General features: G+C 29.9%; 4 protein-coding genes across 4 annotated transcripts; all 4 read left to right on the top strand.

Annotated features, from left to right (window-relative positions):
- The first annotated feature begins 13197 nt into the window (after positions 1 to 13197).
- LOC129295530 (uncharacterized) lies at positions 13198 to 17719 on the top strand. Its single transcript, XM_054934056.1, is given in 7 exon segments — positions 13198 to 13551; positions 13605 to 13622; positions 14605 to 14787; positions 15904 to 16009; positions 16012 to 16029; positions 16338 to 16451; positions 17305 to 17719. Coding segments are annotated over 7 exon segments (747 nt in total). The 5' UTR covers positions 13198 to 13359; the 3' UTR covers positions 17421 to 17719.
- Positions 17720 to 35860: 18141 nt separating this feature from the next.
- LOC129295531 (uncharacterized) lies at positions 35861 to 45152 on the top strand. Its single transcript, XM_054934057.1, has 15 exons — positions 35861 to 35882; positions 36002 to 36066; positions 36632 to 37054; positions 38654 to 39091; positions 39299 to 39853; positions 39950 to 40102; positions 40605 to 40779; positions 42129 to 42220; positions 42837 to 42936; positions 43232 to 43309; positions 43985 to 44077; positions 44183 to 44290; positions 44373 to 44465; positions 44758 to 44850; positions 45064 to 45152. Exons 1-15 carry the CDS (start codon positions 35861 to 35863, stop codon positions 45150 to 45152), a joined length of 2577 nt encoding a protein of 858 aa, XP_054790032.1.
- A 601-nt stretch (positions 45153 to 45753) lies between these two features.
- Positions 45754 to 47110, top strand: LOC129295528 (uncharacterized). Its single transcript, XM_054934054.1, has 7 exons — positions 45754 to 45829; positions 45912 to 46004; positions 46107 to 46217; positions 46300 to 46392; positions 46689 to 46781; positions 46962 to 47054; positions 47097 to 47110. The coding sequence occupies exons 1-7, from the start codon at positions 45754 to 45756 to the stop codon at positions 47108 to 47110; spliced, it is 573 nt and encodes a 190-aa protein (XP_054790029.1).
- Positions 47111 to 47647: 537 nt separating this feature from the next.
- Positions 47648 to 52439, top strand: LOC129295529 (BAG family molecular chaperone regulator 6-like). Its single transcript, XM_054934055.1, has 18 exons — positions 47648 to 47655; positions 47739 to 47831; positions 48007 to 48099; positions 48200 to 48310; positions 48393 to 48485; positions 48587 to 48697; positions 48780 to 48872; positions 48976 to 49086; positions 49172 to 49264; positions 49440 to 49532; positions 49632 to 49742; positions 50203 to 50295; positions 50397 to 50507; positions 50590 to 50682; positions 50859 to 50951; positions 51054 to 51164; positions 51247 to 51339; positions 51946 to 52439. Exons 3-18 carry the CDS (start codon positions 48009 to 48011, stop codon positions 52437 to 52439), a joined length of 1995 nt encoding a protein of 664 aa, XP_054790030.1. The 5' UTR covers positions 47648 to 47655; positions 47739 to 47831; positions 48007 to 48008.
- Positions 52440 to 70493: the final 18054 nt, after the last annotated feature.

Raw genomic sequence — 70493 nt, forward strand, 5'->3', positions numbered from 1 at the left:
GACGGAGAAGTGAAATGAGAATGCGTGTTTGGGGCCTAACTCGAGATAGTACCCTGGTTAGGTTTATTAACCTTATAATACTCGCGCTTAATCTTGAGGCTCGCCTAAGCAGCTTGACTTCCCAGCCGGCCCCTAACCACCGTTAACCGATGCTTGTTTTTCCTCTTCTCTCTCTCGTCTCTCCCCGTCTCTGCGCTACGTGGCAGTGGCATGGTCATGATTCATCACTTACCGTGATACCGTAACAATTCTCCCATTGAAAAGTATAAAATATTTTAGTATTATTTACTTCGACCAAAATGTTTTATTATTTTCATTTTCTGAAAAATTACAAGAATTTAATTATTTCTTGAAACATATATATTTTATTTTAAACATAAAATAACAAAAATAATAAATTACAATAGTACACACAGAAAAGAGTTAACATCTTTTATATCTATATATATATATATATAGTATTTTGAAATTGATATATTACTCCGTCTCAATTAAAATATACTTTATAAAAACTTAAACATATTATTAAAATTTATTAAATTAATTTATAATTTTATTTTTTAAAAATATTTAATATAGTCTTATTTGTTGAAACATTAAATATAGAGAAAAATAATAATAAAGCAAGATAATATTAAAATAAATATGATTAATGGAATTTTATTTTGTTAAAGTGTCTTATTTTGGGACAGAGTCACGTCTAAAAATTCCTTATAAGCTAAGATAGGGGGAGTAATTATTTTTTAATTTATATGATAATATTACAAAAAAATATTTCTCATGCAACTATCTAACTTGATATTATTAAATCAAATTTGAGCATGATTTGAACTAAATAAAGGTGGTAATAACATTTTTTATTGGAAAAATTACTTAAATCTTACGGAAGATAATTGTAAATGTCATTTATTAAATTATAAATGTGCAGAATTTGATATTTAAGAAATTTTATAAATTTTTTGATAATCAATTATCTTTTTTAAACTTAAGTGTCATTTTTTTTTATTCTTGAAAATGTTGTGTTAAGGTTTAAATAATAGAAAATCTCCCATTCCCAAAAAATTTGTCATGTTCTCAAAAGAATTTTCAGTGGAGAGGATTTCTTTATATTAATTTTTTTCTCTTTACCATTTGTTTTGGGGGACGACACATTGTCCTTTTTATCAGTACGGCAATTATATTTATTTAAGTATTAACATGTGTTTGGTTCCGTTCCTCTTGGTCATTCCGCGTATTATTATTATTATTATATATTATTATTATTATATTATTATTTAGTCTCAAGAAGATGTCATCCATAACATTGCATGATCAAAGTCTCTGATTCGCTCAAAGTTTGCACTCAATATAAAATCTCCTACAAGGGACAATAAATGTTCAAAGAGACTATGTAAGATATTAAAAATACATAAATATATAAATACGATATGTCACCTATATTATACTTTCAATTGGTCTAAAAGTTTCCGATGAGCATTGGTGATGTTACAGTGAACATAAAATCAGATAAACTTTTACCAAGAAATTATGGGCCTGTTTGGAAATATGTTCTGAAAATAATTTTCTATTCTTCAAAATAAGAGAATAAAAAAATTTGTTTGGTAACATATTTTAAAAAGTATTTTGAAGAACAAAAAATAAAATATTGTTTTGGAGAATAAAAAAATAAAAATAATTTTTAGGTGTTCTGTAACTATTGTATTGAAGACTAAGAGAGAATGAAAAACAACACCTATTTTTATTTTTTTTTCAGAACATGTTCTACAAAATATCAATTTTCAAAATAATAAAATAAAATAATTTCAAAAAGCCTCATTATCTTTTGAACGACCTATGTCAAAACTTTTAACCAACACAGCTCTCAAACTATTCCATGATCATAATTAACTTTAAATTAGCTTGAAATAAAACTTGATTCTATAATGTGTTTTTAGAGACATGCCCTGGCTTACTTAACAAGTTAATTAGTGCCACCAAGCTTGGCCTCTCAAAATATTAAATTTTCAATAACTTCCAACGAATAACCAGCTAAAATTGATGGGGAATTATGAGAAGACAAAAACACATAGTCTCGTAGAAGCTGGCTTTTAATACGTGCAAGAAAAGCATCATGTGTTGAAGAGTGATATGGGGTGAGAGAGAGAGAGAGAGAGAGAGAAACCCCAAGCCATTAATTCATCACCACTTTGGAATAATTCAGCAAAGCTTTGAGTGCACTTTTATGCATGTAACTTCAAATACTAACTTTTGTTTTTCCACACTGTGTGTGTGTGTGTGGTTCTGCGCTGGCCTATTTTATTTAACCAAACATTGTTAGTATTGTTGTTGTTGTTGTTGTTTTTAAATATGTAGCAAAGGGACTCTTTTCGGCCAAAAAAAAAAAAACCATATGTAGCAAAGGGAGGTGTTTTCAATCTTGAGGCAGCGTTCCCCTTTGAATTTGATTATCATATCCGCACTTTATTCATCCCATCAGCATTATTATCAAATACATTATGTCTTTTTAATTTTTTTTAGACTAATGTCGATTAAAAGATTTTTTTAAAACTTAATGACCAGAATCTTAAGTATTTATTTATCATATAATATAAAGCATTTTAATTTTGTCATTACAGCCGATTTCTTTTTTTTTATACGACTACTTATAACCAGGTTAAATTTAAATATTATTGAGCCCAATTGAAAAAAAAAAGACTTTCACAAAAGCAGTTTCTGCACTTGAGTGAACTCATACGATATTTTATGCTTAAACGGTTATAATCCATTTCGTTAAAACCAACACATGTTGGTCACAATGGACAATCCAACCTATTTCATTCAGCCATGCACTAGTCATGAAAAAAAAACCTTGAATTATTGCGGTAATTTTGATGTACTCATTAAGAAATAATTAACTCATTAAATATATTTTAAAATGAATTTTTTTTTCAATTGTACCCCTATTAATAATTAGAAGAGATACATGAGCCATAAATCAAATATATGTGTCCTATAATAAGGACTAAAGAGAATATTTGCTTTAATTTCAATGACGATGATGTGCCTCTAAATTAAAATTGTTTTAAAATTAATGCCTTTACTATTTTTATTTCATCGCTAGGTATCATGAGAATATGTGGGGATTATTATCTCCAGTTTAGGAGAATCTGCACTCTTGTTGTGTGAAACAGATGTTATTCCAACAACAGTCTCACGGGTACTTTAATAATGTTTTTATATATTTATTTAACGCGACTATATATCACATGATTCAAATTCAAAATTTTATAATAAGCTAATTAATTCTTTCAATAAATTGAAACAAGCTTCTTAGATAATGTTTTCACTCTTTAGTTTGTTGAATGTTATGAAATCATTGTTGGACGATGTAAAGGCTGGGATACTTCAACGCCAACCGGTAACGTCAATCTTGTTCCTTAAGACATGACTAATTAGCTAATTGATTACTAATTACTAGGTGCCCTTTTCAACTTGGTCAATGTAACCTAATAAGAGAAAAAGATACATTCAAAGGATAAAAATTACGTTAAAGAAATTTTTAAAACGTTAAAAACGAAAAGTTATTATCACTTTGTAAAACTTTGTCCTTACATTATCTCATATATCCAACATCATGTTTGATTCAAATATAGTTGAGCATGAGCCTACTTGGAAGTAATTCTTTCACCATAATTTTTTTATTCTTAAGAGTCGAGCTCTCAATCTTGTTGAAACGAATCCAATCCCTTCCATTTAATTCAATCACTATTAATTTAGTTTAAATTTACAAATCATATTGGCCTTAACAATATTTAGCAATAACTTCTTAAAGTATGATAATGATTTTTAATGAATTAATAATTATATTCAACACCTTAAATGTAACTTTTATTAAATTTAACATTTAAATATATTTACTCTTGTAATAGTGTTTATAATATATAGTTATAGACTTATAGTTGCTTTTAAAAGTTTTAATTTACGTTGGTCAATGCCAATTTATCAAATCAGTACAAGTTGTCCACATAGGTCTTCTTTTTCTTTTGATTTTTTCCCTCTCATTATTTTGCCATGACTACTAGGCCATACACTACTAAAAAAATTAACTTTATCAAGGGACAAAATTCTTATTAAATACCTTATTTCTCTCACTAAATCATATTTAGTGAGGGATTTTGACCCTCACTAAATTTATTACAAAAAAAGATTCACTAAATTTAATGAGAGATCAATATTTTCTCACTATTTGACAAGAGATTTGGTTAGGGATTATATCCTTTGCTAAATTTTAACGAGAACAATATCTCTTGTTAAACGAGATCAAATTCTGACCATATTAGGTATGAGATAGCAAGGGTTGCCATCCTTGCTAAAAGTTTATGACAGCATTGTCCCTTGCTAATCCGACGTTAAATGTTTTAAAATTTAACCTTTAGTGAGGAAACAATGAGGGATCGATCCCTCGCTATATATACTTAATTAGACAAAGTTAAAATACATACACACACAAACACGTTCACTAGTAAGCTAAATCTCTTTAACAAGAAAACAACGAGTAAGTTGCAATTGGATGAAGTTAAAAAAAAAATACTTAATTGATCATATACATAACTCAAGTTATAACAAACTCTAAATGTTATCATATAAGTATGCATTAAAAAGAAAAAAAAAAGCATTTGCTTAGCTTACTCAATTACGTGACTCTTCACAAGCTTAAAATATATGCTCCGGAATTTGTTTTTCCTTAATTCAAAGTTTCAAAAAGCCAGGGCAGAGCTTATGTCTAATTTGAGAAAGTTCCTAAAAAGGAATTAAGGAAATTTAGATGAAATTTGTATGTTTTGTTACATCTTCTAAGAAGCACCAACACCCAATCCCCCAACAATGGACCTTTATCATATTTATCTTGCATCAAATGAGATACTAAATTAAATTGTAGCAGGAATAGAACATTACTGCAGTCCCCACCATCATTTTATACTTAATAAATAATGAACATAAAGTAACAAGAATATGTAACAAAAATAATAATATATTATTTGAGTGGTTGTTTGTTGATCCATATATACTGAATATATAAACACATCCCTCTACAACAATATAATAATAATGCTCCAAGTAAAAATTGTGCCACAACAATATCTTCCAAGTATGACAAGTCCCTACAATTGCATTGGTAATGAAACACCTACTCTTGCCATAGCATTCTCACGTGATACATTCATTATTTAATTTCTTAATTAAATTGAAAAAAATTCTATTTTTTTGCCACATACGATTGATTTGAGCATAATACGAAGCAATAATAGAGACACAGCAAGAATGGTGGACAAATTGTTTTGGCACAAAATGGATGAGTTTTTGAGGAGAAGACAGCGATTAGGGTAGGTAAAACAGTACCTTTTTATTAGAGAAATCGATGACAACAGTGGAGTTGTAGGATGAGAGCTGTGCAGTTGATGACAACAACCATTCATTAATAAATATTCGTTTGGTTTTGATAACAATTTATTTGTGATTGACAACAATATATTTAGACGTTTAACAAAAAAATAGCCAGAGAGCTAATAATTCAGACAAGTTAGGTTGGTTTTTTTTTTAAATAATTATTTGTGTGGGTATTTGGGCTAAGCTAGAACCTAGTCCTAATTATTCGGTAGGCCTGAACATTAAAAAAAAAATTCTAAGTCCAACTCTAAATTTATTCAAACTTAACCTGAATTATCGACTCTAAAAGTAGCTTATACTCATAAGAAGTAATAATCATATCTCATTATCAATAGGAAAATGTTGCCGATAAGTCTTGAAGAATTTGATAAGACTTGTAATGATCTTGATACATTCGGGTCTTATTTATAAGGTAATGAAAGAATATTTTTTTTGAACTCATTTTAAGTTCCATTGCATTAAATTTTTATTACACATAAGTTTTTCCTTTTATTTTCTATTAAATATTGGTAAGAAAAAATACGTTATTAAATATATATATATATATATATAATATAAATAAAGTTAAGAATTTATTAAATTTTTTAATAAAATTAATTAATTTTAAGGTTTACCAGTGAAACATGTTAGAAGTGATAAATAAGATACCATAAGATCTTAATTTATTTATGGGATAGAGAGAAAGTATTTCTTTTTTATCTATTTATACAACCCCTCTCAGATCTTATGTCCATCTTCAATCTTTTGCTTTTATTAAATGCTAAAAAAGTTATTAAATATTGTAATATTTTATATTTGTAGTATATACATTTAATAGGGGTAATTGATAAGGTTAAAAATTTATTAAATTTTTTAATAAAATTAATAAAATTTAAAGTTTTTATTGATTATGGTAAATATAATGAAAGTGATTTATAAATAAGAAGTAGTGCATAGCCAAAAGTGCAACAAATATTCCAAAATTTGTGACTGCTAATCTACTATCATTTAATACACGATTTACTCAAATATTCTTTCAGGCACTGCATTTTTCAAAACATTTGGGTTATTACATGCGCAATTAAAGGCAACATTGAAGTTGATTGTATATAATGCCATCATTTCTGGGGTAGTTGAGGATAAGTGGAGCCACTTGAATAGAACCGTTTTCACGGAGGGATTTTTGGTATATGAACCTCCGCACGTCATGATCAGTGAGAATATTACTCTTTCAAATAAAATTTGAATATTCAGTTAATTCATTTGGTGTTGTTGCATGTTTTTAAATAATTTAGGTAAAATAACAAGTTGACTTTTAAATATAAGTTTAAGAGTATTTAAAATTTTAAACTCATTTTTAATATATTTCACCCTTAAACATTTAAAATCAACACAATCCACCTTGCATTTAACGTTAAGAAAATGCTGCCATGTGTTTGAAACATTTGGGCCCCACATTATTAACGTAGCAGATATTTGCTCAATTTTAACGATAAGGAAGATATTGTCACGATTTTAAATATTAAGATGAAAATACATTAAAAAATAAATTTAGAATCACATGAATTCCTGAAATTATAATTTAAAGATCAAATTATCATTCGACCCAATAATTTTTCATAAGAAAAAGTTTAGGGCATTTAGACGGATTGAGCAGTCTTTATTGATTAAAAAAATCATTATTCTTCCAAGAAAGAGAAGAGAATTCAATTCATTTTTATGGTTATTTAGTATATAATTAATATCATTAATTATTTGGATTTCAGATGCGTCAATCCTAAATGGGATGAACCCTTGAAATGTCATATTTTTAAATTTATGAAACTCGAAATCAAGATCATACTATTAAAAAAATATTTTGATTCTTTCCATTTAACTCAATTATATTGGTTGGATTTTCTTTAAAAAAAACATATAGGAAGATAAATGAAGAAGCATTATGAAAGTTAAGACTAATAGTTGGGAGGTTACATTTATTTATTTCAAATTAAGCATTCTTAGTGAATTAAAAGAGTCTGTATAAGCCAACACTCGTCTAAAACCTAGCTTCAAGCTTCCAAATTAAAGTGTTGGCATGCTTCCACCAAAATGCTGAAATGTACACTTCACTTATATTAGTGGAAATTGATGTCGAATATTTAAAACAAGATCGCAACAAATAATATGTCAAATATTTAGAAACACGTATACATCACTAAAGAGGGTTTCTAGTTTTATTTTATTTGGTTTTTGGGAACAAAGATTAGACAATGACTTTTGCGAACACATTGTCTCGTTTTATTCTCACGCTTGTTTACACCTAACCTCCATTCTCATATCGGTTCCACTCTGACTCTTCCCACTTGAAGAAAAAGAAATTGAGTGAACATGGGGTCTCTACCTAGCTAGAAGTTTATTCGTTTGACTTCATTGAGTGTTTTCATTTCATACATATATATTTTTAGAACATATGTGCTGAGTCATAATAATATAATTTAAGAAAATCTAATCATTGGTCATATACTTTTAATATATTTTGGTATTAGTCCTTATACATTTTTTTTATTGGTCCTTGCTAGTTCCTTAAGTTTCATCTTTTTGCAACATTAGTTTTTATTATCATTGACAAAGTTAATTAAACATGCTGATATACACATATAACTTTGTCAATTTTGCCACTATGTTGGTAAAATTATGATAAGATAGATATTGTATCAGCAAAATGGCTATTAAACTTTCTATGTTTTGTCATAAACTGTTGCATTTTGTTCCTTCTAAAGCTTTGTCCATCACATGTTTAAGGATTTTGGTTTAATGTCTTTTTTATTTATTTTTGCATTTTATATATTTTTTATACAACTCATCATAATTTTAACAAAATCTACACAAGAAGTAGCATAGTTTATATTCACATTAGCCACTATTAATTCTTTATGATTATATTTAAAAATATAAAAATTAACATTGCAAATGGATGAAATTTAAGGAACGTAACTAAGAGCAATGAAAAAAAAAGTATAGGAATTAATACTAAAACAAATTAAAAGTATAAGAACTAATAGTTATATTTTCTTCATAATTTATTATTAAATGTATATTACTACGCATAAAATTATCCCTCCATCTTATTTTCAAATCATTCAAGGTTATTAGTGTTTAGAAGAAAAATTCGTTCTTGAATTAGGGTTTGACTATTGGCACTAAATTACTTGGGTGTGTCAGCATTTTCCTTTCAAGGTGATCCTTATGATTTAGGGCACTATATAAAGTTTGTGCTTAATTTGACCAGGTTTAAATAGCCAATTAGATCTTTCTTTCTTTTATTGTTCCACGAAGTTATTCCACTAACATTAATTACCAAACATTGAACTTTCTTATTTACCATTGTAAAAGTCACTTGCTCAATCAAAGTCTCATTACCTATTCACAAATTATTTAATTTCAAAATTGGAGTTTTCATTGTCAATGAACAAATAATCTTATTAAAAATCCTTTTGTTAATCTTGTAATTTCATTGAATCCGATCAGAAACAGATCATACTAAAGATAATAAGAAAATCGATTCAAATACCAATAAATATGTTGGTTTTTCATTGCATTACACTGAGTATGAAAATACTATTTACAATTTGTGAATAATATGGTTTGCTTTAAATTTTATACTTTTATGTTGCTACTGATTTTTTTTATGAACAAGTGAAACTAATGAAAATAAAACATACAATTAACATGTACATGTTGATGCTGATATAAACATTGAGAATGGATGGTATTCATATAGTACCATCAATATTCATGTTGATTACAAATTGATGCTGCTCTTTGTTCAACACGTCTTGCTTGGAAGATATTCTCTGTTCATTTTTATCTGTCACTTTTTCAAGAAAAAAAATGTATTTCTATTTATTTGTCACTCTATAAGTTCAAGACAACATTAATTGTTATTTTTTCAATTATACCCTTGTCTACGACTGGGTACAATTTTCACCCAAAAAAAAAATAAGGGCTCCTTAGAAAAATTAAAATAAATTTTAGTATATTAATTTCATTTTTTTAGTCCCTGTAAAAAAAATTTAAAATGAAAGATAAAAAGCAAAGAGGAGAACAAGTTTACCCACTTTTTTCTTGTTTTTTTTATGCTCAAGTTTACCCACTTTTACTTGTCAAAACATTATTATTGGGCTTTCACATTGATTTCAATATAAATAAAAGGCTAAATTATGTACAACTCCACTAAACTTTGAATTATATACAAACAATTCTCTTAATCTTTAAAACTTAATGATAGACCTCTTTGAACTTTCAGGTTTATGCAAATAACCCTTAGTTATTATTACATGCCCCTTAAACTTTATTTTTATGTACATTTAAGCCCCCAAACTTTAATTAATATATGAATAATTTTTTAAACTTTAAGTTATATATAATTAATCATATAAATTTTTTATTGAAATTAATCATATAAATTTATCTACATAAATATAATAGTTTAATTAGATTCATTATAAAATTTTAAAAGTTAATGAAATTATGTATACGGGATTCAAAGTTCAAAAAAGTAATGAATAATTTAATCTAAATGCAAATATGTGCCGATAATATTAATCTGAATTTTTTTGGCACTAGAGATAAAATTTCAGACAGAATTGGTCTGATGGAATTAGAAACATTCTCATGATAAAATTTTACCTTCTATTAGACTAGTCCAAATTTTTTTGAATAAAATTTTAACTTGATTTTTAACATGACAAGATAATTGCCAAGGTTATTATTAATTGGAGGCCCATATTGCTGCTCTTTCTTTATCTTGGTTGTATTTTATGGGTCATAAAAAGCCCACCATATTCCCCAAGGCCCAAATTCACTATACAATAAAACACCCATACATTATAATCAATATATTAATCCACCAAATATCATTGCCAATATATCCAAAGTCAATATCAACAATGAATGATCTAATGAAACATATAGTAAACATACCCCCCGGTTCAATTTGTAGGATAAAAAGAAAAAAAAATTAGTTTTATTTAAAGAGTACTTGTCAATTTTTAATGTTATTCTTTACATTTTTTGTCATTATTAAATATTTTGAATAAAAATATTAATAATAAAATTTAAGAATATTATTAGAAATAAAGATGAAAACTTGTTAAATTTTAAAATAAAGTTAATAGAATTTAAATTTTTTCTTAATTTCGATAAAACATGATGAAAGTGATTTATAAATAAGATTAAAGAGAGTATTATTCATAGTAATATATAGGGCCCATTTGTTTAAGATTAAAAAATAATTAATTTTAAGTAATTTAAAGATTTTATAAAAGGAGATTTATTTTGTCAATATTTTATAAAAAATAGATATTATTTTATGTTTGGTTATAATATAGTTAGTTATTTTTAAATTTTATGACATATTCATTGATTTTTTTATAAAATTGATTTATTATTATGTTATTTTAAATTTTATGATATTTTTGCGTATTGTGCCTGTTCAAAACACTCTTTCTCATTTATTACATTAGATTATAAAGTTATTAAAAATACCTTCTTAAAAAGGTCAGAAATCTTTTTCTTATTTTAATTATTTTTTAAATTTTAAACAAACATCTTAAAAACCAAGGTACGTAAAACCGGACCGATCATTGAATCGATTATGGTACTGGGTCACGGGTTAGTGGTTTAATTAGGGTTGAACCCGAGGTTGAACCGGTGGCAAACCGGTCATGATTAAAATAATATAATTTAAATAAAAAAGACATTAATTATAAAAATATTCAATTAAATCCAACCACTCAAAAGTCTAACAGTAATAAAATACAACATTTTAAATATCTATAATTACAATTACAATTCTTCAATCTCAAAAGTCTAGAGAAGAGATGAAAATAGAGTTGGAGAAGAGACAGAGATTGAGCTGAAAAAAAGACGAAGAGTCAGAGACTAAGTTGGAGAAGAGATGAAGATAGCAAAGATAGAGATAGAGCTGGAGAAGAGATGGAGATAGAGCTAGAGCCTGAAGAAGAGATGGAGACTAAGTTATAGAAGAGACGCTGATTAGGTTAGGGCGAGAGAGGAGAGACACAGATGAAAGGTCGAACTAAATGCTGTTTGAAAATCTGAATTGGACTTAGCATGCTCTACCTCTAATTTTTTATTTCTTGACTTTAGTTTTAATTTTTTTGTTATCTTATTTCTGAATTCAGCACTTTCAAAAATAAAAAATGAAAAAAAAATTCTCAAAAAAAATAACCCGATTAACCCAGTCAACCCACCGGGTTATACCGGGTTGAACCCGGCTTGACCGGTTACAACGGTTTATTTCGTCACTGGTTTAGAAGTAAACCCAGATCGGACAAGGGACCGAGTCATCGATTTCTGGGTTGACCTGGCCGGTCCGATTCGGGTTTCAATACCATGTTAAAAACTCACAGAGTAGTTTTTTTTTTTCCAAAAAGTAAGTAGTTTTTTCTTGAAATAAGCTAAAACAAATGGGCCCATAATGTGGTTCAATCCTTAAATCCCATATTTAAAGGAAAAAAATCTCAAATTCCTTATAAGTTAAAAAAGAATTAATTAACCTTATTTTAGTCTAGGGTCATAATGTTATATTATCTTTATTTCATGTTATGTTTCACAAAAAGGAAATTATATGTTAAAACAATTCTAGCTTTCAAAATCATAAATGTTAATAATTCACGACCACTCTAGTTTTTGTTTGTAGTTTAAGATACATTGGCTATGTCCAAGCAATTTATTTGTCACAATTGGAAAATTTTTGTTTTAAGAAAATCTTAAAATGCTCGTCACCACAAAAAGAAGAAGAAGGAGAAGAAGATTGAAATGCCATGTTTATTATTTTATTTACTTAGATCATGAAATCATGTGCCTCCTATCTGAGATAAAAAAGCTTAAATTTTAACCATTTTGCAAGGGGCTAACACTATTATTTTCTTTTATGGAGCATAGTATTTTTTTATTAGACACAATCTTGTTTGATATACAGTTAGATATTAAATGTATACATTTTTTTTAAAAATATTCAAATTTTGGTTCACTACATTTTAAGGAACTTATTTTTTTTCGCTAGTTCCAATCCCATTGATTATTATTTTTAAATATAGTTTGAATACTTAATTTTATTTTAATATTATAGGATTCTTAAGATTCAACCAGTAACTTTTTTATTTTCAAGTGAGTTCAACTTCAACCAGTATTTTTCTTGCAGTTGAAGATGTAGTGAAACGCACCCTAGCAATTTATTTATTGAGTAGTTAAATAAAAAAAAAAAGCTAAAAAATTGGAATGCAATGTATATGATTTTATATACATTAAGACCATATGACATCATGTGTCTCATATTTGAGATTATTTAGGCCAAAAAAACAATATTTGAGATTAAAAACAAAAATTCTAATTTCACATCTTTATATTTTATTAAATAAAAAATTATTTTTTAATTTTGGTGAGATGGGTATACATTTGGTGTGAATTCTTTCCAATTCCTTCTCATCCTCTTCCATTCTTTTTCCTTTTTAATTATTAAATCAATATTTAAATAGTTTAAATTTAATCTCTTATAAAATATTATTAAAATATCAAATTATAAAAAATATAAATAATAAAATTCAAACTATTAAAACTTAATAAGAATAATTTAAAAATATAGTAAAAATAAAATAAAATGAAATATTTTGAAGAAAATTAAATTTCAATTATTTAAAATTTTAATCTAATAGTTAAAAAAAAAATAAATTAAAACAGGTTGAGAAGGAAGAGGGGAGACCGTATATTCTGTAGGTTGGCTTTGCCTTATTAGCAAGGGAACATACAGACGGTTCTGGAAGGAGAAGCTGATTATTGTAATCGTCTGGACTATAAATTTGTGAGGAGGGTTACGTGCGAATTTTGTTGCTCTGAAAATCGCTTTCTATTTATTTTCAATCATCGAAATAAAAATCCCTAGACTGCGAAATGGTCTTGATCCAACAGGAAGAGGTTGGGACTGAAGAGAGAGTTGTGAATCTGTCTGAATCTGCGGAAACTGCAAAATCGTCAGCCTCCTCCAATGTCGATGACAGTAAAGAAGCTTCCGATGGCTTTGAAACCGCCAGCGACACTGAACTCGGCGGCGGCGAGTGGAGGAACGGGAACAACAACATCAACATCAGGAGCTGGGGATTCCTCCGGGAACTGATTCTTCCGAAGAGGCATCACACGATGAGGAATTGAAACAGGTTGTGTTTGGCGGTTCTGAGTGTTTCCTTAATTGCGTTTTTGAAAATTTCCTTTTTCGTGAGTGGTTTAAATTTTTGGTCGTCTTCGACCGAAAAAAAATTTGTTTTTGGTCATCACTGATTACCGTGGTGGTCACGTTGTTAATTGTGTGATGTCCTTTAAACCATTCGTGAGGGCGAAAACATTGCAGAGTTAGTATTTCAGGACATACCCATATAAATGACATAATCTAAAATTACCAAGGCTATTAAATCTAGGAAGCATTTGAATATCATACTGCTAGTGCCAATCTGGAATCATGTGATGATGGAAGTTCTTGGGCTTGTCCATAACTATTACTGCCTTAAGTGTTTAACAATTAACATCATCCTTGACCTTTACTAATTTGTTGTTCGAGCGGCAACTTACATGTTATGAACTAATAAATGATGAAGAGTGAAGTGTTGGGATTCTAAAGCTGCTAAATTTGTTCTATGGAAACGGTATTGTTTAAGCTTGGTCTTTTGTAAATGCCAATTTCGAAAATAACAACCGAATTAATTAATCAAAGCTGATGGGCACAGTGCATTTGAATTTAATGGCTGACTATGTAAGCCACCATTTATTTTCTGGTATTATATTGGTGATGATTCAAAAATATGGTTTGGACAGATAGAAAAATGTTTTTTGTTGTATAAGAATGGTCGGAGATATAGAAGAAGGGAAAGAGAAGGAAACAGAAGGAGGGAGGGATAGATAGAACAAATGAACCGGCGTGGTGGGGGAGCAAGGAAACTGAACACTCAAATCTTCATCGTTCCAAAAGCCTAATTACAACCTAACCCAACCCGTCTAGTTATAGCCTAATACCCTTGACCTTAATTAACTAACTAATCCTAACTACTAGTTACCTCTTAATTAACTCCCTCTTTATTTATTTATCACAAAAGTTTTTCTTTGAATAAGAGGAAATGGCTAACTGAGTTTTATTACTTTCTCTAGCAGAAAGCATTGGCTCAAGCGAATGATGCAAAATTAGAAGGAAATGAGCTATTCGGGGATGGTCAATTTGAGGAGGCACTATCAAAGTATGAATTTGCTTTACAAATGGCTCCAGATATGCCTTCATCTGTAGAAATTCGCTCAATATGCCATTCAAATCGTGCTGTATGCTTTATGAAATTGGTATGTGCTTCTTTTATCTTTTCAAATAATTGCAGTCATGAGCACATTCTTTTATTTTTCTCTTTCACGCAGGTTAAATAAATGAAGTACTCTCGATCAGCTGGACAGCTTATACCTAATAATGTTGTATCTTTTTTTATTGATCTTGCTAAGTAAAAGAAATAACTTCTAAACTATGGATTGATGTTCAAAGTTGGTATTACTCCCATGCTTATCTAGATCTGTAATCTGTTTGTTACTGGTTCAGAAGTAGGTATTAAGTATTATTTGCCCAGTTTATATTTTTGATGAGGATTTTTTTGTTGCTTTAGGATTAATTGAATGAGGTTTTATTGAAAATTGACTGCTTTGTGAGAATTTAACCTTGGAATTAATTAATCTTAATTTGTTTTACATAAAAGAAGAATTAATTACGGACCAAGGAAGATACAATGCAGAGGATTCGGTATCCTCCAAAGAATATAAAGTTCAAAATGAAAATGCAGAAAACAAGTGGAAAGAGAACGTGATTGAAGCTGCAATTCTGAGAGCCCCTCTGTGACTGTGTATCCAAGGGGAACAGTCTTAAAAATTATTATATGTTGCATGGAAATTAGATGGTTGCTCCTTTTAGACCACAATATAAGTTGCTTTTTAGAAGCACCTCTTGGTCCATTATATAGGTCATTGGGTAAATTTTATGTTTGTTTTTCCATTTATACCCTTGTTATTTTTTATTCCTTGTCTTTGAATGCTCCATATTTAAAGACACATGTTAATGAGAACTCTTAAAAGGTTATATATGAAAAATTGTGGACATTTTTAGGAAATTAAGGCTTCAACTAGCATTTTCCGTAAGTGTGAATTAGTGTCTTGTATTATGGACTGGAGGGAGTATTACTTAATGGGATCAGCCGGAGTGAAATCTAATCCATTTTTTTAAAGTGGTCTGTATAACTTATATTCAGACAATGGAAGTGGAGACTAAATCACTTGTGTTGGTTAGAAGGGCAGCCTCAACAACCATGGTCGTTTTAAGTGTGATATCTTTGTATCATTCTTGTAATTAATTAATTTTAAGTTTGATACCACTTTCCTTTTAATTTCTCATTTAAGGATTTTAATTAATTGCCTCAGGGGAAATATGAGGACACAATCAAAGAGTGCACTAAGGCATTGGAACTCAATCCTGCATATCTGAAAGCTCTGGTGAGAAGGGGGGAGGCGCATGAAAAGCTTGAGCATTTGAAGAGGCCATTGCTGGTGAGTTGAAATTTTTTGTTTGATCATACTGAATATTGTGGTACAGTCCTTTTTTTTTTTTTAAAATTTGGAACAAGAGCGGTAGCCTGAAGTTATAAGTGGAATTGAATCTGTGACTTCCCACTTATAGGGGAGCTTATGGGCCACTAGGCTAGAAGGCTACTGGTGTGGTATAGTCCTTAATATATGTCTTAGCTCACATTGTATTAGTATGCAATTTACACAGTAATGGGAGAATGTACAGTTTTTATTGTTTGTTGGACTTGATCTAACTCTTTTCCTTTCACAATTACTCTTCAAATTGGCAGATATGAAAAAGATTTTAGAAATTGATCCCTCAAATGATCAAGCTAGGAAAACCATTCTGAGATTGGAACCCCTGGCAGCAGAAAAGCGGGAAAAGATGAAGGAAGAAATGATCGGTAATTCTTCTTTCCACTTTTCCTTTCATGTTTATAATCTGCGTGGATGGGAAGCTTTTTATTTTATTATATCTGTTCTTATTGTATTGTTGAACTTTGTAATTTATTCTCCAATAGGACTTGCTTCATTCTGTCCTCTTTCTTTCTCCTTCCCTTCAAACTGACATGGCATGATATCTATAGTTCCAATGTGTATTGTGAAAATGTTACAACATATAGATGAAAAGATATGGAAAAAGGAAAAAGAGAAAAAAAGAAATCAGACCTTTGATGATATAATTGTTTTAACAATGGGATCTGTGGTTGCCTCTTGTCGAGAAGCTTTTCAAGCACTGGGGAGTAAACTGGTAATTATGAGAAGTAATCTGATGACTAATTTTAAACATTATGCAATTTATGGATCAACCATGTAACTCAGCTAACTCTAGCACTTGAATTTCATCAAGGAGTCATGCTCTTTAATGAACGCTCAGGATGTCTCTTTTGTCTGTGTTCTTTGCAATGGACACTCTGTTAACCTTTGTTGATTGCAAATCTCGAGGGAGCAACTTTATGCTGGTCTGGTTTAATAGGTGTTGGACATCCTTAAAACAATTAAATAATTTGTTCTGTTGGCCACTTTGGGATTTACTTTAGATAAATATGATGGCCTCTTATCTATTTGCCCCCCTTTTACAAACTGACAGCACTACATTGATTACCAGAAAGTTAGATAACAGGCCTCTCATCTGTTGTATTTAATGACCAGTATATAATTAAACTAATCTAAGCTACCCGGCATTTATTTCAGCATTACGTGATTCTGAATGTATGCTTCGGTAACCTTTGTTAACACTATTTTCTTTTGGGGCAGCTAAACTGAAAGATATGGGAAATTCTTTGCTGGGCCGCTTTGGGATGAGTGTTGACAACTTCAAAGCTGTTAAAGATCCGAACACTGGTTCCTACTCTATCTCATTCCAACGCTAAGCTTTTCTGAGACTGGTCACGTAGTAGCATTAAGCCAAGAAAGGTGCTGGCTGGAATATTACAGTTGTTGGGCTTTATTGGTCATGCAAGATGATCGGCAAAATGCTAATGTTAGCAGAATGGGCGAACGTCGCTTATATTTATATCTGCTTCCTTTGGGAATTTGTTGATTGATTTATGAATTACGATGTCAAAGGATTGTCACAGATTAGTCTATTACTCTCTTTGACATGTGCTTATATGTTTCAGGGTTTGCGAGCACCTGTTAATTAATATCACGTTGAGAGTTCATATGATTAGTTTTTTTTTTTGGGGTACTTTCGATTTTCCCTATCATCCTGGCGGTTAAAAAAAAAAAAAAAGATTTTCCCTATCATCCTTGGATTTTTCATGACTGATTGTTAAATGTTCTTTATTGAATGTTCTTTTCCCTGTTATTAATGTTACTTCTTTCACATACTTTCTATATTTTGGGAAAAAAAGAATGAAACGAAAATGTGATTTGTGGATTAAAAAAATTGTTAGGGGATGATAATATGAATATCAATGTTAAATAGTTTTTGAAAAATTGCTAGAAAACCCCCATACAAAGTAGAACAATGGTTCTTTCTTATTCTTTTTGCTAGCACAACGGTTCTTGTTGACTCATTGGCTGGTTGGACCCTGATTTATAGTTGGCGACCTTTGTAAAGCTTGCTGCTGCTAGCATTATTGTTGATAATGCTACTACTACTACTCTTATTTACTAGCACTGTTACGATTACCGTTATAGATTTTCCTAGAATTTGGTGGGGTTTCCTGTAATTCATATGTTCCACCCGATTTAATGAGATAAATGCTTGTTTGGATCTTTCAGGTCATCTTTTTTTATATTTCCATCTTGCTAATAAATAAGGTCATTATTGGTTTATTGGTTCATACATATTTAATAAAATCTACAAAAAGTAAAACTTTCCAGTTTTCATAAGCAATGAACAATGTGTCTTGTTTTGATTTCCATACAAAATACATGCTCATAGTCCAATTATTTATATGAATATGCGTATCTTTAAGTTACATTCTTCATAGATTAGGAATTGTACTCCAAGGAATGCAAAAAAAAAAAAAAAAGAATTACTTGACTAATCAATGCCGCAAACTAAGTAAGTGGGGAGCATTGTTATTTTATAATTTTATTATTAATTTATTATTTAATGTTTTTCTTAAAATTTCATGCTGGTGCATGGGAGTTAGAGTTTAGTTTATGTTCAGTTTTTTTTGGGCCTTAAGTTTATGTCTAGTTTAAATTACACAAAAGCGTTCTAAGCGTTCTCTAAATAAAAAGTTACACAAGAAAAATTTGGAGGACCAGACAGCTGCGAATATAGTTTTGAGTCTCCAAAAATAATTTCCAAGGTGCTTTTCTTTATGTGTAAGCAATCTGAAGTCTTTATTATGATTTTATCTCACCGAATAATTTGTACTTTCATGTTGCAGGAGATCTAATATTCATTGCTTCTAAAGCCTCAAACTTTAGCACACTCTGTCTTTCGAATTTCAACATAAAATATAAAATACTAAGATTTTTTTTTCTTCCTATGTTTCTACAACAGATACAAAGTTTCAGGAGGCATACATACCATTTACAAATTGTGGATAAATGTTTTGGAACGTCCGCATGTGTATTTGTTGATTCGAATTAAAAAATAATAATAATATTCTGTCATTTTATACAAGACCAATAAAAATATAGAAACAGATTTAAAAATTTAGAAAATGACAAAAAAAATTACACGAAAGGAGAATATTGTTCAAAAAAATAAGTTTAAAATCTCAGAGCTTCTGAATATACAAATTAGAAGTCAATTACTATTTAACTCTTTCATAAAAAGTTACTAATCTATAGTACCATAAGGAAACACACACACACATAAAATTTTGTAAGCCACACTCTGTACAAGTTAAGAATAATGACGTTATTAATTGCGTCTCATACTCTCATGTGAGCTACATGAAATTAAAAACTTGACTAATCAAGTGATTTGAATCATATATTATAGTATCAACTAATGAGCTCATTGTTTATTTATTATTTATTGACGTCGTTTTTTATTTATTTAGTTTTTCAAATTTCATCCTTGTACTTGAGGTCCCCCAAACAGAGAATAATTTGTAGGACCAGACGAAAGGCAAGGTACAAGGTTTCTTTTCCAGCCGCGAAGGTGTAAGGTTGAGTCCTCAAATTAATTTCCAAGGTCTTTTCTTTATGTGCAGGCAAGCTTGAGTCTTTCTTTATATTGTAATCTTTTTTTAACACATCTTACATGCCTTTGTTTACATATTCAGATTTGATATTCATTGCTTCCCATTTCTTCTTCAACCTTGAGCAATCTATGTTCTTCAAATTTCTTCTTCTGTTTCCTCCTTTCGAGTTTCAGAAAGAAATCATTCCAAATCAAACACTTGTTCATTCGTCCAAGAACTTGTGTCTACTCCATCTCTCTTCACTTTCCTTGTTCCCAACAGGTCAAACTTGTTTCCTTGTTTCTACGTTTCAAAAAAAAAAAAGTTGACAGTTTTCTGCACTATATTTGCTTTTTGTCAATCACATGTTCATAAAAATCTAAAAAAAAAGAAAAAAAAAACTTGTTTGAACATTTTTTCTTGCTGCTGCTCATCTTCTGCATAGACAAAGTCTGCCGCTTTTCTTTGTTATCAATATTGCATAAAAATCTCAAAAAGGAAAAAAAAATTCTTTACATTAATTACTTGGCATTGTTTGCATCTTGTTGTTGGAGATCTCAATATTCATTACTTCCTATTTCTTAAACTTGTTAGCATTCTTAAAAGAAATCATTCCAAATCAATTACATTCATTTACTGAGAAGTTTTGAATTCAAGTTCTCGTGTCTGCCATATTTGTTCACTCCTTGTTCCCAATTTTCAAGTTTAAACTTGTTTGTTTTTTTCCACACACGAGCAACTTTTCAAAAAAAGAAAAAAGTCATTTTCCTGCATCAGCTTTGTTGTTTTATTGTCAATCATATTCCTATAAAAATCTTAAAAACCAGAAAAAGCAAAAAAAAAAAAACTTCAAAGTTTTTTTTTTTTTTATAGCTGGTGTCTTGTTTGAAGAGAGTTTGTTTTTTTCATTGTGATTAATCGGGTATAAAATCTACAAAAAAAAAAGGGAGAGAGCAATTTCCTCATAAATTTTGGAAGTCTTTTCATTATATATTGTTTACGAGAGAAGAATCAATAATGTTGCAGGGTAGAATCTGTTTCTTGATAGTGACAACTTTTTAGATGTGGAATAATGAAAGGTATGAATTGCATAACTAATCTCTCTATTTCTTCTCAATCACAGAACTGAACTTGCTTTCTCAAACCTTAAGCTAAGAAGGACAACCACAACATCGCCTCTCATTCACTTTGAAAGGTGTGTATATGCAGTTTTATAATGTAGCTTTTGCTTCTTTCTTACTGTTTCCCTTAGTGTTATTCTAAGAAAATCACAATCAATGACCACTTAATATAATAAATTACTTTGCAGAATGGAATAATTTTAATATTATTCTACAAGTTAATTTTTTGAAATTATCAATAGGAGAATTGATTGTTATTAAAATGCAAATGGGACTTGTTTTTTTTTAAATGAAAACTATTCACCAAATCATAACACTTGTTATTCTTCACCACCAAGTTATTTTTTTTTTAAATTGTTAATAAGAGATTTGATTGTTATTAAAGTAGAAATAAGATTTTTTTTTATTGAATGAGGACTTGTTAATAGAATACATATAACATTCTAAATTTTTCATACTTATTTTTCACAAATTATAGTTTAATAAACTATTTTAAAAATTTTGAACTCTTAACATGATAGAAAAGAATTATTCCTATAATAAAAACATTTCACAAATATAGTTTACCATGATAAAAAGGGTCTATCATGTAGAAAGATTTAAATATAATAAATTTACTTTACCACAGTAATTAAGAAAAATAGTCATTAAATATTTCAAGTGTACACCCCTATTAAAATTGCAAAACCAATGTCAGCCGAGCAACACTTCACAAACCATAATTTACTATAAATACTCGATTTAGGCCTAAATATATTTTTTTAAACACTGGTCATCATAAAACAAAACTACCACATATGAGCATACTTGATCAAAATTTTACTTCATAAATACCCAAGGTCAAGAAGGACAGACAAATTTTCTTAGAATGTAAAATGCAATAATTCATAAATAAAATATACATACTCAATATATATATATATATATATTCATTCTAAGTTGGCATAATATACATCTTAATAAAAATAAAGAGGCTGAATTAGAAAATGGCATCTCATACACCGAATTACGCCTTAGGTATTTCTCTAACCGAACTCACTCTTAAAAAATTTATAACCACGTAGAATGAGACTTAAAAGTCTCCGAACTGAATATTAGTATGTAATAATACACATGAGGCAATTAATCAAGTGATTGCAAAGTGGACAAATAAAACAATTATTTTCAAATAATCTGAATAATTAGTATGATTACACCTTATATCCCTCCTTATGTCATGCTTAGATATTAAGTCACCAGGTCAAAGGTGAGTTAGACTAAGTTATATGCCACTCATTGGGTCTAATAAGGGCTCACCATGTGGTAACTCAATTGAACATAAATCTCTACAAAACAATTTTTAATACACCTCAACTAGTCATGCATTTATAACAACCATATAGAAATCATTGGCACATTTTTATATCAATCAAATAATTATCTCATGTTTTTAGTAGTGTCAATTCACAAAATATTCATAAATATAAGTTTAACCTACTTGGCAATTATTTTTAGATAAAAATATGCATATATAATATTTCTTAACAAAAAATCAAGATTTTTCAAATAACAAAACAAACGCATAATTAATCACATACACATATACCACCACATATTAATAATGATTATCTCATGTCTTGAAAAATATGTGATTCCGTACAACACCTCTTTCACCACTCTCTTAGACAACAAAATCTGCATAACCATTTAATAATATATGTATAATATTAATTTTATAATACTAAATATTAATTTAATAAATAATTCTAATTTAAAGAGTTTGAAAGTTAGTGCCTCATTTAATTTTTTTTAAATTTCTTTCTAAAATTCCTATACCTTAAGAGATTAGACCTGAGTCTTAAATGAATCATAATATTAAAATTTCATTAATATATTTTTTTCTTTCAAAAATTCATCCAAAAATAAATTAAAAAAAAAATTATCCTCAAGCATCAAATTATTATTTCATAGCCTTAGAAACATTTATTCATACTCAGATAGATATTTAATAATAAAAAATCTATCCCCACATCTCATATCCAACATAACCTCAACCATATAAGTCTATAATTTAACTTAAATATTCTCAAATCTAAGTTCCAACCTTAAAAAAATATTTTATTGCATTTATTATATATCCAACAATCTCAGCATTTATTTTTAAATCATCATAATCTCATATTAACTATCCTATAGAAAATTTTAATCAAAAAATTTTCTTTATAAATCAAAACAATACTACTGTTAGATAGTTCTAAATGAGTATAAGGTATTTATAAAAAAATTTTGGAGAAAAGGAATCATTATAAATATCTAAATTATCTAAAAAGCTAAAACCTTGCTTAAAAAAAAAGCCACACTGATGAAGGAAAAAGAAAGGAAGAGGAAGAAGACAATGAGAGGTGTGGAGAAATGAAAAGCGAAGGAGGTATTTATAATAGGACACGAGTCTCACAACTATTATTATATATATTTTTATTATTTTTTTAAGGTGGAGGATAACCTTTCGGCTTGTCCCCACATTTGTTTCTTTTCTTTCTTCTTATTTTATTTTACTATATATTTATTTATTTTATATATTTATATATTATATTAGCCTAAAATAAGCCTTTCTTATATGACTTTAAGTCTGAATTTAATCTATAATAAATGTCTAATTATGTGATAAACTCTAAATAATTTCAAATACAAATTTATCTATAATAGACCTCAAAATAATAAGAATTCCTAATTTTGAATCTTCAACAAAAACTTAAATTTCATAATTTATTTATTACCTAAAAATCAGGATGCTACATTTCTCCCATTCCTTTTTACAATTTTGTCCCCTAAATTTTAGAGTTAATAGCTTTAAACATTACGTATGTACACAAATAAATATGGATAATTGTCCTCCTAATATTATCTTCAGTCTCCCAAGTGGTATCACCTAGGTTGTGCCCTTCCAAATCACCTTCACAAGTCAGATGGTCTTATTGTGCAATTGCTTATCCTTAACATCCTTAATCTGCTCTGGTTCAAATATAAAAGTCAAATTCTCTCTAAGTTCCACCTCCTTTGGTTGAATCAAATAAGGGGGGTTGATATTGTATTTCTTCAACTGAGACATGTGAAACACATTATGAATGCTCGCAATTTGTGGAGGTAAGGCGACTCTATAGGCTACTAGCCTAATTCACTCTAGAATCTCAATTCGGTCTAACATAAGGGTTATTTTCACTTTCTCTCATATAATTCCTCATAAGGAGCCATCCTAATACTAGAATGATAGCTATTATTGTAGGCAAATTCAACTAATGGGAGATGGCTATCCTAACTTTTGGGTAACTTGATTGTGTAAGCCCTCAACATGTTCTTTAAAGTTTGAATTGTCCTCTTTATTTGTCTGTCAATTTAAAGATAGTAAGTGGGGCTAAAACTCAACCTGGTGCTTATAGCCTCTTGCAGTGCACCTCAAAAGTTTAATGTAAACTTGAGGTTATGATCCAACATAATCTTGGAGGGTATTCTATGTAGCCTAACTATCTTGTTAATGTATATTTCTGCATACTTTTCTAATGGATAAGTAAACCTGATGACAAAAAATGTGGGCTGATTTGGTAAGTCGGTCCACAGTCACCAAATGGCATCCTTACCTGATAATGTCCTTAGTAATCCAATAACAAAATCTATGGAAATATCATCCTTATTTGTTACGTAGTCTCAACATGTGTCATGTTATCCCCTAAAATCCAACCCCGTCCCAGCTAGGGAAAAAGGAAAGATAATGAGCTTGATAGCTAGCTAACTATATTGTCCTATATGATGACTATAATATGATGACAACATCTTTTCAAGCTACAACATCATCAACATGCATACTAGCATCATTTCAACCTATAAGAGTATTACTCACGTATTGACATTATTCCTATCTACAATAGTTTTTTCATGTACACACTTTGACCTCTAAACACAATAGTTTAATATAATAAAATTTGATGTGTGTATATATATTTATACCAATTATCATTTCTCTCGACACAATATGGTTCTAGGACTTCACTTCCATAGGCCAAGATGCTCATTTTTATACAATGTATTCTTGCTAGAACATCGTAACTTTCTTCTAGTAATAAATATAACTTACAATTTAAATACTCAAATAGTTCAAACATAAAAATACAAACACTTGATCCTAATTATCCTATTATAATGATTAAATAAACCTGAATAAAAACATGATGCATAGTTAATTCACAATATTATTGCCACAACAACAATAACAACTCTTATTATATAGACCTTAACAACATAGAGTTATTCATTTTTGGCCAATTTGCCAAATCATCGTATTAGATTCTCAATCTCATGTTCTACCCTCGATCCTCATCATACTTGAATCTAAATGATAAATAAAAAAAATTAACTTCCCTTTACTTCTCTTTGACCCAAACAACTCATTCAAAATCACTAACGTCTTCAATTTTCTATTGATTAGGGTTTCTCTAGACTTTCTAAATTCCAATTCAAATCCAAACAAGTTATTCTAACCAATTAGAATTTTGATTCAATCTTATTTAAACTTGAATTAATCAATTACAACTACTACCTCTCTTACCATATAAGTTCAAAGGTGACATCCTATTTTTCAATGATCTATTCATGTCCCAATCCAACACTAGAGATGTGACAATAGCCAATAACTAATACTTGTTTGGAAAATATTTTCCTAAATTATTATTTCTAATCCTTCATCTTACTTTATCCATATAGATAAGTATACTACACATGCCTAGCAACTTTTCCTTATATATTTATCTACTTATGCTACTAACAATGATTTAGAATCCTGAGATTTCTCAGGAGATGCAAGAACACAATTAAGAGTGATAAAATCTTTTCTAGCAACCTAAGGTTATGCCACTAGTTGACATTTAGTTCATCTCCACAATTACATTTATATTCCTTAATGGTAGGAAAATCTAGTTACATTTAGCTTCTAAGTTGAGATATACCTTAATAATTTTCACAGACATATTGGCCAGAGTAGACACATTCCAAAGCCAAGGTAAGGCTTATACAAGCAAACTTAAATATTAGATAAACGAGCATGTAGCGCTTAAATCCAAATGTATTATGTATCAAATGGGGCATTTGGTTATACCTAAAAGCACACTTAGAAAGTTGATGGTTTCCTATGAGAGCCCAAATATATGGTTGAACTTGTTGGGTCTTCGATCACTATCTTTGGTTTCCTAATTACAGCAAATCAAAACGCTTAGAATCAGTTTTTAGTATTTTTATACTATAGCTAATTGGCTTTTCAGGGATTAGAAATGTTACTGCTAGTAATTTCAAATCCACTATCTAGTCACAGTAAGAGGTCAGCTCTTCTAACTTTAAAAGATTAGAGGGGGTATTCTTTGGCTTAGCCTGGTCTTTCCAAGAAAGACCCTTCCTCTTTCCATATCCTCTCGAGCTATTGAAACCTTACTAGTTCCTCTTGTCAATTGTCACAACAAAACTCATAACAGAAGCTTATCGTGAGAATTTAACCTCTTTTGTTTCTTTGACTCTCTCTTTCTCTAGCTATAACTTGAAATTTCTTACACATTTCATCAAACATATTATATTTTTATGGGGCCAATAACTCCTTCTATCTTGGTTCTAATTTCTCTAGTAGGTATTCAACTTTCCATCTAAAATCATTATGGTTCCATATACAAGTAGAATATCTAAACAATTCCTTAAAAATGAGTTATAAACTTTTCCTCATTGAGGTTCCCTTGACAAAAAGCATACAACTCAAACTCTTTTTCTTCCCTCAATGTAAAAGGAAAACAATATTCAAGCAGTTTCTTTAGTAAACCCTCCCAAGTAAATGTATACTCAACCTTGGAACTTGTAGTCTCACACAATTTTTAGCCTTTTTTTAGTACCACAGTAATGTGCACCATCTAACTATTGATGCACCTCAACATTTAAAATATGATTTTAAGGCAATCAACTCTTCTTTTGTTTTTTTTGCCATAAATGGTTTTTAGATTACCATCAAATTTGTCAAGGTTACACTTGTTAAAGTTATTCCACAAAATTGTAATGGAAGGTGAGAATGATTGTAAATCATCATTCTCTCTCCCTTCTTGAAGGATGTAGAATGTAAAAAAATAAAATTAATCTAATAAAATGGCCATATTAAGGAGAAGCATCATAACAATATATATTGTCAACCATCTACATGTAATACTTTGATACCAAATCTTTTTTCAAATGAAGACTTGTTAACAGAACACATGTAACACCCTAAATTTTTCATACTTATTTTTTTAAATTATAGTTTAATAAATTATTTTAAAAATTTTGAACTCTTACCATGGTAGAAAAAGAGTTATTTCTATAATAAAAATATTTCACAAATGATCTACCATGATGAAAAGGGTTTATCATGGTAGAAAGATTTAAATATAATAAATTTACTTTACCATTGTAATTAAGAAAAATAGTCATAAATACTTTAAGTGTACACCCCTGTTAAAATTGCAAAACCATTGTTAGTTGAACAATATTTCACAAACTATGCTTTTACTATAAATACTCGGTTTGGGCCTAAATATACTTTTTTAAACACTGGTCACTACCAGACAAAATTATCACATAGGGGTATACTTGATTGAAATTTTACTTTATAAATACAAAGGGTCAAGAAGGACAGACAAAATTCTCTTAGCATGTAAAATGCAATAATTCATAAATAAAATCTACATGCTCAATATATATATATATATATATATATCTCTATATCCATCCTAAGTTGGTATAATATACATCATTAATAAAGATGAAGAGGTCTAATTAGAAAACAGTATCTCATACATTGAATTACGCCTTAGGTACTTCTTCGGCTGAACTTGCTCTTGAAATCTTATAATCACGTGAGACTTAAAAGTCTCAGTAACTAAAAATAGTAATATGTAATAATGCACATGAGACAATTAATCATGCAATTGTTAAGTGAGCAAATAAAACAATTATTTCTAAATAATTCAAACAACTAGCATGACTACACCTTATATGCCTTCTTACACCATACTCATATGCCAAGTCACCCAGTCAAAGGTGAGTTGGACTAAGCTACATATTACTCATTGGGTTCAATGAGAGCTTACCATGTGATAACTCAACAAAAATAAATCCCTACTATAAAGAGTGCTCCTAAATGAGGAGACTAATTAACTCACTAACCATAGTTAACCATGAATTAACCTAAAAAGATTATCCAAGAATGATTAACTTAACCTAACTCAACTTGTATTTTCTAAAAACATCAATCAATTCACTCATAATATTGCAGAAGCATGGAATCAAGATATTTCAAAAAGATTGTATATAAATCCCACACACACATATTTGACAACCTCAAGTCATATTCACATGCTACAGCATGCTTACTCTTGACAATTTCATCTATTTAACTCACAACACATTTTAAAACCTGTAATGCAAGTGACAAAATATAAATCCTAGTTGGCAATATAAAAAATAATTCAGACATATAAACTTAAGATATACATAGCTTATAAATTAGGAACTCTCCAAGTTTCTAAGCTTGTCTCTCTTTTTCTCTTTTCGATTCAAATGAACTAACACCTGTAAAATATTGAAGAAAGAAGGATGATTATAACTACTCAGTAACTAAGATATATCTAAATTATATAAATGCATGATAATTAATCATGAATGCAAGTGGCTAATAGTTATATCAAGATAACTATGTAAATAATTATATCAAGATCATGTTATTTACGTTAACATCTATCTCATGCGAATAATTTTAAGAACAAAGTTAAGTATAAAATTGGCACGATTGCTCACAAGTATTAAATGTTCGTACTAAATTGGCATAAGTGGCCGCATGAACATTTTTTGCATATTTACCAAATGTTCTCATTTTCGCAATTACAATCATTATCTTAAAGTATAGCCATCAATCACTTAAATGGTATAGTAATAAAATGCATGATCAATCTCTTCCTTTTATCCCTCTTTATTACCTCTGACATAAAATCTATGGACCAACAACTTAAAGGAACTATCCATGTGATGAGACTACCCAAGGCCTTAATTATATCATGAGGAGCTACTAGGCCAAGGTTACCTTACTCACTTATGAACATGGTTTCCTCCAAATTGCACATTATGAGGTGTCATATTCAAAACTAGCTCTATCTAAAACTTCAAGTAGACTAGCAGGGTTAAGTTCTTCAATACAAACAATGCCACAATACCGTACAAGGTAAATAATAACTATAACCCTCAAGATTAACGGTTAATAGCTAAGTACTATATAAATTTTGTACAATTGCCAACTCCTTCACTAAGGCAAACTCCCGCCAATATGATCATGCTCATGAGAAAAATGCTTTTTAATAACTTTCATATATATAATTCATAGTTATCCCACATATTCCTCAATTTATCATGCTCAAAAAGCATAAAAAATTATTATATTGCAATCATGCTTTATGCATCAATTTTCATGTTACGACATAAATTACATTATCCTATGAAAGCATAAATTAATATTAATATTTCACATTACAAAGCAAGCTTTTATATTTATTTATTTTTTCTTCACATATGGCCTTCACATTCAAATTCTTTACATATGTCACAATTAACTTTGTCACAAATCATAGGATTTTAACAAAGTCACATATGCATTACAAACAATAATTTCAAGATTTTGTGAGAGAGAGAGAGAGAGATATATATATATATATATATATTCATTTGTTTCACAAACATAAATAATTAATTAATACACAAATGCATAAAATATATTTCTCTTGGTTACTTCAACCCATAAAAGTTCAAAGATTAACCCCTCAAATCAATACTTTCAAAAGCATGAATGGTGCCAAATGACAAGTAATCTACAATTAGTCATATTCTAATGTGTCAATAATATTATTAACACAATTTTCACTCATATTTAAAAACTTAAGTATATATATATTTTTTTAAATCTTAGTCTTAACTTCTTGAATTCTAAAATCCAACTTTATATATTTGAACCTATCTACTTGATTCAATAGCTTCCTTCTAACAATTTTTTAATATTAAAATTTTCATTTTTATTCCATAATTTCGCATCTAAAAATACTCAAAAATTACAAACTTAGTCTTAAGCCTTGAATTATCATTTTATAGCTTTAATAATATGTTTCTACTCCCACATGATCATCTAATAATTAATTAATTATCTTATAATTTTAAATCTATCAAAAATCTAACTATAGGAGTCTATGGTTTAAGCTAGAAACCTCAAATCATCATTTCATAGTTTTAGAAACATTTATTCATACTCAAATAAATATCTAATAATCAGAGATTTATCCCAACCTTTGAAATCTAACATAAACTTAACTATATAAGTCTAAAGTTTAACTCAAAAATTTTCAAATCTGAGTTTTAACTCAAAGAAATATTCTCTAGCATTTATCATACCTTCAACAATCTCAACATTAATTTTTGAATAATCATAATCTTATATTAATTATCCTATAGAAAATTTTTAATCAAAAACTTTTCTCTATTCATAAAAATAATATTACTAGTAGACAATTTTAAATGAGTGAAAAATATTTAGGGGGATAAGTTAGAGAAAAGAAGTCATTCTGAATACCTAAATAATCTAAAAAGCTAAAACTTTACTTGAAAATAGCTCACTCAGATGGAGAGGAAGAAGAGCAAGAATGAGAAGGGAAGGAAGTTGCCGTGCAAAATGAAGAGGGAATGGAGGGTATTTATAATAAGAAGTGAGCCTCGCAATCATCTATTTTACTATTTTTTATATATATATATATATATTATTTTTATTATTTTTATATTTTTGGGGGATTTGGTGGTTTGTCTCCCATTATTGTTTAGGGGTGTCCATTTTTTTCTTCGGGAGTGGGTGGGATTTTGTTTTTGTTTTTTGCTTTTGGCTTGTACCCCACATTTGTTTCTTTTCTTTTTTAATTTTATTTTAATATATATTTATTATATGTATATATACTATAATATCCTAAATAAGCCTTTTTTACATGACTTTAAGTCTGAATTTAATCTATTATTAAATGTCTAATTATGTGATAAACAACAAATAATTTCAAATACAAATTTATCTATTCTAAATCTCAAAACAATAAGAATTTCTAATTTTGAATCCTAGACAAACACTCAAATTTTATAATTTATTTATTATCTAAAAATTAAGAGGCCACAATACACATAAATGAGGGATAGCTTTATCTTTTCACAACAAATTTTAATAATATTTAGATCCTTTGATTTTGCATAGTAATATGAGAATTATTTGATTTGGCAAAGCAATTAATTGTGGTCAGTGGTCCTTAATTATAATTTTTCCTGTTATTTTTGTAACGAAGTGGCTTTTTTTTTTTTTTCTTGTGGTGTTAAACTTTATTAATGGACTAGTTTTTTCTGAGGGATGTCATATAACACTCATTCTAGAACACGATAAAGCATTTTATGATTTTTTTAAAAAAAGAGTTAAATAAAATCTTAATCTCTTAACAAAATTTATATATTTTTAATTATACTTAAATATTTTATATAAGTGTTTTAATAATAACAATTAAAATTTTAATGCTTCATTTTTTTTTTCCAAAAAGAATGATAAATGAATTAAGGATATAGTTGAAAAAATAATTATAAAAACTACCTTGCGTCTTGTATTTTGGATCAACTAAAATTTCTAAAAGATACTCTATATTATGATTTGGATGGAGTGACTAATAAGAAAAAAAACTAGCTTAGCAAATTATATAGTTCATGAGCTGTAAAAAGTACCATTATTATTATTATTATTATTTTGGATACAAACAGCACCATTATTAAGCTAAATTGACTTCAAACCAAAAGATACATCAACCTAAGGCAAGTAGAGGTGGAAATCAGGGCAAACTTGACGCTTATGGACTTAGCCTTTATGGGCCCGGCCCTTAAAGGCTCAGGCTTTAAAGTCCAGTTATTTAAAATTTGACCTAATTTTAAAACTCAGTTCTTATTTATAGGACTTAGGATCGGACCCTTAAATCCTCTTTTTCAAAAAAAGTTTAACATTTTAATTTAAACAGAATATTCTAAAATTTAACATAAAATAAATTAAAGTTTCACATAAAATTCAACAAAGATTTAAAATTTTAAATTTAAGATGAAGATTTTTAATCTTCATCAATGTAAATCTAAATCCTTCTCATTATTATTTAAAAATAAAATATTAGATTCCTCAAATGTAGGTTCACTTGTTGAAGATGGAAGTGAAAATTTAATGTCAATTATCTCTATAACATCTTCTTCATCACCTACAATAAATATTAACCAAATTGTGTCATTGTCAGTTAAATATATGTATGTATGTGTATACATATATATAATATAATCTAGTTTATCAGGGCTTGAAGGGCCATCCGAGCCTAAGCTCTTTTTTTCAGGGTTTATCAGAGCCAAACCGTCAAGTCCAATTAATTTTTTAAAAAAATTAATTTTTAAAATCTAAACTTTTATTTGAACAAAACTTTTAAACCTAATCGTTTAGGCTCGGTTCTAAAGGCAAGTATGCATGAAATTACAAAAAATTTTGCTTTGGGTATTTACTAGTCCAACAACGTTGTAGAAAGTCTGAATCCAAAAGGTCCAAACCACAGCCCGATAACTTTTAAATGAAGCTTTTTTCCTCCTCTCTTTTAAAATTTATTTATACATTTGAAGGTCTAAGGTACATGATATATGAAAAATATATCAGAGTTCTCATGAAAACATCACAAAAATATAAGATATCTCTTCAGGCAAAAGTATAGATAAATATATTTTCGCTGCCAAACCTTCAAAAATTTAAAATAAATATTTTCCTTGCCGAAGAATTTTTCAGAAATGTTTCCTTCAAATTGGTAAATAAGTATGTGTTTGTAAGAATTTTGAATTCTCTCAAAGGATTTTCATTTAAAGTAAGGACGAAGGAGAGAAATAAATATACGAGCATAGGCTATATATACTTTATAAGTGAGTCCTACACAAGGAAAAATTAAAGTGAAATTAAGATAACATTACGATTCTATTTTTATTTTAAAAATAAAAATATTTGGGGCTCATATATTAAATGAGGAAGGTCTGATTGTGGTCCGACAATGAGAGCAAAGAGCTGAACAGAGGCGAGGAAGGCAGGGGCGAGCATGTTGTTTGGACGATGCGATGTGCCGTTCTCGCGGTCAATGTTTAGCTGAGCTTATATAAATAGGAAATACCAGTGAGCCTCCATTTTTATAGTCTAATCATATTATCAATTAAATCAGTAATATAATAATTAAATAAAAAATAATATTATATATATATATATATATATAAGAAATAAATTCACATTATATCTAGCTATCAATAAAGTAGCACAATATGACCATAGATCAATAATATTATAAATTATAATTTTATAATTTGTTAAATATAAGTAAATCTTGATTAAATCAGACCTATGTAAGTTTAAAAATATGTGTATTTGCACTTATAACTATTAACATTTTTATAAAAAAATGGTCCTCAATCATATTATATATATGTGAAGGATTCAAGAATGAAGTTAGCTTTGTCCAAAAAAAGAAAAGGAAAAAAAAAAGAACTAAGTTAGCTTTTAATAGGGTCTAAGTTTTGAATATTTCTCTCTCTGTTTTTTTTTAAATTTTTAGCTTCTTTCATATTATATTTAGACCTGTCCTGATTTTTTAAAATCTTTTTTGCTCTCTACTCAACTCCATTTTTTGGTTTAATGATAGTTCAACTTCAATCCATCCAACTTAAAATAGCTATTTTAAAAACAAGTTTTTGGTTCAAAGTAAATCATTAAAAGCTTTAGGGTGTGTTTGGATTTTAAGGTGGATATAATTGATTAAAAAAATAATTAATATGATTAATTTTGAATATGATTAATTATGTTATAAGGTATATAATTGATTTATAAAATTGATTAATAATATTAATTTTAATTAGAATTGAAAATAAAGTAAAACCATCATTTCGTGAAAATATATCCAAATATCCACATTACATGTTAAAATCAATTATCAATCTAAAATCATGATTTTTTTTTTAAAAAATTCAAACACTCATCATATATGCCAAAATCAATTATAAACTCAAAATTATAATTTTCTTAAAAATATCCAAACATCTCATACATACCAAAATCAATTATGAACTCAAAATTAAGGTCATCTCATAAGCTACTATCACCAACTTTTCAATTCATATTTTCAATTATACTTTTTTAAAAATTTATTCAAAAATCATATAAATTATTTTACAAATATATTTTAGGTTTATAATTGATTTTGAAAGAAAACATAGTTTTGGGTTCAAAAATTAATTTTGATATATATAATGAGTATTTATATATTTTTAAAAAACATAATTTTAAATACATAATTAATTTTAATATGTAATAGAGGTGTTTAAATATATTTTTATAAAAACATAATTTTGACGTTTGAAATTGATTAACAACATTTTCCAAATAGGCACTTAGTCAGGACATACTCACGTTTATAGGAAAAGAAGGGCCAACTACCCCCTGAAATTTGCAAAAATTATGCACCTTTTAGTTAAAATTATTCTTGCCCTCTTTTAAAATTGCAGTTACTGCCATAAAAAATCAGTTGTCTCACATTCTCTTTAGAATTACCAATCATACGTATTTAAAAATATTATTTACTCTTATATTTATTATAACAATAAATTTATGACATAAATAAAATTAATATATGTTTTTAAAATTCTCATATAATTTATTTATATTTTGTTTTAATCAATATTTAGAACTATATATATTTTAAAAAATTAACATTTATATTTGGTATAAATATTATCCCCATTGCTAAATTTTTCTAAGTTCATCACTTGCTTTAGTCAATAGTCTGACCAATTTGACTATCTAATCTGGTTCTTAAAACAATACACAAGACAATGAGGGGAGGTGGTGGATATGGAGAAGGGGCAACAACATTGAAAAATGTATTTTTTCTACAAAATCTCATCACACTCCCTCCATTTTTATTTGTAAAAAAAAATTATATCATACAGTTTAAGAAAATTAGTTAATTATATTAATTGTGTTTGAAAATAAAAGAATTAGACTGTAATTCTCTTCATTAATTGTCTTAATCAAGCTTTTATTAATTATTTCTTATGACTATAAATGAAAAAATTATGAAGGATAATTTAAAAAGTTCAATAAATACTCATTGAAAAATGTGATTTTATTTATATAAAAAAAAGTTTAACAATGATAGTTTCATGAAAATAGAGGGAATACATGAACAGAAAATTTGGGAGGAAAAAATAGTAGGACCTACCACTTATTTTATCTCCAGTTTTTTCTACCTTCCTATTCTCTCCTCATCCAATTTTTTTGTCCCCTTGTTTTCTTTTTTTTTTTTCCCTCCCTATCTTTTCATTCTATCTTAGAAAAAAAAAAAAAATCTCATAAATATTGGGATCCCCCATGCAACGTCTGAGTTTTGGGTCTCTGTTCTAATATACAACCATACTGAGCCCAATGCCATAACGTAAACCACCGGCTTGGTGACTACTTTAGTCATAAAGTTTTCAAATGCACAGGCTCAACCCACATAACATCAATCTATTTAACTGAAGCTTTTCTTTAATGAATCTTCACAAATAGTTTTCATTTTCAACAAAAATATATAAAACCAAATAATTTAAAAAAGTCATGTTCACTTAATTAAGATGAAATTTCTTTTAAGGAATGGCAATGTGATTTTAATATATCATATTGTGACTCATCTACTGCAAAAATGCCTGGAACAAATAAATTTTAGTAATTCTAATATTTCCATTCCATGTTTTGACTCTAGTGCAACTATTTCTTGCTGTCATAACATGAAATCTCACCCATTTAGAATCTTTTTTGATAATATTTGCTTATTATTTATGAGTTTACTTACAGTTATATTCTTATGCCATTTATCTGTTTATATGCCAACTTAGAAGCCACTATCGAGTTCAAGAGTTTTTTTTTGGATTAAAAGGAAAATTATATTAATCAAAGTTCAAAGTTACATGGGGAAGGAAAAGACTAAAAGTAATAATAAGGAAATTGATTTGCTGATAAAATAGAGAAGAACATTTTTGAGAAAAAAACAGCCACAATGATAAATGTCTTTGCCAATAGATGATGATTGATCATTGTGCTTTGAGAAGATATTAGGGCAGATGAGATTCTTGAGATGGTTTTGAATGAACAAACTTGTGTTTCTGCTGGTAGGGTAATCCAAAAGAGGACTAATCCAAAAGTTGAGTTAGGCAGATGAAATATCTCTTGTTTCATTGACCAAACTTAAGACATTATGTTTATATCACTACACTTTGTATGATATGATTGGAATGGGTGTCTTGATAAATTTAGAAATTCTTAGCTTCATCAATTCATCCATGAAGGAGTTCCCTTGTGATATAGGACAATTGACTCATCTTAAAATATTGGATTTGAGCATGCGTGGAATTGAGATAATCCCTACCAATATTTTGAGAGAGACACAAGTAACCCAATGCTTCAAAAGATACTATCAAAGGAAGAAGATGAAAAAAAATGTAATAGAATGGTGACTTCAATAGAACAATTAAAAAGATGTTTGTGGATATGGTATGTTTTGATTTGGCTCAAAAATTTCTTGTAAATATAAGAGGGGAAAAATGACTCCATTCAATTTTTTTTGGACCTATAGTAGGAACTTGTTATGGACAAACTGTTTGAAAAGGCCAATTGTTTTTGGTTTGCTTTAACGGTCTTTACTTTTCTTTTTAACCAACAGTACACATCAATTTTTGCAGGGGGAATTCCGTAGCTTCATGACTCAATACCCTGAGTTAAGAGAATTGTGGTACAGCCAAGAATTTAAGCCAGAAATGTTTGGTAATTTGAGAAAGCTAGTAGTGCATAAAAGTGAGTTTTTATCAGATGTGCTCCTACCGTTAAATTTGCTGCGTGGACTATCCAACTTAGAAGAGCTTGAAGTAAGTGAATGTGATTCACTAAAAGCTGTGTTTGATTTAAGCAATGTGAGTGGAAAGGAAGTGTCAGTGAAGGAAACCATTCAGCTGAAGAGAATGACTCTCCTTCGTCTACCTATGCTCAAAGACATATGGAAACAGAACTTTCAAAAAATTGTCAGTTCTAGAGAAACAACAATAGAAGAAGGAGGAGGAGAAGAAGGTGCTATTCAGCATCAGCAACCAGCATATTCCATTAGACAGGTGTGGCATTGGCTTCTCAACTTGTTTAGATTATATATTTTGAATATTTTTCATAAGTTTAATTTCATCATATTTATTCCCAATAAATAGTAGGAAAATATTGTTTGCATATTAATAATAAAACACAAACATACAATTTATAATTAATAATTATAATTAATTATAATTATAATTATTTGTTCTCTTAGCTTTTGTATCCTTGTTTCGTAGCGCGCTTTGAAGCCAATTACCAAGCCTTCTGCTTCTAGTTTTAAAGAATTTTTTTTATGGTGTTGAAGTATTTAATCATACGTTATGCAAAATAATTACTAGTTAATGATTTAGATTGTAAATATTGGTTCAGACATTTTCACACATAAGAGTTTCATTTTCTACAAATTTTTTTAGATTAATGTATATTTTTGCCCCTTAGCTATTCATATAGGAAGCTTTTAATGTCTTAAATTTTTTGTGACACAACATCCGATTTTAACATTCGAAAATAATACAATATTGCCCCAATTATTAACTTTTGATATTTACAAATTCTCTAAAAACTTACAACTTGACTAGTGTATCTATTATTTACAAGTGAGTGTGTTTTGAATTGTGAAATAATATTTAAAATTTTGAGAATAGATATAATAATAAAATTTAAATTATTACATATTAAAGTATTAATATTTGAATAATATATTATTGAAACAAATATATTATTTTTTAATCAACTAACATTGTTGTCAACCGTTGTGACTTAACAATTATTTGCCAGTTAAATTGGTTGTCAAAATGATATTTTAGTATTTTACATAGATTAAAAATAACATTTGTTTCTTGAAATAATTATTCAGTTGTTATATTTTTATAGTAAATATTTTGTGTAACTTTGAGAAAAACTTTATAGTTATTTTAGGAAGAATGACAAATAAATCCCATCCAAATAACTAAATGATAAAAGAGTACCATGAAATGGAATAATTACTTTGAAAATCCTAGGAACTAACGTTTTTACATGAATAAGAAATAACATTAATCTTTAAAAATTTATCTGTAATTTATGAGACTTAATGTAATTTTTTGAGTCCTTTTTTTGGTGTAATTTTTAAGATTATTTAATATAATTTTTTAAATTAACTAACAATTAAAATTAACAGTGGATACAATATTGCAACTTTTTCTAATGTTGAACGGGGATAATGCACTGCAAAAATTTAGAATACCTAATGTGTATAGTTGAAGAATCAAAGTTTGTGATGCATCATTTCCATATGTAATTAACTCTTTTAATTCAAATAGTATTAATTACTATGAAATACTTACATTTGTAAAAAAGATAATGGACTCTCCCATGACTAACTACATTCCAAAAATCATAGCAGTAAATTATTGAATACGGTTAAGCCATTTTTAGATCTCAACAAGACAATTTTTTTTTTTTAGGCCAACTAACAAGACATTATTGAATCACTTACTTTTCACTATTCTTATAAATTTGACTTTATGTACAGATATGTAAACAAATTTTCAATCTTGTCGTATTTGAGTTCTAAAACCTGGGAGCTTAGTTGGAAATTATGAACAGTTTGTAAATTACAAAAACTCGGTTTGTTATGTGCACAGCCGAAGCAAATGTGGAGTAGAGATCCTCAAACAAGCCTTCGCCTTCATAATCTGCAAGTTGTACACGTTGAAGACTGTAATGCTCTAGAATACATTTTTCCATTTTCCATAGCCATGGATCTGCCTCAGCTTGAAGAAATTACCATAAAGGATGCATGGAAGATAAAGGAAATTGTTTCAGCCAAAGCACGGCCCTTAGATTGTCCTCCAAAATTTGAATTTAATCGTATGAGCTCATTAGTCCTTTGGAATTTAACAGAACTCCGAGGGTTTTTTGCTGGAAATCACAGTTTAGCATGTCCATCATTGAAGGAATTAGATGTCCGCGGTTGTTTCAAATGGGAGCTATTCATGAAACAGGGTGCTAGCAGCAAAGGAAGAGTCTTTGATCGTAGTCTGCAAGTCTCAATGCAAAAGTCTTCTTTCCCACTTGAAGAGGTATGAATTAGTATTATAATGCCCCAAACGTGAAACCATGGACATTAACGCATGGGTTTCTAATTTTTCTAGGGTGAATCAAGTCTGTTAGCTAGCTATGTGTGCTGTATCAGATCGTTTCCCATTGCTTTGGACAAAATTTCTAGTATAATAAAATTGTTTTACCTTAGATATTTTCATTTGTTTACATGCACTTATCTGGTATAGGTGATTTGCAACTTGGAGACGTTGGGCCTCAACTATGAAGATGCTAGGGTGATATTACAAGGTCAATTTTCTGGAGAGAACTTCAGCAAACTCAAATCTCTATATTTGGCCCACTTTACAGATGGGCAAGCTACATTTCCGTATTGGTTTGTACAAAACATAACCACTCTCCAAACACTGCTTGTTGAACATAGTTCTTTCAAGGAGATGTTCCAACATGGCAGGCAAAATGGGATTCAAACCCGAATCAAAGAATTGACGCTCAATCAATTGCATGAACTCCAGCACATATGTAAAGAAGGATTCCCAATGGACCCAGTTCTTGAGATTCTTGAAGTCTTATATGTGGGTGGATGTTCCAAATTGAAGCACCTGCTACCTTCCTCTGCAACTTTTAATCACCTAACAGATTTAGAAGTCGAAGATTGCAGTGGATTGATTGACTTATTTACCTCATCAACAGCAAGAAGTCTTGTCAAATTAACAACAATGAAAATAAGGAACTGCTATTCACTAGAGCAAGTTGTGGCAGAAGAGAGAGATGAGCCCAAAGATGTAATTTCATTCAACAGCTTAGATGTTTTGGAACTTGAATGTTTGCCAAAATTCAAAATGTTTTGCTCAAGCAATTGTTCATTGGAGCTTCCACAGTTATGGAGAGTTTGTATCAGCAAATGCCCAAGAATGGAGATCTTCTCTTTGGGAAAAACACACATGCCAAAGCTTGGGAATGTTATAACACAGAAAGAAAACCACTTGCAAGGTGACCTTAATACTGCACTAATCAAGATCTTCCAAGATAATGTAAGTTTTTATTTAGCCAATTATTTTGAAAACAGCCACAATTAATATCATTTTTTCTTTATATATTGACCTTTCTTAAATCTCTTTTGGTTAAGTGGTAGCTAGGTACAAAATAGTAGCCAATTGCTATTTTTTTTAAGAAAATTATTTTGGCCTTTTTATTATTATCGTTTTTTTTATTCCGGTATCCTAGGAAAGTTGGGGGTATTACCACCTCCCACTCCCTTTTTATTATCATTTATATGCCCTAAAGAGCACCTTCCACTCCCTTTTTTATTATCATTTACATCCTTTAGTTAACTAACCTGTTGAAATAAAAGAAAACTGGCTAATTAATTTGTTGACAAAAAAAGGATCATTCGTTTGCAAACTATATCGGTTTAAGTAACTTAATTTTTTATTGACAAAAAAACAATTACGCAAACCTCAAATAAACAGATAAAATTATTGAATGTAAATATTTATTGCTGTCATATGTTGTTTACATGCCTACCTTACTTAGGCCATTGGGGAAAGAGATAAAGGAGATTACGAGGAATCTTCAAGAAAAGTATCAGAAATTAATGGAGCATCAAGCTTGGAGGATACAACCAAACAAGAAATTCACAAGCTTCCAAGTCCATCTGATGATAAAGAGCAAAAGGAAAATATCTTATCAACGGATCCTCAACATGCAGGTTTTCTTGATGCTGTCTTGTTTCTCCATTTTCCCACTACATCAACAAATGCAGCTTTAACTTTTTAGGAGAGGAAGTATTTTTTTTTTTAAACTTTTTTTTACAAGATTGTGTCATTTTTTTTTTCTAATTATTTTAAAAACTTTATTTTTTTTACTCCAGCAATAATGAATGAAACTGCCCAGAAAGCACAAACCCCTGCTACAATACAGGACATAGGTTCTGATCTGGTTTTTTACTTTGTAAATCTTTATTAATGATCTAGAATTGCTTTTTCCTTGTGCTATGACTCTGTTATAATACTTCTTGGCTTATTTGTGATTCTAATTAAAATCTATTGGAATGAACAAATTATTCAGAAATTCACCCTAGCAGCATTTATATTTATTTTACAAAAATCTTGTGTCAATATGTGTTTTATTTTAGGACAAATATAATTTAAGACCCCTACATTTTGCTCGAATTTTATTATTAATCTTTATAATTTTTTTTAGTGTTTTAGATTCCTACACTTTTGTTTTTTGTTATTTTAGATCCCTCTACTTGAAGGGATTTAAAATAATGAGAAATAAATATGTAGGAACCAAAAATATAAAAAAAAAATGTAGGAACCAATAATAAAACTTAAGTAAAGTGCAGAGATTAAAAATTATGTTTTCTTTTTATTTCATTTATTTGTTTAGATAATAGAACTGAGAGATGCACGAGACCTTTGATTCAATCAGGTTGTTCTCTCGTCTTGCAGTCTTCAATTTTCTAATAATGAACTTCTATTCTACTATGTTTGATGATTCATTGGCTTGATTAGTTTTTTTTTTTTAAATTTTGTATCACATTTATTAACTGAAATTAACAAGAGGATTAATGATATGACGACCCGGAAATCCCTCAGTGATAACTTGTTCAAGTAGATCACAATGTCTATAAATGTCGAAAACACAAATTGGAAAAATGTATTCTAAACTCTTTTCAATGAAGAAATCATATTTATTTTTTCTTTTAAATCATTTTTTGGTCGAATTCTTTTAAAACATGCATTCATTTTATTTACTTACTTTTTAGAAAAACAAACTAATGGTCTAAATTATTGTGTTATTTTTTAATGACTTCCAATAGTACTCAGGATAAATTACTAATTCTAAGTCTCTCTATTGGGTGGATTGATCAATAGGATTAACAAAATCATATGACTCAAAAAATTCGAGCTGAAGAGATTTTATTGAATCCAATCAAAACTTTTAAAAAGAAACTGATAATAAGAGAAAAAATCATTTCTTTTTAAAAAAAATTTCCAAAATTTTATGTTACTCTATTTCATAAATTTTTTTTTAACATTTTTTTTTGTTTAGCTAAGGAAAGTCAAAGGATGCATGACACCAATGATAGGGTCTCAATTCAGGATTGGGATCACATGCAGTGGTTCGTGTGCAGTGTTTGGGAAGTGTGCCCACAGTAGCCATTAGATCGATCTTGTGGATGAGAGAGGCATTAGTGTAAAAGTAATTTATTAGCAGTCACACACACAAACAAAATTTGGGGATATCAACTAGATACTCAGATTTCCCTTCCATGATACTCAAAGTCAATATATAATCCCCACATCCATGGCCAACAAAATCAACAAAAACATAAATAAAATCATCTATGAAACATAAAATCAACCAAAACTTGAAATTCATATGGAAAAGACAAAAATCAACCAGATCTGTGGCAAAAGCAAAAAAAAAAAATCTGTTGAGGACCATAACCACCATAATCAATATGAATTTTTTTTCTTTTGGTCCTCAACAGATTTTTTTTTTCTTTTGCCACAGATCTCGTTGATTTTTGTCTTTTCCATATGAAAAAAAATCTGTTGAGAACCAAAAGAAAAAAAGAATTCATATCGATTATGGTGGTTGTGGTCTTCAACAGATTTATTGTTCTTTTGCCACAAATCTCGTTGATTTTTGTCTTTTCCATATGGATTTGGGATTATAAATCGACTTTAAGCATCATGGAAGGGAAATCTGAGTATCTGGTTGATATCCCCATATTTTGTTTGTGTGTGTTGACAGCTAATAAATTACTTTTACACCAATGCCTCTCTCATCCACAAGAACAATCCAATGGCTATTGTGGACACACTTCCCAGACATTGTGCGCTAGCTACTGCATGTGATCTAAATCCCAATTTGGAAATTATATATTCATCTTATTTTGTTGTCTTAACTTTATCATAAATGACTTCTTTTGTGTCAAATGACATTGTTGTAGTATTCTTTTGGTTAATTAACTACTATAATCTTCTGTTATGCCAACTTAAATATGTAAGAGAAGAAACCCTCAAATGACTTCTTGTGCTTTAACTTTTGGAAGCATTTTTTTTTTCTGTTTTCTTTACTATATATCATGTCATTCTATTTGCTGAGTATTTTCATGAATTTTTTTTTTTTGGACTTTTTGACTCAAGATGTGAACGAGACTATTGAGAAACCCTTTATTCAAACTGCCCAGGAAGCACAAAGATCAGATGCAGTACAAGATGAAGGTTCTAACCTTATTTAATTTTGATGGATCTTTGATCTATTACTCTTGATTAATTAATTAATTAGTTAGTTAATAATTCTATCTTTCTATCATGTTAACTGAAATTCCTTAGAACAATCACATGAGCCAACAACATGTCCTAAGGAGAATATGCTCAACCAGCCCACAACCTTTGTAACTAGTGACAAGAAAGACAATAATGGACTTACTTGCTCTTTAGAAGGAAGTTATTAATTTATTTTTATATTAAAAAAATCCTCTCTTATAATTTTTTTTCCATTACTTTCTAGCTATTGGAACTCAAGAGATTCATGACACCACTGAGAAACCCTTGATTCAAAGTGACCAAGATGTAGAGAAACTTGCCACAGTACAAACCATAGGTTCTTATTTGTTTTGTTTCCTTTTTCTTTCTCTTTTCTTGGGTAGTATTCTTTGGATAAACTAATAATTATTATACCATGGTGTTAATAAAAATCTACTAGAAGAATCACATGATTCATATGTCGAGACGCAAGAGATGTGTGATACCACCAAAAAGCCTTCAATTCTAGCTACTCATAATGAACCAAACTCTTACATAATTCCTGATGTAGGTAATGATTTTGTCTTGCAAGCTCCAGTAGAATTGCAAGAGGGTTTCTAGCCTTATAATGCTTTTTCCATTACTTTCTAGATATTGGAACGCAAGATATTCATGACACCACAGAGAAAACCTTGATTCAAAGTGATAAAGATACAGAGAAACTTACTATAGCACAAACCATAGGTTCTTATTTATTTTATTTACTTTTTCTTTCTCTTTTTTTTGGTAGTATTTTTTGGATAAGCTAACAATTATTTTACCATGGTGTTACTAAAAATTTGTAAGAAGAATCACATGATTCATATGTTGAGCCTAAAGAGATGTGCAACACCATTAAGAAACCTTTAATTCCAGCTGCTCAGAATGAACCAAACCCAACAATAATTCTTAATGCAGGTACTAATTTTGTCTTGCAAGCACCAGTGAAATTTTGCAAGAGAGTTTCCAAACTTATAATGCATTTTTCACTACTTTTCAGCTATTGAAACTCAAGAGCTTCATGACACTATGGAGAAACCCTTAATTCATAGTGACCAAGATGCAAAGAAACATGCCACAGCACAAGCCATAGGTTTTTATTTGATTTGTTTCCCTTCTCTTTTCCTTTTTTTTAAGTAGTATTCTTTGGATGAAATAACAATTATTCTACCATGGTGTTAATAAAAATCTGCTAGAAGAATCATGTGATTCATATAAGACTCAAGAGATGTGTGACGCTATCAAAAAGCCTTCAATTCTAGCTGATCAGAATAAACCAAACTTGTCCACAGTTCCTGATGCAAGTAATGATTTTGTCTTACAAGCTCCAATGAAATTTTATAAGAGAGTTTCCTGTCTTATAATGCTTTTTCACTACTTTATAGCTATTGAAACTCAAGAGATTCATGACACCTCAGAGAAACCCTTGATTCAATATGACCAGAATGTAGAGAAAGTTGCCACAGTACAAACTACAGGTTCTTATTTGTTTTGTTTCTTTTCTCTTTCTCTTTTTTTAGATAGTATTCTTTGGATGAAATAACAATTATTATACCACGGTCTTAATAAAAATCTATTAGAAGAATCACATGATTCATATGTTGAGGCTCAAGAGTTGTGCGACACCATCAAGAAGCCTTCAATTCTAGTTGATCAGAATGAACAAAACTCTTCCATAAATCTTGATGCAGGTAATGATTTTGTCTTGCAAGCTCCAGTCAAATTTTGTAAGAGAATTTCCAGTCTTATAATGCTTTTTTCACTACTTTCTAGCTATTGAAACTCAAGAGATTTATGACACTACGGAGAAACCCTTAATACAAAGTGACCAAGATATAGAGAAACTTGCCACAGCACAAACTAGAGGTTTTTATTTGTTTTGTTTTCCTTTTTTTAAGTTAGTATTCTTTGGATGAAATAACAATTATTCTGCCACGGTGTTAATAAAAATCTTCTAGAAGAATCACATGATTCATATATTGAGACTCAAGAGATGTGCGACACCATCAAGAAGCCTTTAATTCTAGCTGATCAGAATGAACAAAACTCTTCCACAATTCCTGATGCAGGTAATGATTTTGTCTTGCAAGCTCTAGTGAAATTTTGTAAGAGAATTTCCTGTCTTATAATGCTTTTTTCACTACTTTCTAGCTATTGAAACTGAAGAAATTCGTGACACCATGGAGACACCCTTGACTCAAAGCGACCAAGATGTAGAGAAACTTGCCACAGCACAAACTATAGGTTCTTATTTGTTTTGTTTCCCTTCTCTTCCTCTTTTTTTAGGTATTGTTCTTTAAATAAAATAATAATTATTCTACCATGGTGTTAATAAAAATCTTCTAGAAGAATCACGTGATTCATATGTTGAGACTCAAGAGATGTGTGACACTATCAAGAAGCCTTCAATTCTAGCTGATCAGAATGAACAAAACTCTTCCACAAATCTTGATGCAGGTAATGATTTTGTCTTGCAAGCTCCAGTCAAATTTTGTAAGAGAATTTCCTATCTTATAATGCTTTTTTCACTACTTTTTAGCTATTGAAACCGAAGAGATTCGTGACACCACAGAGAAATCCTTGACTCAAAGCAACCAAGATGCAGAGAAACTTGCCACAGCACAAACTAGAGGTTCTTATTTGTTTTGTTTCCCTTCTCTTTCTCTTTTTTAAAGTAGTATTCTTTGGATGAAATAACAATTATTCTACCACGGTGTTAATAAAAATCTTCTAGAAGAATCACTTGATTCATATGTTGAGACTCAAGAGATGTGTGACACCATCAAGAAGCCTTCAATTCGAGTTTATCAGAATGAACAAAACTCTTCCACAAATCTTGATGCAGGTAATGATTTTCTCTTGCAAGCTTCAACTAAATTTTGTAAGAGAATTTCCTATCTTATAATGCTTTTTTCACTCCTTTCTAGCTATTGAAACTGAAGAGATTCCTGACACTACAAAGAAAGCCTTGACTCAAAGTGATCAAGATACAGAGAAACTTGCCACAGCACAAACCAGAGGTTCTTATTTGTTTTGTTTCCCTTCTCTTTCTCATTTTTTAGGTATTTTTCTTTGAATAAAATAACAATTATTCTATCATAGTGTTAATAAAAATCTACCAAAAAAAATGAAATGATTCATATGTTAAGACTCAAGAGATGTGCGACACTATCAATAAGCCTTCAATTCCAACTGCTTAGAATGAACTAAAGTCTTCTACAATTCCTGATGCAAGTAATGATTTTGTCTTGCAAGCTCTAGTGAAATTTTGGAGGAGAATTTCCTTTCTTATAATTCTTTTTTGACTATTTTCTAGCAATTGAAACTCAAGAGATTCATGACACCATGGAAAAAACCTTGATTCAAAGTGACCAGGATGCAGAGAAACTTACCGCAGCACAAACCAGAGGTTCTTATTTGTTTTGTTTCCCTTTTCTTTCTCTTTTTTAAGGTAGTATTCTTTAGATGAAATAAAAATTATTCTACCACGGTGTTAATAAAAATATGCTTGAAGAACCACGTGATTCATATGTTAAGATAGATCATTCATAATAAAAATCTTTCTTTTTTTTTTCTCTCTATTTTTTAGCTATTGGAACTCAAGAGATTCAGGACACCAAGGAGAAACCGTTGACTCAAAGTGACCAAGATGCAGAGAAACTTGCCACAGTACAAACCAGAGGTTCTTATTTGTTTTATTTCCTTTTTCTTTCTCTTTTTTAAGGTAGTATTCTTTAGAAGAAATAACAATTATTCTGCTATGGAGTTAATAAAAATCTTCTAGAAGAATCACGTGATTCATATGTTGAGACTCAAGAGATGTGCGACACCATCAAGAAGCCTTCAATTCCAGCTGATCAGAATGAACAAAACTCTTCCACAAATCTTGATGCAGGTAATGATTTTGTCTTGCAAGCTCCAGTCAAATTTTGTAAGAGAATTTCCTATCTTATAATGCTTTTTTCACTACTTTTTAGCTATTGAAACCGAAGAGATTCGTGACACCACAGAGAAATCCTTGACTCAAAGCAACCAAGATGCAGAGAAACTTGCCACAGCACAAACTAGAGGTTCTTATTTGTTTTGTTTCTTTTCTCTTTCTCTTTTTCTAGATAGTATTCTTTGGATGAAATAACAATTATTCTACCATGGTCTTAATAAAAATCTACTAGAAGAATCACATGATTCACATGTTAAGGCTCAAGAGTTAACCGACACCATCAAGAAGCCTTCAATTTCAGGTGATCAAAATGAACTAAACTCTTCCACAATTCCTAATGCAGGTAATGATTTTGTGTTGCAAGCTCCAGTGAAATTTTGTAAGAGAGTTTTCTGTCTTATAATGCTTTTTTTTACAACTTTCCAGCTATTGAAACCCAAGAGATTCGTGATACTATAGAGAAACCCTTGACTCAAAGTGACCAAGATGGAGAGAAACTTGCCACAGCACAAACCATAGGTTCTTACTTTTTGTTTCCTTTTCCTCTCTCTTTTTTTTGGGCAGTATACTTTGGATGAACTAAAAATTATTCTACCATAATGTTAATAAAAATCTGCTAGAAGAATCACATGATTCATATGTTGAGACTCATGATTCATAATAAAAATCTCTTTCTTTTTTCACTACTTCCTAGCTATGAGAACTCAAGAGGTTCGTGACACCACGGAGAAGGCCCTGATTCAAATTGACCAAGATGCAGTGAAACTTGCCACAGCACAAGCAATAGGTTCTTATTTGTTTTGTTTCCCTTCTCTTTCTCTTTTTCAAGGTAATATCTTTAGATGAAATAACAATTATTCTGCCACGATGTTAATAAAAACTTCTAGAAGAATCACGTGATTTATATGTTGAGACTCAAGAGATGTGCGACACCATCAAGAAGCCTTCAATTCCAGCTAATCAGAATGAACAAAACTCTTCCACAAATCTTGATGCAGGTAATGATTTTGTCTTGCAAGCTCCAGTCAAATTTTGTAAGAGAATTTCCTATCTTATAATGCTTTTTTCACTACTTTTTAGCTATTGAAACTGAAGAGATTCGTGACACCACGGAGAAATCATTGACTCAAAGTGACCAAGATGCAGAGAAACTTGCCACAGCACAAACTAGAGGTTCTTATTTGTTTTGTTTCCCTTTTCTTTCTCCTTTTTAAGGTAGTATTCTTTAGATGAAATAATAATTATTCTGCCACGGTGTTAATAAAAACTTCTAGAAGAATCACGTGATTCATATGTTGAGACTCAAGAGATGTGCGATACCATCAAGAAGCCTTCAATTCCAGCTGATCAGAATGAACAAAACTCTTCCATAAATCTTGATGCAGGTAATGATTTTGTCTTGCAAGCTCCAGTCAAATTTTGTAAGAGAATTTCCTATCTTATAATGCTTTTTTCACTACTTTTTAGCTATTGAAACCGAAGAGATTCGTGACACCACAGAGAAATCCTTGACTCAAAGCAACCAAGATGCAGAGAAACTTGCCACAGCACAAACTAGAGGTTCTTATTTGTTTTGTTTCTTTTCTCTTTCTCTTTTTTTTAGATAGTATTCTTTGGATGAAATAACAATCATTCTACCATGGTCTTAATAAAAATCTACTAGAAGAATCACATGATTCACATGTTGAGGCTCAAGAGTTAACCGACACCATCAAGAAGCCTTCAATTCCAGGTGATCAAAATGAACCAAACTCTTCCACAATTCCTAATGCAGGTAATGATTTTGTGTTGCAAGCTCCAGTGAAATTTTGTAAGAGAGTTTCTTGTCTTATAATGCTTTTTTTTTTACAACTTTTCAGCTATTGAAACCCAAGAGATTCGTGACACTATAGAGAAACCCTTAACTCAAAGTGACCAAGATGGAGAGAAACTTGCCACAGCACAAACCATAGGTTCTTACTTTTTGTTTCCTTTTCCTCTCTCTTTTTTTTGGGCAGTATACTTTGGATGAACTAAAAATTATTCTACCATAATGTTAATAAAAATCTGCTAGAAGAATCACATGATTCATATGTTGAGACTCATGATTCATAATAAAAATCTCTTTCTTTTTTCACTACTTCCTAGCTATGAGAACTCAAGAGGTTCGTGACACCACGGAGAAGGCCCTGATTCAAATTGACCAAGATGCAGTGAAACTTGCCACAGCACAAGCAATAGGTTCTTATTTGTTTTGTTTCCCTTCTCTTTCTCTTTTTAAGGTAGTATCTTTAGATGAAATAACAATTATTCTGCCACGATGTTAATAAAAACTTCTAGAAGAATCACGTGATTCACATGTTGAGACTCAAGAGATGTGCGACACCATCAAGAAGCCTTCAATTCCAGCTGATCAGAATGAACAAAACTCTTCCACAAATCTTGATGCAGGTAATGATTTTGTCTTACAAGCTCCAGTCAAATTTTGTAAGAGAATTTCCAGTCTTATAATGCTTTTTTCACTACTTTCTAGCTATTGAAACTCAAGAGATTTATGACACTACGGAGAAACCCTTAATACAAAGTGACCAAGATATAGAGAAAATTGCCACAGCATAAACTAGAGGTTTTTATTTGTTTTGTTTTCCTTTTTTTAAGTTAGTATTCTTTGGATGAAATAACAATTATTCTGCCACGGTGTTAATAAAAATCTTTTAGAAGAATCACATGATTTATATATTGAGACTCAAGAGATGTGCGACACCATCAAGAAGCCTTCAATTCCAGCTGATCAGAATGAACAAAACTCTTCCATAAATCTTGATACAAGCAATGATTTTATCTTGCAAGCTCCAGTCAAATTTTGTAAGAGAATTTCCTATCTTATAATGCTTTTTTCACTACTTTCTAGCTATTGAAACTAAAGAGATTCGTGACACCACGGAGAAATCATTGACTCAAAGTGACCAAGATGCAGAGAAACTTACCACAGCACAAACCAGAGGTTCTTATTTATTTTGTTTCCATTTTCTTTCTCCTTTTTAAGGTAGTATTCTTTAGATGAAATAACAATTATTCTGCCACGGTGTTAATAAAAACTTCTAGAAGAATCACGTGATTCACATGTTGAGACTCAAGAGATGTGCGACACCATCAAGAAGCCTTCAATTCCAGCTGATCAGAATGAACAAAACTCTTCCACAAATCTTGATGCAGGTAATGATTTTGTCTTACAAGCTCCAGTCAAATTTTGTAAGAGAATTTCCTATCTTATAATGCTTTTTTCACTACTTTTTAGCTATTGAAATCGAAGAGATTCGTGACACCACAGAGAAATCCTTGACTCAAAGCAACCAAGATGCAGAGAAACTTGCCACAGCACAAACTAGAGGTTCTTATTTGTTTTGTTTCTTTTCTCTTTCTCTTTTTTTAGATAGTATTTTTTGGATGAAATAACAATCATTCTACCATGGTCTTAATAAAAATCTACTAGAAGAATCACATGATTCATATGTTGAGACTCATGATTCATAATAAAAATCTCTTTCTTTTTTCACTACTTCCTAGCTATGAGAACTCAAGAGGTTCGTGACACCACGGAGAAGGCCCTAATTCAAATTGACCAAGATGCAGAGAAACTTGCCACAGCACAAGCAATAGGTTCTTATTTGTTTTGTTTCCCTTTTCTTTCTCTTTTTTAAGGTAGTATTCTTTAGATGAAATAACAATTATTCTACCATGGTGTTAATAAAAATCTTCCAGAACAATCACATGATTCGTATGTTGAGACTCAAGAGATGTGCGACACCACCAAGAAACCTTCAATTCCAACTGCTCAAAATGAACAAAACTCTTCCACAATTCCTAATGCAGGTAATGATTTTGTCTTACAAGTTTCAATGAAATTGTGCAAGAGAGTTTCCTGTCTTATAATGTTTTTTTCTTTGCTTTCTAGCTATTGAAACTCAAGAGATTCATGACACCCTAGAGAAACCCTTGATTCAAAGTGACCAAGATGCAGAGAAACTTACCACAGCACAAACTACAGGTTCTTATTTGTTTTATTTCTTTTCTCTTTCTCTTTTTTTAGGTAGTATTCTTTGGATGAAATAATAATTATTCTACCACAGTCTTAATAAAAATCTACTAGAAGAATCACATGATTCATATGTTAAGGCTCAATAGTTGTGCAACACTATTAAGAAGCCTTCAATTTTAGCTAATCAAAATGAACCAAACCCTTCCACAATTCTTAATGCATGTAATGATTTTGTCTTGCAAGCTCCAGTGAAATTTTACATGAGAGTTTCCTTTCTTATAATGCTTTTCTCACTACTTTCTAGTCTTTTGAACTCAAGAGATTCATGACACCACAAAGAAACCCTTGATTCAAAGTGACCTAGATGCAGTAAAACTTGCTACAGTACAAAATACAAGTTCTTATCCTATTTTATATGTATTAATTTTTTCTTTTTTTTGATTAGTTTTATCGAATGGACTAATAATTATTCTATCATGGTGTTTACTAAAGAATCACATGATTTATATATCTTTTTAGCAAGATAATTTTCTCTTTTCTCATTATTGATTTAACCTATTTTTTGTTGTGTGTTTTTTAATTTGGCTATTGATTCATCACATTCACAACCTCCAGATCCTATGAATTCATCAATACAAGAATCCAACATTTATAATAACTATAAGGGAATGATTGACATTCCTGAAAAAGACATGCCATATTTGGAGGCTGGGGTAAAGCAACATCCTCAAGTGCTTGATTGGCTGAAAGTAAAACGAAGAAGGATGTTTGCTTCCTCCTTCTTTTCCTTATTTGCTGAGGTGACTCGCCTTTTGAGAACCACTCGAAGAGGTGAATTGACAGAGGATGATCGAAACTACATTAAAGAGTGTTGTGCCGCCTTACAAGGGGTTGGTTTTGATTATTCATGGATCAAGTATGTGCATAGCCGTATTGAGGAATGTGGTGATGGGGAAGACATCAAGAGGAAGCTTGAGGAGGCTGAAGATCAAGCTTTAAAACTGAATGCTCAGCTTGAGTCTATCAAGAAAGATTTAGCTCTTGTGCAATCATCGATAGTGTCTTTTTGTGACAAGGCTAGTAAGCTAGATGATTTCATTGAGTCCTAAAGTTTATGTGTACTCCTTATAAAGCTACCTGATTCGACATTTTCATTTTTAGCACTATACATTTACTTTTATATTTTGATTTGTGGTTTGTCTAATACACATTATTTGTAGTAATATGTCATTTGCATCCATGCAATTGTTCTGTATGTCAGGTATTAAAGGAATTGGCAATACTATATCCTTCTCTTGATACTATTTTAATTATTGGCTTTGGATTGTGGTGTTGGAGATTAATTTTAAGTCATTCTAAAATAAGAAAATGAATCAAAGCATTTCTTATTTTTAATCTCATTATCTTCAAACAATAAGTGCCTTATTCAAATTTAACAAGATAGAATATGCCTTGTAAATTGAATTCTAAGATTTTGACTAAATAGTTATTTAATATTTTTTTATAGTTTAAAGAACCCGACTGAATGGTTAGATTAGTTGGACCGTTGATTGGACTCGCTAACTACTTGGCTTGAACCAAAAAACTATTTTTATGATTGAGCTAAGTTAAATTAGAGTTGAGTCACCATTAAGTCGGAACTCAAAACTGAGACAAGTATCGAACAAGTCTACAATTCATATAATAAAAAGTTTCGTATAATCATCTTTAATTTGATGATTCTTTACCTTAATTAATTGTTATAATTTTCTATAATATTAATTGAATTAACTAGAAGAATCAATCATATGACTCAAAATCCTTCAATACGGATAATTGTTTAATCAAATCATAATGTTTATAACTGTGGATAATAGGGAAATAAAGTTTTTTCCCCTAGCCATTTACAATGAAGTAATTTATTTTTATTCTTCAAAAACTAATTCATTTTGTTTTGTCAATTTCTTTTACCTTGAAACTAACAATCTAAATTGTAGTTATGTTTGACGAATCTTACATATAGTATTCATAATATATGCTCCATCTGGTTCTTGATATAAGATAAAGTTTAAAAGTTTCTTTTAGTTCTTAATATAAGGTAAAGTTAGATTAATCAAATTTTTTTTCAATTCTACCCCTTATTTATTTATGGTAAAACATAACTATTAGTCCCTGTAGTTTTATTGTGTTTTGTTATTGATTGTTGTACTTTTTTCAATATTCTAGATCCCTTTAGTTTTTCTTATTTATAACATTAGTCCATCTACATTTTAATTTACCCACAGGCATGATGTCGTGCACTAACAAAAGTGTTAAAATTATCTAATATGTAACTAACAACATTAATGAGGATGCTAACATCCTTAAAACACTTGACAATTTGACTTAGCACTAAGTGAAAAAAGGATAATTGGTTTTTGATGAAGACTGTTCTGGCAACTGCACTTGTTAATGTCAGATAGTGATTTTCATGTCATTATGGGTCAAGCCTTTTATCTTATACATCAAATGTTCTAATATAACACTGTTAATGCTACATTATTGTCTCTTTGATCATATTTAAAAATAAAAAGACTAATGTTGTAGATAGGAAAGCTATAGGGACCTCAAATTTTTTTTAAAAAAAGTACATAAACCAATAACAAAACATAATAAAACTGTTAGGACCAATAGTTATATTTTTCTTTTATATATTATCACTTAATTTTCTAGACAATAATTTATTATGATTATTAATCATAAAAAATAGTAAAATTGAAAAGTTATATGTATATATCTATATTTACAATTTTAAAAATATATCTACTATAATTTGGTTAACCTCTTTTTTTTTTGGAATACTAGGCCTTAAAAAACCCTTGTAAGGCAATCAAGATCAAGTCATGTCTGAGACCTTGGAAAAATCATAAGGTGGTGAGTTGTTTAAAACCGTAATATCGAAGTTGTCTCGAGATGTTTGATGGATAAACAAGTTGGCACATCAATTTTCTTCTTTATAGATATGGCCTAAGGTGATCTCTCAATTCTTAAGTTAGTTAACTTTGAAGTACTGTTCAATCATACCACAACTGTCATAACTATTGAGAACTAATGTAAGGCTATTATAATTAATTGTAGATAAATTATGCACCAAAAACTATTAATACTTAAATTATTAATAAATTATGTGACATTATGTCATGGTCTAAATTAAACCTATGAAATTATATATATTCAAATAGCTCTTAATAGCAAATAAAAAAAAGGGAAAAATACAACAGGGGGAGAGAATTATAGAATTCAAAAGGAAAGGGAAGAGAAGAAATACAGAGGGATCAGAAGGGAAGAATACATTTAAGGGAAAAGATTACTCAAAAAATCCACACCTTTCTCACTACACCATCTTCTCAAATATAGCCTTAGATTAAGAATTATGCACCTTATTAATTGCACTATATGTATTATTCTACAAAATTAGTTTCCCTGTGCCTAGCACATGGGAGCATAAGTTTCTCCCTGTGCCTTCACGTGAGAGAGTTAGTTGAGTGTAACGGTTTCTTAATAGGAATGGAGGTTTTGGGGTTGGAGGGTGCTCGGAGGATGGTCGTTGTGATCAAAGGATAGCGATAGTGATCAGAAAGTGATCAAAAAGTGACTGGCGTACGATTGGTAGAGGTGTATATTCAATTTTATGTTGCGATGACTAAATCAGAGGATATGATTGTTGAACCTCTAGTTTGGAATGAAGTTGGGGTAGAGAAAGTGCTTGTTGGAAAGGTATTATCGGTGAAGGAGATTAATCGTGCTACGATTGAGGCTGTTGGAAAGTGATCAGAAAGTGCTTGTTAGAAAGGTATTATCGGTGAAGAAAGCATGGAATCTTCTATCTGGTGTAAGTGTTGTTGATATTGCAAAGAATACTTTCTTCTTCAAATTTACTGATAGGAAAGAATATAATCGAATACTACAAGGTTGACCTTGGCCGATCAATGGTCAACTTCTGAATCTAATGGAATGGAGGAAGTTTATGGTAATTGAGGAGTGTGATTTTAGTAGATGCCCTCTGTAGGTTCAATTTCATAGAATTCCATTGGAGGCTATGAATCTTGAGAATGTTGTGCGTATTGGTAATCGATTAGGTGAAGTGGTGATAGCTAAAAATCCACGTTATAATAATCAAATACTCTATAGCTTTTTACGGGTTAGAGTAATATTGGATTTGAGGAAGCCTTTGGCAGTGGGTTTTTGGTTACCTAAGCCAGATGGTGATCAAACTTGGTTCACGATAAGGTATGAGAAGATTTAAGATTATTGTTTTCATTATGGTTATGTTGGTCATGTTTTATGATCATGTCCTCATGAAAGATTAATGTCTGTTTTGAATCTTAATGAGCCTCATTATGGTGCTTGGCTTGTTAAAAACCAAGTTAAGACTTATGAAGAGGCTATTGTATTGATTAAGAGTGATTAGCTTGAAACTAATTTGAAGTGGCAGCAATTAAAGAATATAGAGAGGGAGAGGGAGCATCATATTGCTAATAAATGTGAGGATATCTTTTCTGTGAATCCCATTGCTAATTCTGGAAGTAGGGGGAATAATAGAAAATTGGAAAAAAAGATTGAGAATAATTTTATTGAAAGCAATTTGGAGTCAGGAGATAATAAGGATAAAAATAAGGTTGTTTCTTATTACAATGTTGATAAAAGCCATTCTCATGATCATGCGGATGGTCCCAGTGGATGCAGTTTTACTGGTGATGAAGATGAGTTAAGATTTGATTATTTAAATAATCAGGGATTAGAAAAGTCTGGTGGTTTGAAGGTTGATGAGATATGTCAACAATTTGATTGTGCTGATAATTAGAAAGTTGAGAATACTTGTGCTTATAAAGTTGAAGAGCCAGATGATGAAGACAATTATTTAAAGGCTATTATGATATTTGAGAAAAAGGATTTGAATGTTGTAGTTGAAAATTTTAGTAGAATGTCTTTGAAGAGAGGGGTAGAAGAGACATTAGAAGCTAAGAATGTGAAAAGATCTAAGGTTGAGCCTAACAACACCATACAAGGTTCTCTTATCTCAAATTTTGCTATGAACTTGAGAAAGACTAAAGCAAGACTGAGGCAAAATTCTCAAAAGAAAGGTAAAAAGCATATACTTGATGAGAATGGCAGTGAAGTAAAGGTTGATGATAGTAGGAGAAGGAGGGACGTATTGGCTGAAGGCATGGGTGGCTGGCCTTTAACAGCCCCCAAGGCATATTGAAACTTCTTTCTTAGAACTGTCAACATTTGAGGGTTGCCTTGACGGTTAAAAACTTAAAGGATTGTAACAAAAAATTTAAATCCTCAATTATGTTTCTTATGGAAACTAAACTTGTTGGGAGTTGTTTGAAGAGAATTAAGAGGTCTTGTGGGTTGGAGAAGGAGTTATATATGGAACCAATTGGTAGGTCTGGAGGCTTAGCTTTATGGTGGCAAGAAGGGATTAATATGGTTGTTTTATATCAGTCAAAAAATCTTATTCATGTTAGAATGAGTTCTACTATTAAAGCTGTACCTGAATTTGTTACTTTTGTATATGGTGCTCCAACAGAAAGTGACAAAGTGGTGGAGTGGTAGAGATTAAGGGCTTTAGCTAGAGGAGTAGATAGTTCTTAGTTATGTGTAGGAGATTTTAATGAGGTAGGCTCTCAAACTGAGAAGGAGGGTGGAAGACCTGTTGCAGTGAGGAGAGTCTTAAATTATTAAAGATTAATTGATGATTGTGGTTTAATTGATCTTGAATTCAATAGATCTAGATTTACTTGGAGTAATAGGAGGATAAGGGGGTGCAAACATTAGGGAAAGAATTGATAAGAGTTATGGCAATGTTTCTTTTAAGGAGACCTTTGATAAAGCTCAAGTGTTTCACTCTGAACCTATGGGTTCAAATCATCACTTACTAATTGTTGACTACTGTTATCTTGATGAGAAAATTCTTAAAATGTTTAAGTTCAATGCTGTGTGGGCTTCTCATCAGAACTTTAAGGGGACTGTTGCTGCTGGCTAGAGTGGTGGTTATGTGATGTTTATGAATAATAAAGGTGAAGAGTTTGTGTGGAGATTGAATAAATGTAGAAGGAAACTCATTGAATGGAGTAAGCAAGAATTTCTTAATAGTAGGAAATTAATTAAGGAAATCAGACTCTAGTTGGCTGACTGCTATGAGGGCGTATGGAATGAGTTGAAAGCACAGCAAGCTAGTGAGATCCTGAAACTCCTTGAAGATGCATGGGATTGAGAAGAGGCTTTTTGGTGGCAAAAATCTAGATTAAATTGGATTTGTTATGGAGATAACACTAGATTTTTTCATAACATAGTGATTCAAAGAAGATTGAGAAATAAAGTTTTGAGGTTAAAAGCTGATGATGGGCATTTGGTTGATGAAGCTACAGAAATTAATGAAATGTTTGGAAAATTCTATAGTAATTTATTTTTTGAGAAAGAATATGAGCATTTAGAGGAAGTATTGAGTAATGTTCAGAAGTGATGACTGAAGAAGACAATTGGCTGCTGCCAATATTTGATGAGGAGATTGAAGTGGTAATTTTTGATCTAAGGGCAACTAAGGCTTCTAGACCTAATGGTTTTACAATAATGTTTTACTAATCTGCTTGAAAAGAGGTCCAAAAAGAAGTATGTGGCATGGTAAAGGATTTCTTTGATGGTGGTAAGTGTTTAAGAAAGATGAATCTCACTCATAGTATGCTTGTTCCTAAGACTGATATCCTTAAATCTATCAATCAGTTTAGGCTGATTGGTTTGTGCAATGCTTCATATAAAATCATTGCTAAGATGATGACTTTAAGAATGAGAGGCTTGATGAGTAAATGTATAACACAGTAACAAAGGGCCTTTGTTGCAAGAAGATTGATATAAGATAACATCATTATTGCTCATGAGGCTTTCCAATATTTGAAGAGAAGGAAAACTAGCTCCAGGTATGATTTGGCTTTGAAGATTGATTTGAGTAAGGCTTATGATCGTGTAAATTGGAAATTCTTAAAGGAAGTCATGCTCAGGATGGGATTTAGTAAACATGGGTAGATTAGATCATGGAGTGCATTTCTTCTGTTAAGTTCGAGCTACTTGTTTCTAGTAAGAAAGTGGCAAGAATTAAACGTATGAGGGGTGTAAGACAAAGAGATCCTCTTTCTCCTTATCTTTTTATTATTGCAGTTGATATATTGTCTTTAATAGTTCAGTTTCATGTAAACCATTGGGATTTGATGGGTATAAGGCTATTTAGAGGGGGACCTATATTTACACATTGCTTTTTTTTGCTGATGATGCTTTATTCTTTATTAGAGCTAAAAAAAGAAGATTTTAGAGGTGTAAAGTGCAGCTTTTGGTTAGAAAATAAACTTAGAGAAATCCTGCATTTTCTTCTCAATTAACATAATATCTGATGCTTTGGAGGAGACTGAAGAGGTGCTGGGCATGAAGGCTACTTCTGAACCTGGTAAGTACCTTGGATTATGATGGCTACCTAAGTAGGATGGGGAACCGTACCTCAAAAGCTAGCTATTGAAGTGGGAGAACCAACCCACTTATATACCCCATTGAGCATCCCATACTACTCAATGTGAGACTTGATATCCTATACTACTAAGTCTCTATCAATTAGCCCTTTATGAAAAGCTGACGCCCTGACGACTACACTCCACAGCACTTAACTCGGTCTTCTTTTGATTAGAACCCTTTGTGGGTAGCCCTTTTTGGAACCGCCAACAATGAGGCTCTGATACTAATTGATGGGTACCTAAGTAAGATGGGAAACCCTACCTCAAAAGCTAGCTGTTGAAGTGAGAGAACTAACTCACTTATATACCCCATTAAGCATCCCATACTATTCAATGTGGGACTTGGTATCCTATACTACCAAGTCTTTATCAGATTACCACTGATTTAGGGGAGATCAAAAGCTTCTACTTTAGCTTTGTTAAGAGCAAGATAAGTAAAAGATTATAAGGTTGGAAAAAGAAGCTTCTCACTTTTTTTGGAAAAGAGGTGCTGATTAAAGTTATTGCTAACTCCATTCCCATTTATCCTATGTCTAGTTTTCTTTTTCCTATCCAATGTTGCAAAGAGATTGATATTATCATTGTTGATTTTTGGTGGGGGCAGAATGAGAATGATGGTAAAAAGATTCATTGGAAAAAATGAGATTCATTGGCAGCTTCTAAAAAAGATGGAGAAATGAGGTTTAGAAGTTTTCAAGCTTTTAATAAAGCTCTTTTAGCTAAAATTGCACAAAGAATTCTTCAGAATCTAGATGAATTGTGGTGTAAAATTCTAAAAGGCATTTATTTTCCAAAGTGCAGTTTCATGGAGGCTAAGAAGGGGGAAAGGCTTCTTGGTGTTGGTTTAGTATTCTTGAAGGAAGAAATCTACTTTGTAAAGAGCTATTCTGAAAAGTTGGCAATGGAAAGGAGGTGAGGGTGTGGTGTGATAATTGGATTCCAGACTTGAATGGCTATAAGATATGCAATATGCAGTTGAGTGAAGATGATAAAAAATTAAAATTTAAGTCTTTGATTTCTAATAGCAGATGGAATCTCAATTTACTCGAAGGTAGAATTTCTGTTGCTAAGAACGAAGCTATTTTGAGAATTCCTATTCCTAATATTGTCATAGAATATAAGGTGTATCGGTTGAAAAATGAGGATGGCATATATACAGTCAAATCTAGATATCATGTAGAAAGGAAGGGACTACTGTAAATGATCAGAGGCCTAATAATTCCTATTAGCTTTCTAGTCAACTTTGGCAATGCATTTGGCACTTAAATGTTCCTCCTAAAGCTAGACAATTCATGTAGAAGGCTCTTAATGATGCTATGGCTACAAAAGAAGCTTTGTTCAAAAGGAAATGTGCTAGAGACAATATGTGTCCTGTTTGTAATAATGAGGTGGAATCATTAGAGCAACTACTATTTTTTTTGCCCTTGTGCTAATAAATGCTGGTTTGGCTATTCTTTATCACTCATTATTGGTAAGAATTAGATTTCTAGTTTTAAGAAATGGTGTAATGAAGTGTTTTTGGGAAAAAATATTTTATTGATATTGATAAGGCCCTTATAGCTATGATTTGCTAGGGTATATGGAATGGGAGGTGTGATTGACTGTTCAGCTCTATAAACATAGATGCTGATAGAATTATTATTGCTGCCACTGCTTTGGTTCGTGAGGTTTGGGGTGCAAAGGACCTTTGTAAAGCACAGATGGCTAAGAGGATGTCTAATATGACTCCTAGGAAGATGTTTTGGGAAGCTCATCCAGCTGGGGTGATTAAAATTAATTCTGATGGAGCTTTTTCTAATCAGTTAAATTGTACAGGGATTGGAATTATTTGCAAGAATAGTAGTATGATGTTCTCATGAGGAGAAGGCTCAAGGGTTCAAGTGAAATATGCTTTTGAGGCTGAGTGTGTTGTGATGAAGAATGCTCTTATGGCCAGTGACAAATTTTTTGACTATAATTTCTACATAGAAAATGATTGTGAAAGCTTGTTCAAGAGAATCCTAGAACGGTCTTTGATTGGTGTGGAGTGGCAATGCACGGATATTGTATCTAAGATTTTTCTATTGGCTAACGAGAGGCTTGGTGTGTCTTTTTCCTTGGTTGCTCGTCAAGAGAATGGTGCTGCTGACTTGTTGGCAGCTGTTGGTAGAAGGGGGATGGGACATTATGGGTGGTTGTGTTTAGCTCCATCTTTCCTATATGATGTGTTGAAGGTTGATCTGGTTAATGGTAACTCTATGGATACAAGGTATTGCATTTCTGGTTTTACTAAGGTTGGTATTGGTTAACTTTTTTTGCTGTACTGATAGTGTTTCCTTTTACTGTTTTTGCTATTTCTTTTTGCTGTTTTTGTTTTCTGTGGGTCTTAGTGTGTTAGGTTGTATTAATAGGTTTTTTGAATGTTTTCTTTGGCTTCGACTATTGGTGTTTGTACTTAATTTTTTTGATATTAATAAAATTGACTCTTTTTTGAAAAAAAAATTGCACTACATGTGATACATGGGGAAAAAAAAAGGTCTAACCAAGTGATTTAAATCAACATGTTATACTCCTCCAGTTTTAAATTTTAAAAGTAGTTGCTAATTGAGAATTTTTTTTTTATCCTAAATATAAAATGTGAATCTTATTTTATTAATTTTTTTTTGGTAAAACTCATTTTATTAATTTTTTTGGTAAAACTACCTGTATAATCCAAACATGCCCTTGCAAGTTGCACATTGCTTTTGCCTCATGACACTACTGTCAAATAGTGACAAAATTAATAAAAATTAAATTTTATAGTAAAACGTAACACAAGTCATTTATTTAAGAGCCATTAGATTAACGACTTAAATTAGAATTATAATAAGCTAAATAGTGGGGAGGATTTTTTTATGACAAATTTAATTAAAAAAAATTAAATTAAAATTAAACATTAAAGCAAGTTCAATTGAAAAAATTATCAAGTACAAGCAGCGCAATCAATTACAGCCCAATCACCTAAACTTAATCTTATATTGAATTTATTTAACTTTATTATTCTAATTTTAATATATATTTTTAAATTATTATTCAAGAATTAAACAAAAAATTAAGTTATGGATTAATTGAAATGTCCTCTAACCCACAACCTAATAATTATTTCTATATTACCCACACTAGAAACAAAGTATGAATAATCATTTAAGCTAAGTCAAATTACTCTTACATTACTATATCAATCGATTTTAGCAAGTTAAACCTCATATAAAAACATATAACCCAAAAATCATGCAATAAATCTACTCTAATCAGTAATAGCAATTAAAACATAAAATTTAGAGGTAAAGAGAAGAATAAATTAGAATAAAGTTAAAATAAAATCTTTTATAAATATTAAAAATTTTGGTTACAATTTAGAATCATGATTTATAATTGATCATACTAAAAAAAAATTAATTCTTTTGTAGCTTTAAAAATCGAATAGAAATAGGTGAAAATGAGGGTAAAAGAAGCCATTGTCCAAAGAAGTTGAAGGAAAGAAGACGAAGAACGATCGCCTCTACTCCCCTCCAATTCCTGCACCGCCAATTCCATGTTTCAATTCCTCCTTTTAATTAAAATCGTGCGTTCCTTTTCAATTCAATTTCGTGTGCGTGGGGCTTAACAAATATAAAACCTAATAATTTAATAGAAATGACAAAATTATCCTTAACAATCCTAATTAAAAAAGTGCATTAAAAACCCAAAATAAATATAGACAAAGTTTTAAAGATTTAATTCTTGACTTGATCTTCAAGTATGTTCATATTCTTCTTATCCAAAATAATCTCCATTAATATCTTTTAAATTAGATCTAAAAAATCTGCACAAATAAAATAAAAGTAAATAGTAAGTGTGCAAAAATATCAAAAATATTATTTATATCTAACAATTCAAGATTTAGGTAGTTAAAATTTAAAAGTTAAAGATTGACTACTAAAATCAAATAATATCTAATTAAACTTAATTAGTCTCAATTAAATATTTAAAAGTCTAAATTAAAAGAATAAAATATATAAAATTTCTTTTTATCATTTCAACAGTAAAAGTATTAGGATAGTTATATTAAAAATTCCAATATTAAGAAGGGTATTTTAGGAAATTAGTGTATTTTTAATAAATAACTAATTTATTTAACTTCTTTAATCTTTGTTGCTCTATTAGCTGATGAGTTTCATTTTTCAATTATTATTTATTGACGGCATTAATCTTTTCTTCTAAACAATTAATTGATGTACTTTTCATATTCAAATTCAAATGATTTTTCCCCCAAATTTCATGCAAGTACTTAAGGTTCATTTAACATTTTAAAGAATAAGAATTTGTAACCAGAAAACAAGCAAGGTGTAAGGTTGAGTGCCCAAAATAATTTCCAAGGTGCTTGCCTTTATGTGCAGGCAAGCTTTAATTATTCTTTATTTAAATTGGTTCTCTTACAAATCTTCTTCTCCCGCATCTTGCTTTGCTTTGTTTACATGACATCTGTGATATATTCATTGCTTCCTATTTCTTCTTAAGCCTTCAGCAATCTGTGTTCTTCAAATTTTTTCTTCTGTTTCCTCCTTTCAAGTTTCAGAAAGAGATCATTACAAATCAAACTTGTTTCTACTCCATTTCTTTTCACTGTCCTGGTTCCCAATTCAAGTCAAACTTGTTTCCTTGTTTTCTACTTTTCAAAAACCAGAAGAAAAAAAAGACAGTTTTCTCCATTATATTTGTTTTCTCGTCAATCATATGTCCATAAAATCTGAAGAAAGAAAAAAGAAATTGTTTGAACATTTTTCGTGCTCTTCATCTTCTGCATTGTGCAAGTTCTATTGCTTTTTTGTTATCAATATTGCATAAAATCTCGAAAAGGAAAAAAAAAAATTTCTTTGCCTTAATTACTTGGCATTGTTTACACCTTCTTGTTGGAGATCTGATATTCATTGCTTCCAATTCTCAAACTTTTTAGTATTCTCAGAAGAAATCATTCCAAATCAATTACATTCGTTTTCTGAAAAGTCTTGAGTTCAAGTTCTTGTGTTCACCATATCTGTTCACTCCTTGTTCCCAGTTTTCAGTTCAAACTTTTCAAAGACCAACAAAAAAAAATTGTCATTTCCCTGGATTTGCTTTGCTGTTTTGCTGTCAATCATATTCCCATAAATATCAAAAAACCAGAAAAAAAAAAGCCAATTGCAAAAAAGTGGGTGTCCTGTTTGAACAGAGTCTGTTGTTTCTCATTGTGATTATACTTCTATAAAAATCTCAAAAAAAAAAAATCTTTTCCACCAAATGTTTGGAAGTGTTTTCATCTTGCCTTGTTCGTGAGAGACATAATCAATAGTATTGCAGGTTGAATCTGCTTCTTGATAGTTACAAGCTTTTAGATATGGAATAATGAATGGTATGAATTGAATGATTAATCTCTTTGTTTCTTCACAATCGCAGAACTTCACTTGCTTTCTCAAACCTCAAGCTAGGAAGGACAATCACAACATTGCCTCTCATTCACTTTGGAAAAGGTGCGTACATACAATTTTGTAATATAGCTTTCCATCTTTTTTTTTTTTTTCACACTATTATTTTTGTGATGAAGTGGCGTACTTTTCCTTGAGGTGTTAAACTTTATTATTGGACTAGTGCCTTTTGATTTGAGGGATGTCATATAATACTCCCTCTGCACTACAATATAAAGTATTAGGGTCTGTTTGGTTTCTATTTTTATTTTTTATTTTTAAAAATTATTTTGTAATGCAGTTTTTATAATTGTTTTTGAAACAAAATAAAATGAAAATATGTTTAGTTATGTCAATTAAAAAATATTTTTTAGAATTAAAAATGAATTGATAATAGTGATTATAAACAATTATGGTAATTAATAATAAAAATTAATCAAGGTAACTATAATTTTTAATAATCAAATGCAGTATATTTTAAAAAAATGAACACAATTTAAATTATTTCTATTTTTTATTTTTAAAAATAAAAAATGAAAATAATTTTGGAAACAACTAAATGAAAAACATTTATCGAAATAAATTTTTAAATTTTTGTTTTCAAAATAAAAAACAATTTTGAAAAAACACAAAACAAACAGGCCCTTAGTATTTCAAGGTTAAAAAAAATTAGGTAAAATCTTAATCTCTTAAAAAATTACATCTTTTTAATTACATCCTAGTTAAATATAATATATAAGTACTTTAAGAATGACAATTAAAATTTTTATGCCTCATTTTTTCAAAAAGATAATAAATAAATTAAAGATATAGTTGAAGAAAATAATTATAAAACTATCTAATACCTTGTACTTAGGACCACTATTTTATAGTAACAAGAAGCCAACAAGAAGGAGGGAAAAAAACCAACTTAGCAATTATACTCTTCATAAGCTGTATATAAAGACTTCCATTATTAAGCTAAATTGACTTCAAACACAAATACCCTTCCGTTCAAAATATAAGATATTTTTAATCTAATATTATCCCTAATAAAGTAATTACCTACTTTCAAATAACCCTATCTTTTCGTATTTATCCCTACTAACATCTTACAATAAATATAAAATCATTTATTAATGGGAGCATTTTGAAAAAAAAAAGTAATGATTATATTTAAAAAAAACTAAAAATGCCTCATGTTTTTTAACATCTAACTCATTAAAAAATATTTAATGGAGAGAGTATGCAACGACCCACGGCAAATATGCATGAAACTATCCAAATTATTGCTTTGGGTATTTACTAGTCCAACAACATTATAAAAAGGAAAAATAGTAATTAAGGATCTCTGTTTGAAATTTTATCAGTCAAGAATCAATTATTGTTAAAATTTAAATGGATACTTATCGATTCGGGTGAGTCTTTTATCAACAAGTGCTCATTCAAGTTTCAACAATAACTAATTATAAATTAACAAAAGTATTTTTGGACTTGTTTTTCATTCAAGTTTTGACAATAACTTATTCTTGATTGATATAAATTTTATATAGAGGTTCTTAATTATTATTTTCCTTATAAAAAAAGTTTAAATCCCCAAAATGTTCAAACCAGTTAACCACAGCCTAATAGCTTTTAAATGAAGGTTTTTTTTTTCCTTTTAAAATTTATTTATATATTTTAAGTTCTAAGGACATGATATACTAGAGTTCTAGGATATCTCTCTGGGCAAAAGTGTATAGCTAAATAACTTTTTTTTCAAGAAATGTTTCCTTTAAATTGGTAAATAGGTATGTGTTTGTAAGAATTTTGAATATACGAGTATAGGCTATATATACTTTACAAGTGAGTCCTACATCAGGAAAATTAAAGTGAAATTAAAATAACAGTACGATTCTGTTTTTATTTTAAAAATAAAAGATTTGGCAAAAGTTTTCATTCACAAATGAAAATTGTCAACCAAAAAAAAAAAGGATCATATATTAAATGAGGAAGGTTCGACAATGAGAGCAAAGAGCTGAACAAAGATGAGGAAGGCGAAGGCGGGCATGTTGTTTGGATGATGCGACTTGTTGTTTTCGCGGCCAATGTTTAGCATGCATGAGTTCATGACTTCTTGTTGTCTTATATAAACTTCTCATATAATGTATTTATATATTTTTTAATTAATATTTAGAATTAGCTTTTTCAAACAAATATAATATTTATATTTGATATAAATTGCCTCTATTACTAAATTTTTCTAGTTCCGTCCATGAACAGCGCTACATTGAAGTTAAGGGGGCCAAATGCACCCCTTGATCTTGGAGAAAATTGCAATAAAGATTCATATGTATTTCAATATTTTGCACCTCTTAATTCAAATATTTACATTCTTTAGTCTAACTTTAAAAATTTTGGATTCAGAATTTTTTAATTTATTTTTAAATCATTAATTTTAAAAATATTGCACTATATAACCTAGGATCTTGACATAGCCACTAAGTTTATCACTTGCTTTAATCAACAATTCCATCAATCTAACTATTTGGTCTGACTCTTAAAACATTACTCAAGACAATGAGAGAAGGTGGTGGATAAGGAAAGGGGCCAACAACACTGAAAAATACATTTTCTCCCCAAAATCTCATCATACATGGAGAGAAATTGGGAGGAAAAAATAGTAGGACCTACTACTTATTTTATCTTCACTTTTTTCCGCCTTCCTACCCTCTCCTCATCCAAATTTTTCCCCTAGTTTTCTTTTTTCCTATCTTTGACTTCCATGGGGTTAACATTCAACTAGCAGCGTCATAAATATTGGGATCCCAGATGTAACATATGGGCTTTGGGACTGTGTCCTCATATACAACCATACATTAGCCCAATGTCATGACATAAACCACCTGCTTACGGACTACTGTACTCAAAGTTTTCAAATGCACAGGCTCAGCCCACATAACATCAATCCATTTAATTAAAGCTTTTCTTTCATGGATATTCATAAATAGTTCTAATTTCCAACAAAGATACATATAACCAAATAATTTAGAAAATACATTTTCACTTAATTAAGTGCAATTTCTTTTAAAAATGGCAATGTGATTTTTTTTTTTGGTAGAAACGGCAAAGTGACTTTAATATATCATAGTGCGACACAACTACTGCAAAAATGCCTGAAGCAAATAAATTTTAGTAATTCTAATATTTTCATGTTTTGACTCTGGTGCAGCTATTTTTTATTGTCATAACATGAAGTCTCACCGATTTAGAATCTTTTTTCATAATATTTTCTTATTATTTATGGCTTTACTTACGGTTATATTCCTATGCCATTTATTGTTTATATGCCAACTCAGAAGCTACTATCAAGCTCAAGAGTTTTTATTATTAATATTATTAAAGGAAAATTATATTAATCAAAGTTCAAGGTTTCATGGGGAAGGAAAAGACTAAAAGTAATCATAAGGAAATTGATTTGCTGATAAAAATGTCTTCTCCAATAAATGATGATTGATGATTGTGTTTTGAGAAGACGTCAGGGCAGATGATCAGATTCTTGAGATGGCTTTGAATGAACAAACTTGTGTTTTTGCTGGTGGGAGAATCAATGTAGAAATAATCTAAAAGCCATAAAAGTTGGGTTGTGGATTCAGTTTTTGAAGTGAGATCAACTTGAAAACTTTAGAAGTATGACCATCGGAGGTAGCTACATAAAAGAGGAAGCAAGTTTGTTGATTTTTCTTTCATTGTATTCCAATCAGAGAAGAGCAGGTAGGCTAAGACAATAGGATTGGAGGATTATGGCTGAGGGAGTAGGTGGGGCATAAATTGTCTTCGGAGGTAAAACAGGAAGAGATGTATTATGGATGGAATGGATAGATTAATGTAGTTGTGGAGCAGGATTTGGATTTGGAATGAATGAGGTCATTTATTTTCAGCCTATTGTGTGTACAGTGATGATGACAAGATTAATTGCTTCAGGATAGGTGGCGGCGGGAGGCATTGAGAGACGATCTAATGAGTTCAGGGGTATAGTTTAGACATATGTATAGTTTTGTGTTTGGAAAGTTTAAGAAGCAAACAGTTAACATGGCAAGAAAAGGATTAAACAAAAGCATGTTAATTTCTCATATAAAAATACACAATAGACACAAAAATTTACTAGCCACGAAAAAATTGAGATCAATTTGTATATTCTTCAAATTTAGGGGGAAAAAAATTAGGTGAGTTAGCCTAGCGCAGTCCAACAAGAAGCAAGCCTTTTCAACCCGCAGCCGCAACTTGTTGCCCGTGATGGGCCAACTAGCAACTCATGGGTCAGCTTATTTTCCCAATTCTATAACATTAGTGATATTATGTATGTATCTTTTTTACATGATCACACCATTTATCTTAATATCTTACATATAATTTTGTTGTCTTATAATGGTTGAATAAAATTTTCTTTTAAACTTAGTAGGAACTTTGTGATCATAAATAATTCTTGATGCCTTTTTGGGTTTCAGTCACACTTCTCTATTCTTGTTCATAACATCTCCATCAATTTATCATCATTTTATAATATTGATTCCAAATACTCTTACTTGTTACTTGTGTAATGGTTTTGCTTTTCAATACACAAGGTGGGGTTGATCAAAGTCTCAAAGATGTTGAGATCATAAATGTATCATGTGCCATCCTATCCAAAAAAAAAAAAAAAGAGCACATCTATCAATTTGTCTATACATGAAAACTTAATCAAAATATTAGGGCTTGTTTGTTTTCTATTTTTAAAAATTATTTTTTGTTTTTAAAAATAGAACAATTTTAAAATTTGTTTGATTAAATGTCTTCAATTTAAGTGTTTCCAAAAATATTTTCATTTTTTGTTTTTAAAATAAAAAAATAAAAATAAATTTCAGTTGTTTTCGTTTTATTTTCCTTATTTTAAAAATACACTATATTTAATTATTGAAAATTATTGTTAACTTAATCAATTTCTATTATAAATCACCACCATTAATTACATATAACATTTACTATCAATTATTTTTTAATTTTAAAACTATTTTTAAATTAACAAAACCAAATGAATTTTTGATTTATTATGTTTAAAAAATAAATTTAAAATTATATTACAAAACATTTTAAAAAAAATGAGAACAGAAATCAAGCAGGCCCTTAATCTTCAATCCAAATCATGTGAAAAAGGAGCACATTCCATCAGTTGATGGCTTCACCATAATTTGTAAAAGCTAGCATGAATTTTCTTTAAACCTTTTGCCAACTTATTAGTCCCTTCATTCAAACCCAGTAGTTTGGCAATGGATGGTGGGGGCTTCTAGTTAGACATTAAATCCAACAACCGACTTTGCAATATTTGGCATGAATTTTCTTTATAACATACAAAAAAAAAAAATTCAATCATGGTCCTTGTGGATTGGATTATCCATATAATATACAAAAAAAAACTCTAGATATTTGATACCTTTCTTTTTGAATGAGATCTCAATTCCAGCGACAGTTTCATTAGATATTTTACAATTAGAATCCCTCTTTTTTCCGATCTAGTTCATCCACCACTGCATACCCTAGTTTAGATTCAAGCATGATACACTTTTTAATTATTGGGAGAACTGAGCAAGCAAAGCCACATATTCCAAGGGAAGAAGAGACATAAGCAGAACCACAAATACCAACATGGATGATACAAATTCATTGAACCATTCAAAACCTCAATTGACGACTCGAATTCCAATTTGAGAGCAATTTAGATTTACTGCCAATCATAAACATACCACTTTTTATCGGTCAAAGTAAGTGAAATTGTCAATAATGACTAACCCTATCTTTATAGACTTAACTCTTATGATCCCAACCTTTAAGGATTCAAATCTATAAACCTTCCTACTTAAATTAAATCACTACTTTTTTTCAAGTTCAATCCTTATAATAAGACTTAGACCCAGGCTCGAAAGCCCACATAATAATTTTTTAAATTAAATTTATAGTTATCCTTAATTAAATAGATAAAAGATAATAATAAACTTTGAAGTTTAATTCAAACATACATATTCCAAATGTAATATAAATCATAAAAGTCCAATTGTCTATTATAAAAAATTAAAATTTTTTTTGGTTCTTATTACTATCGATCTTCATTCAAAAATAAAACATTAGACCAATGATAAATAATCTACTTGGAAGAATGGTGCTAGTTTAACAACCTCACCAACTTCATTTTTGTTTAATAAATATT

The sequence above is a fragment of the Prosopis cineraria genome, unplaced genomic scaffold (genome assembly GCF_029017545.1).
Source record: "Prosopis cineraria cultivar Desert tree isolate PC_DT_omini unplaced genomic scaffold, ASM2901754v1 PC135, whole genome shotgun sequence".
Lineage (NCBI taxonomy): Eukaryota > Viridiplantae > Streptophyta > Magnoliopsida > Fabales > Fabaceae > Prosopis > Prosopis cineraria.

Excerpts from the sequence above, each read along its gene's own strand:
- LOC129295531 (XM_054934057.1), top strand. The coding sequence starts at position 35,861 with ATGGGGAAGGAAAAGACTAAAA. Across the intron at positions 39,854-39,949 it reads AGAGAGATGAGCCCAAAGAT|TTATGGAGAGTTTGTATCAG; the intron begins GTAATTTCATTC and ends GAGCTTCCACAG. Across the intron at positions 44,078-44,182 it reads TACTATAGCACAAACCATAG|AATCACATGATTCATATGTT; the intron begins GTTCTTATTTAT and ends ATTTGTAAGAAG.
- LOC129295528 (XM_054934054.1), top strand. The coding sequence starts at position 45,754 with ATGTGTGACACTATCAAGAAGCCTTCAATTCTAGCTGATCAGAATGAA. Across the intron at positions 46,218-46,299 it reads TTCCACAAATCTTGATGCAG|CTATTGAAACTGAAGAGATT; the intron begins GTAATGATTTTC and ends ACTCCTTTCTAG. Across the intron at positions 46,393-46,688 it reads TGCCACAGCACAAACCAGAG|CAATTGAAACTCAAGAGATT; the intron begins GTTCTTATTTGT and ends ACTATTTTCTAG.
- LOC129295529 (XM_054934055.1), top strand. The coding sequence starts at position 48,009 with ATGAGAACTCAAGAGGTTCGTGACACCACGGAGAAGGCCCTGATTCAA. Across the intron at positions 50,296-50,396 it reads TACCACAGCACAAACCAGAG|AAGAATCACGTGATTCACAT; the intron begins GTTCTTATTTAT and ends AAAAACTTCTAG. Across the intron at positions 50,508-50,589 it reads TTCCACAAATCTTGATGCAG|CTATTGAAATCGAAGAGATT; the intron begins GTAATGATTTTG and ends ACTACTTTTTAG.